This window comes from Pyricularia pennisetigena, chromosome 3, assembly GCF_004337985.1.
Source record: "Pyricularia pennisetigena strain Br36 chromosome 3, whole genome shotgun sequence".
Classification (NCBI taxonomy): Eukaryota; Fungi; Ascomycota; class Sordariomycetes; order Magnaporthales; family Pyriculariaceae; genus Pyricularia; species Pyricularia pennisetigena.
Genome location: NC_043742.1, coordinates 1,445,432 through 1,517,520, shown reverse-complemented (window position 1 = coordinate 1,517,520; position 72,089 = coordinate 1,445,432). Strand labels below are relative to the sequence as shown.

At 34.8% G+C, this 72,089-nt stretch overlaps 6 protein-coding genes across 6 annotated transcripts; 2 read left to right on the top strand and 4 right to left on the bottom strand.

The window, feature by feature from the left end:
* Window positions 1-14,696: 14,696 nt before the first annotated feature.
* PpBr36_02312 (uncharacterized protein) lies at window positions 14,697-15,791 on the bottom strand (the record flags this gene model as incomplete). The annotated part of the gene is made up of 2 exons (XM_029889494.1): window positions 14,697-14,823; window positions 15,646-15,791. 2 exons carry the CDS (start codon window positions 15,789-15,791, stop codon window positions 14,697-14,699), a joined length of 273 nt encoding a protein of 90 aa, XP_029754058.1.
* Window positions 15,792-15,800: 9 nt separating this feature from the next.
* Window positions 15,801-16,280, bottom strand: PpBr36_02311 (uncharacterized protein; the record flags this gene model as incomplete). The annotated part of the gene is made up of 2 exons (XM_029889493.1): window positions 15,801-15,948; window positions 16,054-16,280. 2 exons carry the CDS (start codon window positions 16,278-16,280, stop codon window positions 15,801-15,803), a joined length of 375 nt encoding a protein of 124 aa, XP_029754057.1.
* A 31,733-nt stretch (window positions 16,281-48,013) lies between these two features.
* PpBr36_02310 (uncharacterized protein) lies at window positions 48,014-49,643 on the top strand (the record flags this gene model as incomplete). Its single annotated transcript, XM_029889492.1, has 3 exons — window positions 48,014-48,338; window positions 48,414-49,246; window positions 49,525-49,643. Exons 2-3 carry the CDS (start codon window positions 49,051-49,053, stop codon window positions 49,641-49,643), a joined length of 315 nt encoding a protein of 104 aa, XP_029754056.1. The 5' UTR covers window positions 48,014-48,338; window positions 48,414-49,050.
* Window positions 49,644-50,522: 879 nt separating this feature from the next.
* PpBr36_02309 (uncharacterized protein) lies at window positions 50,523-50,630 on the bottom strand (the record flags this gene model as incomplete). Its single annotated transcript, XM_029889491.1, has 1 exon — window positions 50,523-50,630. One exon carries the CDS (start codon window positions 50,628-50,630, stop codon window positions 50,523-50,525), a length of 108 nt encoding a protein of 35 aa, XP_029753214.1.
* A 5,601-nt stretch (window positions 50,631-56,231) lies between these two features.
* Window positions 56,232-57,280, bottom strand: PpBr36_02308 (uncharacterized protein). Its single transcript, XM_029889490.1, has 3 exons — window positions 56,832-57,280; window positions 56,576-56,633; window positions 56,232-56,387 (listed from the first exon to the last, which is right to left on the bottom strand). The coding sequence occupies exons 1-3, from the start codon at window positions 57,214-57,216 to the stop codon at window positions 56,291-56,293; spliced, it is 540 nt and encodes a 179-aa protein (XP_029753215.1). The 5' UTR covers window positions 57,217-57,280; the 3' UTR covers window positions 56,232-56,290.
* A 1,782-nt stretch (window positions 57,281-59,062) lies between these two features.
* On the top strand, window positions 59,063-59,905 carry PpBr36_02307 (uncharacterized protein; the record flags this gene model as incomplete). The annotated part of the gene is made up of 2 exons (XM_029889489.1): window positions 59,063-59,495; window positions 59,604-59,905. Coding segments are annotated over 2 exons (735 nt in total), but the record flags the coding sequence as incomplete, so codon positions are not given.
* Window positions 59,906-72,089: the final 12,184 nt, after the last annotated feature.

Here is a 72,089-nt window from a genome sequence, read left to right as displayed (position 1 = left end):
CAAATTACTAAGTTAAAACTATTACACCTTAATATTATTCCTCGTTTACGCTTACGATGTTTTTTAAATCGTAATTACGGAATTTTAACCGTAAATTTTTTGGTTTTAATTATATACCGACCTAAATAGTAATAAAATACGCCATTAATTAAAAGTTTTAATTTATCGCCCAGGTCGTTTTTTAGCAATATATTGTAAATTTCCGTTTTAAATTTCTTTTGATATATAATTTTAAGCTGCCATTATTATATAATTGGAGGGTGGGTAAATATTACCTAAATTTTTAACGCAGTCGCCAAATCCCATTTTTGGGCTTTCGGTTAAAATTGCCCAATTAAAAACGGGTATATCCAAAAACTGGGTAAAGTTTAACCCAATTTCGGCCTTTCCGTATTCCAAATTCATTTTTGGAATCCTAGTTTTAAACCTTCCAACATTCCAGGCATCCCAATAAAAACAATTTGAGGAACAAAATAAATTAACATAAAACCAAACCGTAATATTTTAATATATTCCAATAATGCAATTAATAGCTTAAAATAAGGTATTAATTCCCAAAAAACTTCCGAAAAAAAACTATTTTTTTAGGGAACCTGCGATAACGTAATTAACGTAATTGGACGATACGCTTTAAAACGGGTTAAATAAGGTAATCGGTTAGGTCGGGCAAATATTAATAATTAATACCGCCAAAAAAACTGGTAAAAAAGTTGAAATTATTCCGGACCCTGCAGCGCAAATAGCATAGGTAGCTCAAAAATCCCCGCAAATTTCTATATAGCAGTAACGATGGAAAAACATAATCGCACCACCAAATTACAAACGATTGGGAACATTTTAATTTATATTAAAATTTTAAATAAACCTACAAATTACGATAAATTTTGCGTATCCTGATTTTAAATTAAAGGTATAGTGAATTCGATATTACAAACCAGTATTCCGACCTTTTTTTAATAAAATACGTTATTTTATATAATTAATAATAACGTTAAAATCTTCCCCAAACCATACCAAGTTTTTGGAAAAAACTAAATAGCGAACCCTTAGGAATAAACCCAATATAAATAAATTGCTACCAAACCGCGAAAAAATTTAGGTTTTTATTAACCCATAAATATTTCCAAAATAAAAATCACTAGTTAGGATTTTTTTACTAGTAACGGGTCCCAATTTTGCAAAATTAAAAGTTTCTATAACCCACGGCGCTATAAATACCAGCACGCCGACGGTAACGATAATGGTAAAATTAGCGGTTAAATACCGGTATTCGTATAGGAAATCAAATTAAAAATTATAGTTTTTTCGGCTTTGTTAATAAATTCCTCCAAAAATGGCCCAATCGTTTGTCGGCCCTGTTTAATAACCGTTTTTAAACCTATAATAATTGCGTGGGCGATACGTTTAATTTAGTTTTGGCCGCCCACCGCGTTTTTAATTTAATATTTTAATATTGTATCGTTTTTTTCGGCGGTACGAAGGAATTCCATAACCACGTCCGATATTTTATAGGCGGAACGAACGGCAGAAAAGGTGCAAGGTTTTTCGTGGGTATTAAAAAAGTAATAATTATATTTTATATTGCTAAAACAATTGGCGAAAAAATTGAAAAGTTCCATATTATTAAAATTACAGGTTTAATTGCGTATTCGTTAACGTAAAAGCGATAATTGCTACGTCGGAATATCGTTTAAATTTATTAATAATTTGTTAACCTCGTTATTAAAAACAAAAAATTGGTAATTTTGTGAAAAAACTTTTCCGGGAAAATTTATAACGGTAAATTAACCTCCAAACAAATAATAACCTAATTTAGGACATTTTAATTTTATTTAACAACTAATCGTTTTGTAAATTCTCGTTTTCGGAAAATATAATTTGACCAAATTTTTTGAAAAAATATAAACACCGTTAAAATAAATTAATTTTCACATACAATTGTTTGTTTTTTATATAAATTATATATATAAAATAAAGAAAAATTTATTACCTCGTTATAACCTTGCTTTCGCGAATGGCGATATATATAATCGGCCAATATATTTAAAATTATTTAAAAAACGGCAAATATCGTTGGTATTTATATTTGGTTAATTAATTATGGTTTTTAATAAATAAAATATTATCTTTTTAACAATACCTTTAACGGCGTATTTAATAGAAATATATATACGGGATATTAATACCGAACGACGGGGCGTTACAATAAGTATTGGCCGGTTTAAAATTAGGGCTAATAATCGGATAGCAATTAATTGCGAAATTGCGGAGGAAAATAGTAAAAAATATTACTAAGGTTATTTATAAACTATATTTATTATAATTGCTAGCGGTGCGGTAATTTTATTTTGCGGGTATTTAATACCGTGGGGAAAATTAAATTTTATATTAACCGATAAAATTAAAGCGAAATAATTTTAAAATTCGGCCGGTGAAAATATTTCGTTATTTATTTTAAAACCGAATTTAACAACCAATTTAACCTGGTTATTAGTTTTGGGAAATGTATTAGGGGTATATTATGCGCCAAAACAAATTTCGGGCGTAATTTTTGGTTATATTATCGAAATAATGTTAAATCGGCGGGGCCCGGTCGGATAAAAGCTTTATCGAAATTTTTAGGTTTGGTGGTAGGATAAAAACGCGGTTTTTTAAATTTACCGCGTTTTAAACCGATTTTATCGGTATTTTCTAGCAAAATAATGCATTTTTCAAGCATATCGTTGGCAAATTTTAATAAACGGATGTATTTCGGTGCGTTTTTCGAAAATTTGTAATTTATTAAAACTGGTGGATATCGGGATAAATGTTTTGCGGATAAAAAATAAATAATAGGTTTACCACGAATGGAAATAGAATTATACCAAATTTAGGGAATTAATAATAATATATTTGGAGGAGCACAAAATAATGCCCGGTTATATTATATACGATATGCGACGCCAGCAAACCTGGCGTTATACGACAATTTAAATTGTTGGAAAATATGGTTTTGCGCGTTGGGAACAAACGTAGCGATTTTATGCGAAAACCTAAAAATATTCCTTTACCGTTTTTAATTATTTTTAATTTTTAATGGTATTTTATTTTTAGATACAAATATATTAAATATCCTCCTTTTTTAATAAAACCGCATTTAAAAACTTCCCCATATATGTTTTATTAATATTTTTACAATTTTTTCGGACTTTGTTTAAAAAAACTTTTAAAAATCCGACTGGGTTATACCTAAAAATATACCCAACCTAATTATTTGTACATTTAAATATAGGTTTAACAAAACCGTTAATTCCAACATATTTTCCCTAACCACCATTATTCCAATCGAAACCGAGCATTTCGCACATAATTTTGTATTCGTTAAAAAACGAAAAATACAATTGTCCAAAAAACAGGTTTAACTGAATCGTTAATAATTATGGTACGCGCCAATGTTGCGGAACGGTTGGAATCGTGTAAAAAAAAGATTATTTAGCGGTTTAAACCCTAATAGCGAACGAAGGGTATATAAATGGAGCACCATTTTTTTGTATAAATTAATCGTTTCGATTAGGTTTTGTGCTTCGAACGGGCTAATAATTACCATTTATTATATTATCCCCCTATTTCCCCCGCCTATATTAATTATAATCCATTAAACTATTTTCAAATATTAATCCAATTTATTATTATTTTTTATATTAATAATTTTAATCGTCCGTGCGAAATCTTTTATTACCAGCAAATTTGACGGAAATTTTTTTAAATCGGTTAGGTAAGTAATTGCCGTCGTTTATCCTAATATTAAAAATGCTGGCAAAAACGTTAAAAAATTTCGCATAATGCCGGTGCGGACGAAATAAACGATTTCCTGGTCGAAAATATGCTATACTGGTATGGCCGATTTTGGTTTTTCGATTTAACGCTTTCGTTCCATTTCGGAGGAAAGTTTTCGTTTTTGTTTTTTTTGCAGCGCGGTTGAATTTGTATTACGTTTTCCAAATTTGGCCATATATCGTGCGATTTTTTGGACACCGTCGTATTTTATATATTTTTCGCAATACGTAATTGTAGGACGGTGGCCCGGCCGGTATAAGTTATTAATATCCCGAATTTTATATTTAAAAAATGTTTCCGCCCATTGCCGAATTGGGCCAAAATAGCCTTTCCAAAGGTATTTTTAATAACCAAACCGTTTGTTTTATATTTCCTAAAGGGCGATATAGCGTTTAAAATTAATGCAGGTTTTAAATATAAATTAATTAAGGATATCGCTAATTCCAATCGGTGTTAAAATTTCGGAATCGCCTTTTTATTAAATAATTTTCGATTGGATATCCGGAGGAATATAAAATAAAACGGATTAGCCTTTTCCAATTTTTTTTATTTTTATATATATTGGTATTACGTAAATTGCCATTTTTCCTAAACGTTACGCAATAATTTTAATAAATATTATTTTGGATAAATCGATTTTTCGTTAAATTTGTACCGAACTGTTACGATCAAGGTATCGGGTAACCTGTTCTTAGGGTAAAGTACAGTGGGTTGAAGCAACTGAGCGTCTTGACTGGGTAACTGGGGTTCTCAATAACTGGGGTGAAATTATAATCGTTCTCAAGTAAATATTGAGGTTAACTAAAATTTAATTGCTGCTAAGCAATCCTAAAATCGAATTTATCTATATAATAATAAGCGTACCTTATATAAACTATATTCCAAATATAATTTCCTTTAATCTATTTAATTTGTAATTCCCAATCGAAATTTTACAAATTACTAAGATCACTTCTTTTGGCGATTACGTGGTGTTACGTGATTTTTTCCCTTACGTAATTTTATTTCCTGTCGGTCGGTGTTTTCTCAGGTCGAATATTGTTAGGAGGGGTGTAACCCCGCCTGGCTTTACTGGTACTGGCCCAATTTGTCTGGTTATAATATTAGGTTTCTTTTCCCTTAACCAAATCCTTTTGGCCTTTAAATAATTTATACTCCCTTAATCCTTATTTCTGTTTCCATATTCCTTCTTTACTAATTTTTTTGCGTTATATTTAATCGCGTAGTTAAATCAAAATTTGGTCGTTCGTCGACAAAACGTCGCCACGCTTTTTTTGCTTCCTTCCTTCCTTTTTCGGTGGATATACCTTTTTATTTTTATTATAAATTTCGCGGTATAATGCGTTGCGCAATATCCCCGCAAAACTCCTTTCGTTGTATCGAATATCTCCGTATTAACCGTTTTAGTTGCGACGTGCTGGGTGTTTCGAATGCCCAATTGCGTAATATCGGTCGGCAGTATTCCAAATTTAATGCTAAAGTGGAAGTTTTGGAAAAGGATATTTTGGCAAAGCAGTAGAGGATTTAAAAAAAGCAATTGAAGTTTTTCCGTTTGCGAAAACAAAAAAAATTGTGGTTTAAAAAAATAATGCGAATTGTGTTTCGCGGGATTGACAATTTGGAGGAATTGGATCGAATTAAGCGTAAGGAGGCAAAGCAGGAAGAGCGGCGGCGATCGGCCGAAGTTTTTCTTAAAATGTTATTCGAATCGTTTTTTCCGGATTCCAATTTCGTCTGGGATTCGACCTTCCCAATAGGTTTTTTAAATCCTTTTTTGTTAAACGAGATAAATGTTTTTACGCAGCATTCGGTCGGTGAATTGCTTTTATCCGTATATTTTGGTTTATTGGTATATATTAATCGTTTTTTTATAAATTCGTTTGGTGGTATGGTTTCGAATCCTGGTCGATTTTTAGCTTTTGGGAATGGTAAGTGGTGCTTTTTTAGGTCGTCCTTTTTTTTTTGGCTAATTTGTTCGCATATCCAATTCCTGGTAATATTAACGGAATAATTCCTGGCAATTTTGGAGGTGGTTAAGGGGTTCCCAAATATTTTTTTTATATCCGTAGTTTTCCCATTTAATAAGGTATTTTATTTTACCGTGGTTGCGTCTGTGGTCCAGTATTCGTTCGACGTCGTATGTTTTTTTTTCGTCGATTTCGATTGTTTTTTATATATTAATGCCGGGTGGTGCTAGTTCCAATAGTAATACGTGGAACGTTGGGTGGATTTTTATAGTTCCTGGTAATAATAATTTATAATTGGTTTCGTTAATTTTTTTATCGATTTTAAAAAATCCAAGTTTTTTGTAATTAAATTTGCTATTTGGTCGTTGTGTTTTAATATTACGTCGAATAAAATAAACGTTATTTCCCTTTTGGAAGGATAGTCCCTTTATCCGATGCTGGTTGGCGTATTTGGTCATTTTTTTTCGTACGAATTCCAATTCTTATTGGAGTTTTTGGTGGAATTTTCGTAATTCGTTTGTTTGTTTATCGGTTCGTGGGGCCGTAATCGTGGTTTTTGGTTTTCCATATACCGTAAGGTTAAATCCGTAATTGGTATAAAACGGGGTTGTTTTGGTATTTTCATTTTTTAAACTGTTATATGCGAATTGTGCTGTGGGTAATAACCGTACCCAATTATCCTGCTTATGGTTTATATAGCATTTTAAATATTGTTTTAATATTTGGTTTGTTCGTTTTATTTATCCATTTATTTGTGGGTGGAATATTGTAAATAATTTATGGTCGGTTCCTAGCTATTCCATTAGAAATTTCCAAAATTTTAATATAAAAAACTTATTTCTATCCGTAATAATGCTTTTTGGAAATCCGTGGTTACTGACAATTATTTGTAGGAATATGTAAGCGATTTTTTCGGCGTTGCTATTTTCCTTATAGGGTAGGAAATAGGCGTATTTAGTAAATTTGTCCACTATAACTAATATGCTATCGTATTTAGTTTTAGTAAATAATTCTTCGGAAGGTGGTAGCTTAACGATAAAATCCATTATAATAGTTTACCAGGCCTTATCAGGGGCTGGTAAAAGCTGTAAAAGCCCGTAAAGCTTATGTTTGGCGGATTTGCTTTTTGCGCAAAGTTCGCAATTTTTAATGGTTTTTCGTACTTTTTATCGTATTCCTTTAAAATTGTGGTGCTGTTTTAACCGTTTCCATATCTTGGAAATCCCTTAATATCCGTAAATTTTACTCTCGTGGATTTTCCGTATTTCCTTTGGTGTAATTACCGTATTGGTCGTTATAAAATTTCGGTAAACTGGTAAAAGGTTTCCGTTGTCGTTTACCGTAAAAATCTTCCGTGTTTTTTCGGGTATTATGTTTTTATAATTTAATCTTTTATTAAAGGCGTCGGCCCTGCCATTTTCTATTCCTTTTCGGTAAATAATTTTAAAATGGAATTTTAATAGGAATTTTGCCCATTTAATTTGTCGTTTGTTTAACACTTTGTTGGTGGTAAAATGGGTTAAGTTTTTATAGTCCGTATAAACTAATATTTCGTATTTAATTCCGGATAATTGTGGTTTCCATTTTTCAAATATTCGGATAATAATTATAAATTTTTTATCGTGGATTTGGTAATTAAATTCTGGTTTATGTAACTTTTGTGAAAAAAAGGCGTAAAGGTGCAGGCGTCCTTTTTCGTTTCGTTGGCTAAATTGTCCTCCAATTGCGTAATCGGATACGTCGGTTTCGATTTCGAAAAATTTCGTTGGGTTTGGTATCTTAAAAATCGGTTTTTATGCTATTGCATTTCGTAATTGTTCGAAAGCTTGCTGTATTTATTCCGTCTATTGGAACTTTAAATCCTTTTTGGTTATATTGGTCAATAGGGTGGCGATCGCGCCGTAACCTTTAATAAATTTTTTATAAAAATTTACGAATCCAAGGAATGCCCGAACGTTTTTTACGTTCTGTGGTTGGGGCTATTCCCTTACTGTTTAAATTTTTAATTTTTCTATCCTAATTTTTCCAGGGGCGATAATATATCCTAGGAAATTGATTTGTTTGCTGTAAAAAATGCATTTTTCGGGTTTAATTAAAAGTTTAACGTTTTATAGCTTTTGTAAAACTGTATGGACGTATTTCTTATATTTTTCCAACGTTTTGGAAAAAACAAAAATATCGTCCAGGTAAATAACGATAAAAATGTTTAGGCATTCCTTAAAAACGTGGTTAATTATGGTTTGAAAAGTTGCGGGGGCGTTGGTAAAACCGAAAGGTATTACCAGGTATTCGTAATATCCTCGTCTGGTGCGAAATGCTGTTTTCCATTCCTCGTTTTCCTTTATACGGATTAAATTATATGCTCCTTTAAGGTTTAATATCGTAAATTATTGTATTTGGTAGAGCATGTTTCGAAGTTTTCCTATTAGTGGGAGCGGGTAGCAATTTTTTATTGTAATATCGTTTAATTGTTTATAATTTACGCATAATCGTAATTTTCCGTTTTTCTTTGGTACGAAAAGGATTGGGTATCCTGCTGGTAATATCGATGGTTTAATGTAACTTTTTTTAAAATTTTCCGCGAAATATTCGTTTAAAGCCTCCATTTATGTCGGATTTAAACCGTATATTTTGTGGAATTTTGGTTGGATTCCTTTTTTTAATGGTATTTCGTAGTCGAACGGACTGTGCTCGGGTAATCCTATTTCGAATTTTTGGCTAAATAATTGTATATAATTTTGGTATTTTTCTGGGATTTTACCGTTTTTGGTTTATTTTTTCGTGGTTTATATTGTGTAATTGGATCGGTTTTAGCCTATAGATAATCGCTTTTTTTCCAATATTGGCTCCGGGGTTGGTCGTCCTCCCTGTAAATACGCCATTTGTTTTATTTGGTTTTTCCGTGCCCTATATTTCCTGTATAAACCCTATTATGTTGGAGGTCGTTTAATAATTAGGTATTTTTCCCATTAAATTTGGTTTATAATCCAATTTATCCGGGGGTTGCTCCTTTTAAACCAGGGAATTCCTAAAATCATGTTTTTATTCCCTATTTCCGTAATATTTAAAATGATTTGTTTTTTTCGTTTATAATTTTCCATCCAAAGGTGTACGGTCTTTGTTTCGATAATGCCGTTCCCGTATAAAACTGCCTTTCCTTTTACGGTTTATAATCGATATAATTTTTCCTTTTATCGCCAAAATATTCGTCGTTTTTTTACGATTTTTGGAAAAATGTAATTGTTTTGTGCTCCGTTATTAAGGAGCGTTCGTATAAGTTTTCCATTAAATCGTATATTTAGGAATATGTGTTCGTGTATTGTTTTCGTAGTTTACGTGGCGTTTAAAGTTCTTTATTCCGTTTTTATTGCTACCGTTTAGTACCCTGTACCGTTTGGCTGTCCTAGTTTTTTGGCTTGCTGGACTCGCGTCGTGGGTTTTTATTCTTCTTATTTCGGGGCGTATGGCTGTTTTTAACGTTAATTTTATCAAATCGGTGCCCTATTGGTGCAGGCGTTTTTCGTGCGTTTGTGGGTATTTCGTTGTTTTTAACGTTGGGGTTCCACACAATTCTGGTTATAGGTACGGGTCCTGGTTATCGTAACTTCGTTTCGTACCATACCTGTGCTTTGGTTAATATATGTACTTTGCAAATGTTTCGGGTGCATTCGTATTATGGGAATTATCTTTGGTTATAGTATGCCATGGGGTAGTCGTTATAAAAAGTGAAAATTACCGCTGGTTCGGTGTTAAATCTTATTTTAATTTCCCAATTGGGTAATTCAGTGGTGGTATATATTTCGTGGATACCTATTGTTTTGCGTCGTCGTGGGAAAAAATCGTGGATTATTTTTCTGTTAAAATGCAATCCGCAATTGTTTCGAAAACATTTTACCCAAAAGATTTCTATATGTTTGGGATATTTGGTATTTAAAATTGGGTAATTTCCGAAAATTGGATCGATTAATTTTATGGGGTTTTATATTTATATTCAAAATAATATTCCGGGAAATTGCACTAATTGGTCGTTTCGGTATAAATCGATAAATTTCTTTTTATATATATAAGGGTTATTTTCCCTTGCTGCACTGTATAGGTTTGAAAATATAATTTTTTTTTCGCTAGATTCGTTTTTTAACTCGTTATTAAATTCGTCCGTTGGGGTTTGTTGGATTATCCGGATGCGGTAGGTTTATCCCAATGGTTTTGGTTCTAATTTTTTTAAGGTATTTAATTCCGTAGGTTCGGGTAATTTGGCGTTTTACCTGCGTAATTGTACCGGTGGTTTGGTTTTAATAAGTACACGGTTTCCTACTGCTAAGGTCCGAATACCTTTAAATTTTTGTGGGTACTATCCTGCGTCCATTTTTGCGTTGTTATAAATTATACAGTTATCGTTATAATATATGGTCCAGTTTTTCAAACTGTGTTAATCCGGTGGTATCTATTAGTGGGTGGTGGTATTTAATCCTCGTAGTTTTTTGGAATCGGGGTGTAAATCCGGAGTGCTTTGGGGACAAAATTTGGCTATATATCCTGGTTTTTCGCACTTAAAGCATTTGCCATTTTTGGGATTTTTGCGCGGTTTTTTATATTGGGTCGCGTTAAGGTCCATAAGTCTGTTATATGTTCCGTAGGAAATATTGTACTGGCGAGGCGGTTTAGGGTATTGGTATTTGCGTCCCGTATTAATTTGTCGCAAAATTGGCCCCCATACGCTGCGTCCTTCGCGTCGTTCCAATTTCCGTTCGTAAAATCGGTTGTCGATTTTAATTGCTAACTTTACGTACTCGGTTAAGGTATCGGGTCGTTTTTTTTTAACAAATTCGTTTTTAACTTTTTTTTTAAATCCCGCATAAAAGCGTGCCATTAGGGTTTCGGGGCCCCATAGTAATTTGGCGGTAATTTATCGAAATTTACTGGCATATTTGGATACCGATTTGGTTTAGGTAAGGCGTACCAATTTACGTTTAACTGTGCGTTCCTCGTTTGGGTTGCCGAATGCTCCCCTAAGGTATTTTTCGAAATTTTCGTAATCGTCGAAAATACGGTTAGTTTCAACTTTACGGTTTTTTTCTTTATCGTGGTCCAAATAGTTTCGTAGGATTGGTTCGAACCAGGTAAACGCATCGCCCCTTAATAGCGAAACTGCGTAGGTAACCTTTTCTGCGTTATTATCGAAATTATCCTCGTTAAAGTAAAAGTAAACCCGGGTTCCCGTAAAAAATCCCTATAGGGTACCTGGGGTACTATTATAAAATAATAGTAAAAAATATTTAATATAGTTCCTATTAGTTCGATTAATTTATTCGGTTATTCGTTCCTGGAATTGTCGATTTTTTATTTGGAACGTCGCGACCATTTAACGCAAAACGTTAACGTTGGCCGGAGCGTTAGTGGTAAAGGGGGTTTAAGGGGTGGTTTTGTTGGAAAACATTATTTCGGCGATATTGTTCGGTATATTTTAAGGTAAAATATTAAACAGGAGCAATTAAAATGTTACGATTAAGGTATCGGGTAACCTGTTTTTAGGGTAAAGTACAATAGGTTAAAGCAATTAAACGTTTTAATTGGGTAATTGGGGTTTTTAATAACTGGGGTGAAATTATAATCGTTCTCAAATAAGTATTAAGGTTAATTAAAATTTGATTGCTGCTAAGCAATCCTAAAATCGAATCTATTTATATGGTAATAAACGTACCTTATATAAACTATATTCCAAATGTGATTTCCTTTAATCTGTCTAATTTGTAATTCCCAATCGAAGTTTTACAAATCACTGAAATCACTTCTTTTGGCGATCACGTGGTGTCACGTGATCTTCTCCCTTACGTAATCTTGTTTCCTGTCGGTCGGTGTTTTCTCAGGTCGAGTGTTATCAGGAGGGGTGTGACCCCGCCTGGCCTCACTGGTACTGGCCCAACTTGTCTGGTCGTAACACGAACGTAACGGTAATACGGCAATAAATTGGTAGTTTTAAATCGGTACCGCGAATATAAATTTCGTCGAAAAATACAAAATATTAATTAAACTGCTGGGTATACGGAAATGTTTAAAAAATATCGTTTGTACCACGAAAATTAACAATTTTTAAATTATCGTGGCCGTTAAAAAAAACGCAAACCTGCTTTTTGGAGTTTTTAAAATTCGCCGATTGGTTTATTTTTAGCCATTTTTGGGCAATTTGGAGATTATTAAGCTCCAATATTTGCGTACCGACGTTTAAAATAATTTGGATTTTAAAGGATTATTTTATTACCATTTTTAGCAGTTTTTCGGCGTCGTTTATGCAGCCGGCTTTTCGTTCGGGTAGTAATACCATACCATTTTTTCCCGAAGCAAATGCTTAAAAATAAACGCGTTAATATGCCGTTGTTTTTCCAGATTTAAATATTGTACAAAACGCGGTAATAGTTTTCGCGAGTTTTTCGTTCCATTAAAACCAATAATTGGATGTATTTTTATTGCGCCAAAATCCTATCCAAATATATTAAATTTGCTGGGAAATTTTTTTATATATTTCGGGAATACCGCTTTGCTTAAAAAATAATTTACCGTTATTTTAAAATATTTTAAAATCGGGAAAACGTATTAAATTATCTGGTTTCTATTTTTAACGTTAATATTTTTAAAATAATAAAAAACCGGAAAAAATTCCATATTTTTAACCCATTTTTCGTACTTTTCGTTTGGTTGGTCCGATTGCAAAAAATGCTTAAAAACAATAAATAAATTATTATCGTTCAAATTATTATAATAATAATTAAATAAAATTAATAAAAAAATAACTTCGGGGTGAAAAAATTTAAAACGGGGAAATAACGAATCCTTTGCTCGATATAGGACCGTTAATCCAATTAGGGGTTTGCAATTAGGGTTAAAACCGTAATTAACGCGCCATCGTTTTTATCCTAATATAAACCCGAAAATCCCACCTGCAAATATGCCTCGGAATAGGAAAAAAATATTTTTGCTGGTATCGTTCCACAATACGTAATAACCAACGGTTTTAACCTGCGTTATTTGCGCGGTAGAAAAATTTTATTTAATTATATAAATATATACCGCCGCTTTAAATGTTTCGTTTTAGCGAATAACGGGCAAATTAACCAAACCAATAACGCAAATTTTTTGGGCGATTGCGTATATAAATAAATATTAACCATTATTTCCCAAAACGCGAACGAAAGGGAAAGATTTCGGTTTATACCGATTAAAATAGTTAATCGATTTTGGTATCGTTTTGGCGATAAAAGGGCAGATTTGCCGGATAATATTAAAAATTTGGTAAATAAACAACCATTTTTTAAAATTAAATGCAACAGGTTTTTGCTTTCCTATAATGTAAATCAATTTAAATTTAATATTAAAATTTTTATTATTTTTATTTATTATATCCTACGAACAGGATTTAAAAAAGTTTTGTATTTGTAATAGCATTTTCCCAAAAGCAGTTTTCAAATTAATAAAATATTTTTATCCTATTAATTTAAAGGAAAGGAGATATTTTGGCTAAATTAACAAAATTTCACCTTTAACAGCGCATTGTTTGAGGTTTTGAACAATTGTATTATTAGGATATTTACCGACTATTGTAGTTAAATTTTTGCAACATTCCTTCAAACCTAATGTAATTAATATTTCCATTTTAATTTTGAATTTGAACCATTCGTCGGATTATTGCCACTGCCGAACGTACTAATCCATATTTGGCGGAAAAAACGAAATTTTTAAATTTTTGGGTAATTTTGGTAACGCAGCCCAGGTATACCGCAATATTTGGGTGCGGGTTTTTCGCAAAACTTCGCAGGCTTTAATTTTTGTAAAAATTTGCAAACCGGCCATTGCTGAAGCAAAAATGTCGCCATAGTCGAAAAGGTTTGGCCGTTTTACGTATAAATTTTGCGGTAGCAGATTAGGTGCGGGAGTAAATTAAGGTTTGGTTTATGGCCAAACGTTTTCGTAAGTTTGAAAATTGTTGCGTTCAGCAATTTTGGCGTAAAAATAACGACCTTTTTTGTAAAATAACCTTAGTATAATCGTAAACGAAATCGCCGTCCCTATAGACAAATTCCTTTTTTATATCGATAATTTTTATGGAAACACATTTGCATAAATTACAAATATTGTCGGAATGCAAGCATTTTACTGCACTATAAACTTGTTGGCCTGGTTTCGATACTACCAATATTATAAAAATTATAAAAATGTTAATAGGCTTTTCGTAATGTCGATCAATTAATAGAACTTTGTTATATGGATATAAAGGTATATAATTATGTGTCTTCTATAAAACTGTCTAAAGGTGAACTTTTGAACGTCCTTCCGTTTTAAACCCGCAATTGGGCGGGTGAATCACGTGCAATCGGCCTGTACGGCATTGCACGTGGATTATCGCTCTATTGTTAATTTAACCGCGATTCCCTTTATTCCAACAAAAAATATTTTTTTAATATTTCTTATAATATTAAAATAATTTTATTTTTTTCAAACATATTATTAATAAGCTTTTAATTATTTTAAAAAAAGTTTAAAAATATTATTTTTTGTTGGAATAATAATTATTACCATCGCATTTGGGCGTGTGGATGCACGCTGATAAGCAGATATTACGTGCAATCCGAATTCCTAATTTTTCAGGCATCCACAACTCCATACAACCCCTTTATCTCTTTTCTGTAACCAAATTGCATTTTACTCTTTTTTGTATGTAAAAAACAAAATAGATAATTAGGTATAGCGAATCGCACTAATTACATTGTTTTAACCCCGAATCCTTACGCGTAGACGAGGTTTATAAACAAAAGGGTTTAGCGCCCGCTAACTTTCCCTTTTAAGCGACCATACATTTATAACCGGTGAAACAAATATATTAAATTAACTTTTAAAAATTGGTGAAAACTAATTAATAATTTACATCCCCAGGACTTTATTTATAATACTATCTTTTATAAGTGAACGAGAAAATTTTATACCCGTTTTGTCGATTATAAACTTTGCAAAATTCGCCACCTCGGCAGCCCTCCGATCCTTTTTCCCCCTATTATAGCGGTTTCATATATATTTTTATTTTTATATATAACAGGTTTATTTTCATTGTAATACAGGGAAGCAGATTTTAATTGGGATCTTTTGGAAAATTCGGGTTTTGGGGTTGTGAAAGGGGTTTTTTTGCGTTACGCAAATAATTTTTTCCATCCCTTAGGTTTAGTTTAAAACAATTTTTTTAATATATGGAATAACCTTCGAGGATTTGCGAAGATTAACTCTACCCTGTAAGGGTTTTTTAAAAAAAAAATTATATTACCGTTTTTAATATATATATTTTTTTAGTTTTTGGTTAATATATATATTGCTTTAACGAATCGAAATTCTGGGATTATATAAATAGGGATTTACCCTTATAATCGTTAATGCATAAATAAAAACATATTGGTTTAGGTAATTCCTTATAAAGTTTGAAAATATTGTAGCCGAAAAAAATAACGTTAGGATTGCCGCGATTGGGATTGTACGTTAGGTTTATTCATCCATTTTTTTAAAAAATAAAACCCATATTTCAGTTTGGAATTGTGTTAGCCCGCCGTTGGACCGCTTTTGGAGATCGAAGGCTAACCTGGTTAAATTGTACTTTAATTTAAAGGGCTGCCATACTGCTACGCATACCCAGGCCAATCGGGACGCGGTTAAACATACCCGTTTAATAAACCTATAGCAGTTAAAACAAATAATTGTCGCTTATTAATTTAATTTATATTTTAAGCCCAATATTTTCTAATCGGTTTACGTATAAAGTTTGGAGGAAAATAACCTGATATCGCGGGAAAGGCTTAATTTAAAACGCTCGTTCACAAAAAAATACGTATGCAATTCAATTCGGCGGTAGTTTTTTTGCTGGTCGGATTCGGGGGGCGAAACCGCCACCACCAGGGATAAACGAGCCTGTGGATTCGGAAAGTATTCGAAACCGACAACTCGTAATAGGGGTTTATCCGCGTTGTATTCCATTAATGTTTGTTAGGAATTGGAACGGATATTATTTATTGGGTTATTTCCGGGATTATTTCCGAATATTGTTATATCCGATTGTAAACGGAATAATCGACCAACGGTATTATTTTCGCCAGTTACCGAATTATTTTGGAGGCCTGTTTCCTCGGGCAGCCTGCGTTAAAAATATTTTTAATTGGGGTTAGGAGGGCGATTAAATGGCTGGGTAAATACCCTTTACCACTAATTGTAAATTATAAAGTTGAAATTTTTAGGGTACCGTGGAAATTTTATATTCCTTAACCTTAATTTTATTGGGAGGATCGCAATTATCGAGGCGCGAAACAATATATCCTCGTTTTTATCGTCGTTAACCGCATTTTCCGGAAATTGACTGGGAGATAATTTGGGAAAAACTCGAAGGTCTAATGGCGGCGGCGCAGGGTCACCCTTTTTGAGGATGGACGTTTCGGGTAACGGTCTTATGGGAAACGGCGATAAAAACATATATGGTAACCACGGGATATATTATATATTTTACTGTTTAATAATTACCACCAAAAAACCTTTTACCCTTTTAATTATTAAATTCAAAAATTATATTAATTAAATGTAGGCTAAATAAATCAAAAGTTCGAAAACCAGCTATTACCAGTTTTAGGTTTTTGGAATCCCAATTTTTTTGGATTTTCGAAAACAATAATCGTTGTATGGAATTGCTTCCGGTTAACCGAAAATAAAAGCCTAATTACGATTTAATATTTTTCGCATTTTCCGGGGTTTCCAACCCATTAAAAAACCATTTTAAATGGAACGCGATATATTCCCAAAACTTTTAGGTAAAAAGGCGATTTGGACGCGTATTGGGCAAGGTTTTGCTGGAACGTGTTGTTAAAAATTTCGATTTTCCAAAAATAGGGGGTTTAATAATATAGTTTATTTATATTAACCGGTTATAAACCCGCTACCCGCCAACCGTTTTTAATAATCCGTTCGGTTAATGTTTTAAAACGTGTTTAATAATAATTTTGGAAAAAAAATCGGTTTTTAATAACCGTTAAATTATTGAATTCGGTTAAACGAAAAACTTGGTTTAGGATTATTTATTAGCAATTAATTTATTATTTACCCAGGAATCGATTATAATTTCACCCCAATTATTAAAAATCCCCGAATACCCAATTAAATGCTTAATTGTTTTAACCTACTATATTTTACTATAAAAACAGGTTACCCGATACCTTAATCGTAACAAAGCCCTCAATTTCCTATCCTGGTCGTGCATAGAAGATTTTCGTACCACGGGAATCTTTATTTGTAAAAATAGAAATATGCTCCAGAATTGCCATTGGCTTCGCGCACCACTAATTAAAACCCGTGCTTAATGGTATATTAATTTGGCAGGTTCAAATATAATTTAATATTTTAAAAGGTTGTTACGGGAGGAAAATTGGCGACCGTTATATCCATAATCCCAATATCGCGGTTTTGGGCGGTTTCCCACCATTCGGACGTTATATAATAGGTTTTTTTATTTTACATTTCGAGTTATTAACATTCCGGGACCTATATTTATAAAACCAGGTATTTTTTGCTAATATACCTGGTTTTGTGGCCGGAGGTTAAAATAATTACGCGAATATAAACCTAATGCTTTGCAAAAAATTATAAAATAATATGGAATTAGCTTATTTATAATTTAAATATAATCCCACAATTGTTATCCCGTATGCAAATTAATGCTTTTAAATATACGGTTTAGGTTGGGAAACGAAAAAAATTATCTGGTTTTGCGGACCAAATAACATAATTGGGTACGTTGCAACGTTGTAAAATGCTGCCGTAAAAGATGTATGCGGTTTAATAAGTAAAGATGGCTGGTTTGGATTTATGGTTTAGATTGGTAAAAAAGGTAATGCATAATTTGCAATTAATAGGGAAAATTGTTCGTATATCGAACCGCCGGAAACCCAAGTGGTAGCGTCGGCGTTAAACTGTAAATTGGCGTTATTTGGAAACGTGACAACGCGTGGGTTTTACCAGGTATTCGAGGGTAATAACAATTATTTATTGAAGTTGGGACGAATTTGGTTTTTTTTCAGTATGGAATATGCGCAAAGAATGCCTATATTGCTTAATTTAGCGGTATTTTGGGTAAAATTTATTTTTATTCGATTCGTAATATTTTAAGCATTTAATAAAGTCGTTATTATATTAAAAAACCTAATTATATCGGTGGAATTATGAAATTTTGCTCGTTTACGGTTATTATCCAGCGAAAATATATTACCGGCTGTTTCCAGCGCTCGTTCAAATTTTTGGAATACTGCCAAATGACCGGATCCTGGCGGGGTTTGGATTTGTTGCTATAACATTTCCTGCCTGGTATTCGGGGTCCTATATATTTGGTGCTAAATTGCATAGGTCGACCCGCGCATCGTTAGCAAATTGCTACTAGTTTTAATAGGATTGAGCAGTATATATATGATTTACATTTTATAGCAATTTATATCGAGGCGGCAAATGGTTTTGGTTGGTTAGATTGATGCAATTAAAGGCGGTAATATAATATTTAGAAACCTAACGGGTTTATGGCTTTTATGGTAGCATAATGTGGAACAAATTACCCTCCTAATTATGGCGATAACCTATTTCTAAAATGGTTAAAAAATCGAAACTTTACGTTTTTTAAGTTAAAAAAAACTATAGCCGGTGGAAAATCAGGCCGATGCAGTTTAAGCAAATTTGTTTTAAAAATATAGCAATTAAAAATTTGCCACCGAAAAGCTTGCTAAATTTTAACTATGGTATTTTGGATACGTTTTAAAAAAAAAAATCCTGTTTCGGAAATCATCCGGAGGGGGGTTGTATAATAAGAAGCAAACATTCCACAATAGGTATAATATAGAACCCAATTCGTGGCAATTATGGGGCAAATACCTAAAAAAACATATATATAGGACGAAGGATTAAAGGCGAAATTAATTTTAAAGGGATTTTTCGTTACGGGTTCGTTCCTATTAGTTTTTACTTTCACGGAGTTTTTGGAAAGGATAATTATATAATAATATCCCGGGATTTACTGCACGGTATAAAGCTTTTAACCATCCTCCTATAACCGCAAATGCATTTATTAGGAGGTTTCCGTAGTTAATTATGCCTATTTTAAGGATATCGACCGGAAAACACCAATAATAAAAAATATAAAAATTCGGGCTCGTTGCTGTAATTTCCTATTCCTAATAGGTTATTACCTGCGAAACATTTAATTAATTTGCGTATATAATTAAAAATAAAATTGGTTAAAATTATTAACCCCCGATTTCAAGTAAAAAGGATTAAAAAGTCGAGGATAAAAGGTTTTTTAAAGGGTATATTTTATGGCGGGCTAATTCCTATTAATTTTTCCTTTTATAGTGCCTTTTAAATGGGTAGTTTGGAATAACGTTCAGGTATTTAATCGGAATATATTTGTATCGATTTATACCCTATTAGGTTATACAATATTTTAGGGGTATTACCGTTTATTAATTAATCCAAATTTGGGCGGATATATAACGAACTTTTTTAATAACGCGTTATAAAAACACGATAAATTTTAAACTTTATTATTGCACAATTATATTAACGAATTATAAAAAATTATAACAACCACCAACGCCTTAACCCAATTTAAATGGTTTCGAAACCCAGTTTTAGCTATCGTAGCTGTTTGGGTTTAAATATTTCCGGGGAAAAGTTAGGCGTATTCCCAAATATTTATCCTTAATTTCCCCGAAATTATATTACCGTTTCCGGTTTTCGTTTACGCAAAAAATGCGAACCAAATACGAAATTTTTACCACCCGGTATTATAGGATATTTACCCAAATAAAAGGAATTATAATACCTGGATACCCCATTTACAAATTGCAGGGATATTTTAATAACCCGGGTTCGCCGCCATAATCGCCTACCCCCAACAGGTCGCTATATATATATTGGTTAAAAATAAATTTTATAACGGGTTTTTCCTATTAGTTTTTACCTTTATAAAGTTTTTAAGGTAATTTCGGCGTCGCACTCCGGCACGTAATTGGGATATTTTTATATGGATTTGCATTTTCCCGAATATTTGTTTTCGGCCTCCCCAAAATTATATTGCTTTTTTTATTTTATTTTTATGCAAAAAGTGCGAACCAGGTATAATATTCCTACCATCCGTTGGAATTTTGGGCGTATTGTTTTTAGGGCCTTTTTTTCCGGTAATAAACATATTATACCCACCCAACCACTTTGGGGATAGTTTTGCCAATTGAAAAAAAATGGTAACGCTAACACAGTTTTAGCTATAAATTTATTAGGATTTTTTAAATGCTAAAATTATTGGGTAAAAGTTATTATTTTAATGCTTTATAATAAAAAAAAGCCCCAATTATATATTTGTTTATCCAATATTTTTAAAACCAATTTTTTCATTATTTGCGTATTTATACCTATTTTAAACAAATTCGCCAAATTTATTTTGTTAAAATAGGCAGGTATTTAAATTTGGTGCTATAATATAGTTATTTACTTATTACGGGCCAAAACGTTACCGTCGGCGCCGATATATCCTTTAGCACAATTCGACAATAATTTTAATGCTATAGCCTTTCCCTTCGCAATTGGAACAATTTTCGTTTGTGGAAATATATTTCCGTTTATAGCACTTTTTACACCCGTATCCCGCGTATTCCCCGCTCCCGTAATAAATGTTATATTAAATTCCACAATTGTTGCATTTTTCTGGTTTTTGCTTTAAAACCTGCCCCGGAGGACCATTTTCGTTTCGGTAGCAAAATAAACATATCGCCATGTTTGGTAGGTAATAATATGGCGATATTAACGACAAAATGGGGAATGGTAATAAACGGACCAGAATTAAAGGAGTTAAAATTTATACCTTTTTATAAAATTGTAAATAAAATGTTTTAAATATTAACAATTGGCCGATATTTGGTAGGTAATAGGTTTTTGTTGGAAATAGGATAAAATTCGTATATTAATTTTTTAAACCAGCAAAAGGTTATATTATTAAATTTAAACGAAAGGATAAAAAAATTTAAACCTCCAAAAATTTTATTAATAGGAAATGCTGCTAAATTTATAAATTTTTATTTAATAATAATAATATTCCCAATTTGCGTGTTTTGGTTCGCCATCGTCCCAATTTCACACCGTTTAATAAAACAGCTGTTTAAAATCTGCTGGGGTAATTAAGATTGCAAACCAATATCCCGGCAGCATAAGCTCAACACGGAAAACCCGAAAAATATGAAAAGCTCATAAAACCAAGCTTGCAGGACAAAACACTGGTATAATTACGTAAAAGTACGAAAATAATAACAGGCAAGAGGGAAGCAGGGGTACAGGTTAAAACTTTTGGGAGCCGAAAAACTATAAAAGTATACAAAATGCCTAACGTAAGCAAAATGCATTTTATTAAACAGCTAAAAGTTTCCAAAATTTATTCCCAAAATGCACCCATTAATTTATACCGTATTTAACCTTGCAGGTTTTCAATATATTTACCACCTCATAACATTTTAAAACAAAGGTCTTCCTATCACGTTCCTGTAATAATATGCCTTATTTAACGGTGAAAACCGGGGAAATTTTAATAACAGAAAAACCTTTTGTACCGGGTTCGTTTATATTGGCCTTTACCTTTATTAAACCTTTTAAAATAATTAGGTATTTAATTGAGATATATTTGTACCGAACGGCACCTTACAATACTGCTCCCTTTAGCCCTTTCGCTCGTTTTAAGCGCAGGATTTTGAGGGCCAGTTTTAGGGCAAAATTGGTTTAAAAGAATTGTAAATTTAAATCCCGTTTTCGTGGAGGACGATACCGAAGCAATTCCATTAAAAATGCTTAATTGGGTCGACCAAACGATTCTTTTATAAATAATTTAAAGGCTATAATATGGTAACGTTAAATTCGTTACACCGTTTTTTAATATATCGATCGAAACTGTTCCCATAAACATTTTTTCGAAAGTTACCCTCCTTCCAAAGGTTTGGCCATTTTATATTAACTTAGGTATATATACGTTGTTAACCAAAGGCATTTGGATAAATAACCCTAGGGATATTTTTCGGAGCAAAAGTCAAATGGACCCGGGGTGGGTTAGTCGCCCATTTATCCAATTTATTACGGAATAAATAAATATTTAATTAATACCTACCAAATTCTGGTGGGGCAAATATATGCCGAATATCGGTTGAACTAATAGCGAGGTTTATTCCCATTGGCGAAAGATTTGACAATACCCCTCCTTTAAAATGGAAATTCGGCGGGGAGGTTTTAATGCTGGTTTTTTAATGGGTGCGTTTTGTAACGGGTTCGTCCCTATTGGCTTTTACTTTAACGGATAATATGTGGTAATATTCCGGTTGTTACGGCCAGGGTAAATATAGCACGGAAGCTAATCTATTGGCACCTATCGACGAAAATTCTATTTTAAGGAATGGGAAAGAAACAAACAAGGTTTTAAACTTGACGCGACGTAAATAAAAATATTACCCTGGTGGGTCGTTGGTCAGGGGTTAGGGTTAGGGTTTGGTAATTTTATGGTCCAAATGTTACACCTATTAATAGGAATCGTATGATCGCTGCGATCGGTAAAAACAATATAACGAAATAACGGTATTCTAATGCATGTTATTTATCTAACTTTTGTAACTATCCACGTAGCCGCACGGATTTGTTAAAATATTTACAACGTGTTCCGTAATTACGTAGTTGCACACGTAATCTGCTCACTCGTATGTCTGCCCACGAACCAACAACACCGGCAATTAACAAGGATACATTTGTGCCAATTCGCACCCTGCAACACTTTTCGCCCCAGCTGCTTCATTAATAAGGTATATATTGACAAAAGGGGGGCATGCAACTTTTTAGGGGTATTGCCGCTTATTACTTTTAGGCAAAATTTGAAAAGGCGAAAAAATATAATATTAATTAAACCTGGCCTAATATACAACGAACTTTTTTAGTAAAAAGCTATAACAAATTTTAATTTACCGCAATAATTTTTAAAAAAATCCAACTTTTGCACAACCGTATTGGTAAATTATAATAAATAAAAGCAACCCCCGATAACGTATTTAATTTAAAATATCGCGGTTAATTGGGTTTAAACAATTCCAAAGGTAAATATTCCCAGCGGAAAGTAAAATTATAAACAAACGCCAACTATTATTATTGCTAAATTTTTGGGCGCAGTATTTCCAAATTTTAACCCATAATATCGCTTTTTTTGGTTTCCTGTCGGCCTTACGCCCCAAAACAGGGTTAAACCCTGCAAAGGCGCCGGCGATTATTTATTGTAAAATTTGTATATATGGCCCAAAACCAAATTATTTTGGCCCTATTTATTAACATATTTTAAAACATTTATACATTGCCCTATATTATTAATAAATACCCTATATTATAAATAAAAACATCCGGTGGAAACCAACGGAAGCAAATTATACCTATTATTTAATTCCTGCCAGCAGGATTTAATATTGGGTAACCCGTTTTTATACAATTAATATTTTACGGAAATTGGTATTTATTTATTATTTTTCCAACGATTTGCAAATATTTAAATAACGGGTTCGTACTTATTACGTTACGTTGTCGCTCCGTTTGCATTTACGGAGGAACAATTATTTTAAAAGGTTTTATTACGGTTATAGGCTTTATTAACAGGCAAATATATTAAAAACGGGGTCGTTTTATTTAAAATTTCGCTTTTTTTAACCCTGCCGCGATACGCACGTTCGGAAAATATTTAACATATATTGGCAATCCATATTCGGGGCCGAAAACAAAATTAAAATTGGTTAATTATAATTTTAACCGTAAAAAACGGGGATAAAAATTTTTAATTTTTTAATTGGCGTTTTTAGGTTTTCGGAAACCAATTAAATTGAAAAATTGGGTTAATTAATAATATTATACGGGCTTTTAAAAAACAATTTTACTTGGTAATAACCGTTAACCCGGTAAATATTGCCAAATTCCTATTTATATTCGAATTAAATTTTGTTAAATAAAATGCAATAATATACCGAAAAAACCTATCCAACAAATTTTATTTAACGCAAACTATATTTATTAACCGTTTATAGGAACCGGGGAAAATTTAGCGGTTTAATAATTTCGTGTTAAAATGGAACGAAAAAAACGACGAAAAAAAGGTTATTTTGTTAAATAACGGATTATCTAAATTTCGGGTGTTTGAAATATATAAATCCCGCATTATAATTTTTAAAATATTTATTATTAATATTATTTATTATATATATAATGGACGCGTTTTGTTGGGAAAACAGCGTAAAACCGGGGGGATTCGATTAATTATACCGGATAATAATGGTTATACCCGCAAACCAAAATAAGTTTAATTATAAGATTTATTCCGGGGTTCGTTAAATTTTGCGTTATAAATTGGGAAATAAGCGAACGGATATTAATAAAATATAAATGTACGAAACGCTGTTGTTGGTATTACCGAAAAGTGAAATCGCTGCGGTGGAATCGGCAAAATAATTTTTCAAATTTCCAGGTATTTTGGCGTATTTTTTATTAGTAATTCCCCGGTTTATATTTTTAAAACAGGCACAATTTACCGCAAAAATTTCCCGGTGTAATTGCGGTCGCAGGAGGATTTTACCAATTAGTATAATTTTATTTTATTTACCTAATATATCCTTTTATCCGGAAGGTTTTTTATAATTATATTAAGTTTTTTTCCCAAAACGGTATTAGTCCATTACCGAAAAATATAGGGCAAATTAGCTTTAATAAAATAGTTAAACTAATATATTATTATATAATTATACGTAATCAAACCTCGGTGGGGTGACTTTTTTGTTATTTTTACCTGGTTCCAAAAATGGATGGTGGAGTTTTTAATCGCTTTTTTTATTATATTAAATCCGGGATTGACAGCGGTTGAAATGCAGGTGGTATCTTGGACGAAAGCTTTAATTAGAAAATTAGAAAAACGGTGTAATAAGGTATCAGCAATTAAAAGATTTGGGATAAATTAATATTAACTTGGTAAAATTGTCAAAAGGTTGCCTGCCAAACTTAAGCGAAAAGCCTGTTTTGGCTGCATGTGGTCGCCTGCCGGTTACAAAAATATTACCTATCCTGTAAACCTAACTAACCTCCCATGATGTTACCGGGGATATTCCTACCGGCCGATCTACTTTTATATAACGATATCCATCCCAATTCGCCCTGAAGCTACGTCACCACAGACCGGTTCGGCCAAAATTGAGCTAAAAACCATATATTTGGCAACCTTTTAAACAGGTAAAATGCAACGCCAAAAAACCAATATCCTATTATTTATAAATAGGAAAATTATTTTCCAAACAACATTTGTTTGAAAACTCCTTTTTCGCATTTATATTCCACAAATTTTGCCCCAAATTCCAACCAGTTATTTCACTTTAAAATCCAAGGTATATTTTGGTTTTTTTCACTCCTTTTCAATCGTTTTGGGAAATGTTTGCTTAATAACCCTTATTTTAATATAATAGACAATTAAAAGTCGAGGTAATTAATTACCCCCGAACGCCGTTTAAATCATTATCGGGTTTTTTTTCCATCCTTTTAACCATTGCAAGGTTGGTTTTAACTGGCTTTTATTTTAATTTTTTTTTATTTTGTTTATTAAACCTAATTAATATTTAAATAGCAGCAGACATGTGTACTTTCCCCTGTATAATTTATAAAAATTGTGGGCACCAAATCGACGAGGTAACGGAGCAATATATTGTTTCAACCGGTGGAAATAATTGTTGTAGTTTTTAGAAAAAAACATCGTTCGTACAAAAAAGGCAAATGTCCCGATTGTAAAGGCAATTTAGAAAATAAAAAAGGCAAATAATCGACCATCGAGCTTTAAGGTTTTAAAGGGTAATTTACATATATCGTTTAAGGGACTATTGCCTTATTATATACTACTTTTTTCAATGGTTTAACAGGAACAGAAAATCTTATTTTAATGGATTATCGAAAGCTAATGTACGGGCCATATGCGTTTTAAATTAATTTGCGGGGAATATTTACTCCGAATTATTGTTCCTTTGGGGTTACACAGGTTTTACAGATTATGCCCAACCTTGGAAATCTTTTTTTGTTTTGCCTTTATCTTTTTGTTATCCTTTAAATTTAGTAGAAAATATAGCAAACACCTTTATAAATTTATAATTCCGTTATCCATTATTTTAAAGCGATATTTTTTCAATTGGTAAATAAATTTATACATAATGCTATTTATATCAACCTTAAAAAGGCGACAAGTTTAATATAGCGAAAAGCCTGTTTTATATGGCGCAAAAAAATGTAATGCATTCCCCTACTAATAGAATGCCATTTAATGCGATGCAGGCCAATAATAATAAACCCGTCGAATAACGCACCTTTCCCGCGGAAAAATGTTAGATTAAGTCGTTGGTGGTTGCTTTTATTTACTATAATTCGCCAGAAAAAGTCGAAATTAAAATTAATATTAGCTTTTTTAAACAGTGCGTTTTATACCGGACTTATTCCTATTGGCTTTTCCCTCCATGGTGTCTTTTAACTGGGCGATTCGGGTAACGTTCAGGTGTTTAATTGGGATATATTTGTGTCGATTTATACCCTAGAAAGGTTATATAGCATTTCAGGGGTATCGCCGTTTATCGATTAATCCAAACCTGGGTAAATATGCAACGAACTTCTCTAATAGCGCGCTATATTGTAAAAAAATAATAAATTTTGAAACTTATCCCTACATAGCTATATTGGAAAACTATAATAAACAAAGGCAACCACCAACGATTTAATTTAACCTAAACGGTTTTAAAAAACCTGGTTTCGGTTTTCGCGGCTAATTGGTCTTAAAAAGATCCCAGGGAGAGCCCGGACGTGGTCCCGAGTGTTATCCTCGGCTCCCCGAGATTATATTGCCATTTCTGGTTTTTTGCATGTAAAAAATGCGAGCTAAAAATGAAATTTCTGTTTTCCGTCATTATTCCCAATAATTTGGGCGCAGTTTTTTGAAACATTAATTTATAATAGCGCATTTTTTAATTGCCTGGCTTTTGGAATAATATTTCAAAATTGGGAAATTTGTGGATGCGTTGCGGATTGGAAATAATAAAAAATATTTAAGCTCCCAGGTATTTAGTTAATTACTACCTTTCAATTTATATAAATTTTCCCATTTACAATTTTGCCCCAAAATAAATAAAAACCACCCACGTCGCACACCCATTTAAATTTGAAAAACAGGTAGAATTTGGCGTTTGGGAATAATTCGGTCGTTTAAAATTGTATTAATGTAATTAACAGGTATAATGGTTACATTTAATATCGCCAGCGTGGCTCGTTTCCAAATATAACCAATTTGCAAAGGAGTGCTATAGACCTCCTTTTGGATACACCCGTTTGGGTATATGGTTATTTCGCGTTGGGTTACATTACCGGGTGACGAACACACATCCGGTAACTTTGGCGCTGGTGGGTAATTGACAATTTAACCACGTAACCCGTAATAGTTGTGTGGCTACCTTATGCCAAAATTAAAGCAGCTAGTTTCAGTTTTTCCAAAATGCGAAGCAAAAACCAAACTGAAATTGAAGCGGGACTTTGTTAAAGGCACCACAGTTACAATTTAGCAGTTTTTCGGTGCTAAATTGCTAATTGCTATATTTTTAAAGCATATTGGATGTGCAAACCTGCAAACGATTATGCGGCCTTACGCTACCCTTACCAAAATTATTATTTAATCACCTAAACCGATCGTTTCCAGTAATATTATATTTTTAAGAAAAACAGTGATTCAGCACCAGCAGGGAAAAACGAAAAAGGATATAAATATTACTGGTAAAGGGTGGCTTTGTTTCGATATGCTTTTCCTTAGGGTTTGGTTTTGTATATGTAATATAACCACACAATTCTTTGTTCGTTGCATACAGGGATAAAAATTTAAACCTATTTTCACAAATAGAAAATCTCATTTTTTACAAACACCAATGGACGTTAAATAATAGCATTAATATATTGCAGGTGCGGCCAGGCTTTAGGTCGATGCATGGTCCGCTTGGATAAGGTATAAATATATCGAGCATTACATAGGAATCGATTCCTATTGGTACCGAACAACGGGTATACGCGCGTTTGTTACACCGTAACACCATTGGATGCCTTTATATAAATGTCCGTTAAATTTCTGTTCCAAGGAACAGGCGAGTACGTAATACGCCTAAAAATTTCCCTGCAGCAAATTAAAAATAAATTATACGGTTATATTGCTAATTTAAATTTATATTTTTGCGCCGTTTTCCAATTTGTAAAATAATTGGTGGAGGTTTTTAATGGATTAAATATAAAATATACACCAAAAAATTTCCACCAAATATTTCGGAAAAGGCGCCGCCCTATTTAATTAATTTGGTTAAATATAATAAAAATAGCGTTTCGACCTTTTACCAACCGAAAAAAAAATGGTAAAACCAATATATATAATATAATCGTTTATTTATTACGGGCCGAAACGTTACCGTCGGCACGGACGTTTCCCTCGGTATTGTGAGGAGGTTATGAGATAGAATAAGCTTAATCTTGAACGCGGGGAAAGGTGGATCACGTATAAGGCTGATGGAACGTTGAAATGGCAGATAACCGTCTGCTAGCGGGTAATAGAGATAATATATTATTGCACAATCGATTCGTTGAATCGTTAAATCGATGAAGGTTATAAAGGTGATAAATCTAAGGCTAAGTTGTGAATTACGTGTTCGAATCCGGAGGTGCAGATCTTCGATCCGGATGTCCGGAATGCGGGGTCACGTCACATGATTTGGCCTTATTCATGTGACTGACCTGCCGACCTATTGAGCCTAACGGCCCATTGAGCCTAACGGCCTATTGTGCTTATGCATGCACAGAAAATCTGCGACCACAACGGGATTCGAACCCACGCACTTCAACGTATATATAATATAGATTATGGTACGTGCATTATACCACTAAGCTAGATTAAATATGACGTATTTGTTTTGTTGTTGAAACTATGAACAAAGACGTGATATATAAAGCTTTGTGTGTATAAACGCGTATACGTTTTATTTGTTATTTATTTATTTATTCGATGCAGGGTGACTAATAAAATTAGCCCGTGCTAGCCGTTATAAGATAATGCAGGGTAGCTAATATAATTAGCCCTGCGCTAGCCATGTTCACATACCCCCGTAATTTATTTATTATATAAAATAATAAACAAATTATCGAGTGGATACGTTTTATTTATTTATTTATCGTTATTTTCTGCACCGTTATTAACATTTGCATAGGATAATAGATCCTTATGCAAAAGTCCGGGTATTGATTTCGTTAAAAAATCAGCTATATTTAACTTAGTTGGTATATTTCAACTCAACTAAATTATTATTTATAGCTTCGCGGCTAAAATGATATATTATATCGATATGTTTAGATCTTTTATAAAATTCCGGGTTTTCCGCGAGCTTTATGGTAGACGTATTATCCACTAAAATTAAAGGGGTTTTAATGTTAAAACCCAACTTTAAATTATTATTTATATAATTTAGCATATTATTTAAATATATGGCTTCTTTAACGGCGTCCCGTAAAGCCATATACTCAGCTTCAGTCGACGATAAAGCTACCGTTTTCTGAAGTTGAGAAGTCCAACTTATTATATTGTTATCGTTATTTATGTTATAACTGTTGGACAGGCTAAATATATATCCAGTAGTGGAACGTCTTTGATTTAGGTCTTTAGCCCAATCAGAGTCTGTATATCCCTTAATAAATAATATATTATCGTTATTTTTCTGGCTTTTATCCTGCAGGTTTATATTATTTATGTTATTTATATTATTTATTGACTTTTCGTTAACGTTATTTTTATTGGATCCGTTATTGTTAACGTTATGTTGGGATATATTATTAACGTTATATTGTAGGCCAAAAGTGGGATTTTTTAGCAGATATTTAAAAACATTTTCAAGAATCTTGAAATGTTCAGCCCCAGGATTAGCCATAAACCTGGCGGCTAGGCACGTGCAATATGTTATATCTGGGCGGCTTTTTATTGCTAAATATAGTAATGAGCCTACTTTCTGTTGGAAATTTTTGATTTCCTCTTTTGTAGCTTTATGTTTATTTATATCGAATTTTAAACCTGGTACCCCCGGAATGGTAAAAGGTTTTTCGTTATTTATAATATTGAATTTATTCAATATTTTATTGGCATAATCTTCCTGGCTAATAAAAGCGGTTTTATTGTTTTTATTTATAGTTATCCTATTACCCAAAAAATTGGATACAGGTCCCATACATTCTATTTTTATATATTTGGATAATTCTTTATAAAGAATATCCAATAACGATAAATCAGCATTAAATGCCAAAATATCGTCGACGTGGTAAACTATAATAATGCCAAAAAATTGGCTATTATTATCTTGGTTTATATATACGCCTTCGTCGTATGGGAAAACAGTAAAACCTAACTTTATCAGCGTTTTGGTAAGGTATTTATACCAAAGTCTAGGCGCTTGTTTTAGACCATACAGGGCTTTATTTAATTTACCCACTTTATTTATATACTTTTTATCTGTATATAGCCCTGTAGGTAACTTTATATATATTTCGGTATCGATATCTGCGTGTAAAAACGCGTTCTTAACGTCATATTGAATGACGTACCACCCTTTATGTAATGCTAGCATTATAAGTATATGCCAGGTTTCTGTTCTACAAGTTGTAGAAAAGGTATCCAGGTAATCAACACCCATAATTTGGTGGAATCCCTGTACTACCCATCTGGCTTTATAACGATACCGTTTATTAATATCCGTAATAAAACGAATATTATTTATATTATTCAAGGGTTTTTTCTTAAAAACCCAGCGCCCAGTTATAGCTATTTTATTTGGAGGTAAATCCGTTATAGTAAAGGTATTGGATTCTGTTAAGCTATTATTTTCGTCTTTGCAAGCCTGCAGCCAATTTTCCCAATCTTGGCTTTCCATGGCTTGTTTATAGGTATTCGGTTCTATTAACGAATTTGTTATTAATACGTAATTATCTTCGTTAAAATTAAATTTTAACGACTTATTGATATCACGTATCGTAAATAGAACGTCATTATATATTTTATATTCTGCAGAATTTATTGGGGGTTTATTGTTTATGTTTATTTTTATAGACGAATTGTTAGCTGCTTGGGGATTATTGTTATTGGTAACAACGTTGTTCTTATCAGCATTATTAACGTTATTCGCGTTATTAACGTTATTAATGTTATTTTTATCAACGTTATTATCTTTATTTATATTTGTATTATTTACTGGATTTACTTCGAAATCTGGTAAAGAGAATTCGACCTCGTTTATGTTATTATTATTTATAGTGGTATTTTCGATGTTTATATGTGGATAAAATTTATCCGTTATAAAGGTAATATCTTTGACCAGGAGACATTTCCTTTTATATGGGTCCCATATTTTATATATCTTTATATTAGGTGTAAAACCTACTAAAATACCAATTTTATTTCGAGGTTCAAGCTTCTCTTTATCATGGTTATCGTTATAGTAAATAATACATCCCCAAGGTCATATATAATTATTTACGTAAATTGCATTATTATTTATATTATTTTCACTTATATTGTGAAATATATTGGCTGGCGTTTGCATATTTAAAGCCGTATGTGGGGTGTTATTATATAGGTATACAGCGGCTAATAAACCCTCACCCCATAAATAGTTAGGCGCTTTGCTATTAAATAGCATAGCCCTGACCTTATTAAATAGGGTTAAATTTATACGTTCTATTAACCCATTTGGCTCTTTTGTATATGCAGGCGTAAAATGGTGTATAATACCGTTATTCTGTAACGCAATTTTAAATTGGTTACTTATATATTCGCCTCCATTATCGGTAAAAAACTCTTTTATTGTTCTTTTACCATTTATATTAACGGTATTATTATCCATTTGTTTCTTATATATATTAAATGCCTCTAGGGCATCAGCCTTTGTTTTTAACAACGCAACACGTAAATAACGTGACTTTTTATCCAAAAACGTTATGTAATATTTATAATAATTATACGTGGGTGGATTTATGGGTCCACCTAAATCGGAATGGATTCTGTCTAATATATTATAATTCATAATATTTGCAGAAGTCCTGTTTATTTTCCGATTGGATTTTGCAGTTAAGCAAATCTCACACGTATATTTATTATAATTATATATATCGTCTTTGGATATTTTTATTTTATTTATCTTTATTAACTGCAATAGGGGTGTTAACCCTATATGCCCATATTTAACGTGTAATTTATATATTGCATTGGAAGAAATATCGTTATTATTCGACTTTTCTTCCGCATGTAATATACAATTATTTTCCACAATTTGGGTAGGTAGAATATATAGCCCATTATTTTTATAACCTTCTGTTATTTTATGTTTATGTTTTTTATGTATCACTATTACTTTATTGTTTATAAAGGTTATAATATAATTATGTAGTTGTGCAACAGAGAGTATATTGAACCCAAATTCTGGTACATAGTACACGTTATTTATGGTTTCTGTTATACCTGTATCATTGAACTGGACTTTTATAGTTCCCATCTTATTTATATTTAAGTGGGAAGCATTACCCCATTTAACAATCGTATTTATATTTTTAACGTCTGTTAAATATTGTATATTGCAACATGTATAAATTGTTGCTGCACTGTCTATAATAAAATTGGAGGACTTTATAGTAGAGTGCAATACAATATGTGGATTAAAGTCAGAATAAATTAAATTTGGAACAAACGTTGTAAAACAGTAATGTCCCAAATTCAAATAATCAGCTTTATTCCCGTTATTGGGGTAATTATTATTATAATTATTAATGGGTAAAAAATTTACCTCATTATTAACCTTATTAAAGGTCAAAAGTTCATTCAACGATACGGTATAATGTTTATTAATATTATCCTCAGCACGACATTCATTTAAAATATTGGCAAATAGTAAATCTACGTATATTTATTTGAATTATACCGTAGCTTTTGAATAACATTCTGTGCAAAAGAGGTCCAATTTTGATTTAAAATATTTAATACCCAGGTTATAATAACCTTATCTTGAGTAATTAAACCTTTAAATTTCAAAACTAAATATAACTCTTTTATTTTATTCAAATAAACCTCGATATTATTAAACGATTTTGGTACAGCCGAATAAAACTCCTTTAATAAAAGGAAATCCGAAGTATAGCCTTCAGGATTATATATATTTTTTAATTTATTCCAGGCTTCGTACGCAGAAATGCATTCTTTTATATATAAAAAAGGTTTATTATCGCACAGTGATTTTATAAAGGCTAAAGCCAGCGTATCTTTGTTTGTATAATCCAGAGGTTCAAGGGTATTACTACCACTCTGGATACCACTGGGGATACCAGTGGGTTCCATATTATTATTAGCGTCGAGGTTAATAACAACTCCCTCCTTTTGCTCCAGGGTACATGCGAGTCCCTTCACTTCCAAAGCCGCTTAAGCACAAATAGCCCAAATAACGTAATTCTCGGTGCCCTTAAGGGTTACCATTGGGATTTTGTCGAAGGTAGCCATCTTGAATAAAGGGTCTCTTATTTGTATTGTATCTCGGTAACGGTCGGGGTTAGGGTCGAAAGGGTTATTCGGTTAAATAGGTCTTAAAAGGAGCTTTCGGATGGTATAGGTCTCGTATCGATAGGTCGAATAGCGGTGAAAATATAAGCGAATGTTTGTTGAGGTATATAAATAGGTATAGGTAAAGGTCGGGTTCTCTCGACGGCGCGTGCGATTCCGGTTTCGGTAATTATACCGTTGGATAGGGCGTGAATAGAGCTATCGAATGGTATAAGGCTCGGGTTGATCCGAGATAGGGCTGAAGAATAGTCGATGGATTTAATGGTATTGGTATCGATCTCGTTGGTATGAGCTAATCCGGGCTTATAACCTGTGAGGAGGTTACGAGATAAAATAAGCTTAATTTTGAACGCGGGGAAAGGTGGATCACGTATAAGGCTGATGGAACGTTGAAATGGCAGATAACCGTTTGCTAGCGGGTAATAGAGATAATATATTGTTGCACAATCGATTCGTTGAATCGTTGAATCGATGAAGGTTATAAAGGTGATAAATCTAAGGCTAAGTTGTGAATTACGTGTTCGAATCCGGAGGTGCAGATCTTCGATCCGGATGTCCGGAATGCGGGGTCACGTCACATAATTTGGCCTTATTTATGTGACTGACCTGCCGACCTATTGAGCCTAACGGCCCATTGAGCCTAACGGCCTATTGTGCTTATGCATGCACAGAAAATCTGCGACCACAACGGGATTCGAACCCACGCACTTCAACGTATATATAATATAGATTATGGTACGTGCATTATACCACTAAGCTAGATTAAATATGACGTATTTGTTTTGTTGTTGAAACTATGAACAAAGACGTGATATATAAAGCTTTGTGTGTATAAACGGGTATACGTTTTATTTGTTATTTATTTATTTATTCGATGCAGGGTGACTAATAAAATTAGCCCGTGCTAGCCGTTATAAGATAATGCAGGGTAGCTAATATAATTAGCCCTGCGCTAGCCATGTTCACAGGTATAAGCCGATAATAATTTTAATATTAAAGCTTTTCCCCTTATATATCGGAGAACCATTTTCGCTTCGGTTGTAAAATAAACATATCGCCATATTTGGTGGGTGATAATACGGCGATATTAACGACAATATCGGGAATATGGTAAACGGACCAAAATTAAAGGATTTCGCCCTGTTATGCGAATGGATTGGAGGTTAACAAAGGTGATCGTGCAGTTTTAGGGGCACTGTACGTATTTGGCTTACTAACGACGATATAAAAACCGCTTTTTACATATTTGGCGTACAAATCGTTAAAAAATTTACTGGAATTCCTCTATTTCCAGGCCTAAAATGCCAAAAATGAAATTAAATAATATCGACATTGGGTTTATATACCAGAAAAATACCACGGTTAAAATTTAATAAGGGTTTCGGTGCTAAAACTTTAACTACAATATTTGTGAAAAATATTAAAACTGCGAACCTGTAAACGATTAAACCTTTATTTAAACCTACAATTAACGTTCCCAGTGCAAAGTCGGACGGTTTTTGACACCATATTGCAATTTTGAAAAAACCTGACGTTGTAGCGAAGCCAGGACAAACGGGAACGTTTCCGGTATTTCCCTGGAATTACTTAAACATAATTAGCTGCGAAAGCCAAAATCGAGGTCCTGGTAGCTTTCAGGCCAAATTAAATCGTTAATGGTTATTTTTATTTACCATAATTCGCCAACGCTGTTTTGCAAAGGTCCGGTTATTTTAAAAAAATTTTTCGTTGCATATCAGCCCAGTGCCCAAAAGTATTGCAATACCCCTAAAAAATTGTATACCCGATTTCTTAAATTATACATCTTTAAAAAGCAGCTAGGGGGAAAAACCTTGCAAAATGCAAATCGACGTAAAACATATCACAGTTAAGGACCGGAATGCTACCCGAAATTATCCTAAAATCTCTATAAAAGTAAAGGCCAATAGGAACGAACCCGTTACAAAATGCACCCCTGACGGCCAGCATCAACTTTACCATCGATTTTTCGTTATACCTGCTTAAACCTCCTTGCTTAAAACCGAGGGTTAATAACTTTAACCAATTTTATTTTTAAATATATACGCCAATGGCTTAAATGCCTGGCAAAAAATGGCCTGTTGGGGATAGGAAATTACGGCGGCGAGCCCGGGTCCTTAGGTACCCCTGCAATTTGTAAACGAGGTGCCCAGACGTTGCAACTCCCTCTATTATTAATGTCTCCCTATTTTATATCCTTATCGTAAGCACAATCCATAATGGAGGCCTCCTACTGGGTGCATTTGCGGTCACAGGCAGAGCTTTACGTATACTAACATAGTCGTATTGCTGAAATTAGCCGGATAGTTGTACCTATTTGGAGATATTCGTTTACCTTTACCCATTTACTCATACCCAAATATCGCGTCACCGTCGTCAAATTAACATTAACGAGGGAAATTACAAGCCAAAGGTACGTAAAATATATTGGTAGCCTGGTTGCCTATTTTCTTCTTTAGTAAAATTCCACTTCCCTTTTTTAAAAGCTTTTTACCCGTTATTAATTTTTGTCTCGATCCCATCGATTCTTCTATAGTCGCAGAACAAAAAAAAATTGTTAATTTTTCCAACATTATAAACGTTAATATGAAAAGTCAGATTTTGCACAATTTCCGCATTATACATTCCTATTTTGAAAATTATAACGCCGAAAACACAATTACCGGCGAGAAAATTAACCTGAAATTAAATCCTGAAAAGCACCGACTTAAAGGTGAAATTTCAGCGTACAAATTATTTGCAAGCGGTATTGGCATCCCTTTTTTTCATTTGGAGGGAAGCCTGATTGTTATTACCAGGCTTGGGCCAACTTTTCAGGACCTTTTCGAATATTGCGGTAAATAATTATTTTTTAAATTGATTTTGCTTATTGCTAACCAGGTAATATTTCGCCTGGAATTTATATATGGAAGATTATTTGTCCACGGGGATATTAAACCTAACAACTTCTGTATCGGTATCGGCACACAAAACAACGTTATTTACGTAACTGGTTTTAGCTTAGTTTTTACTATTAACGGAACGTGTAAAAAATAGTTTTTCCTGAATTTCTATAAGCGGTATCCTATTAACATTTGTTTAATAGTTTGGCGCCACGATATGGAAGCATTGGGCCGCATATTCGTCTATTTCGGCGGTGGTAAAACGTGGTTAAAATTGGTCGAAACTCCCCTAAAAACTTTTTGCGATAAGCTCCCAAACGCGTTTTTGTATTATTTTGGTTAATTGCGCAGTTTAGGCTCTGAACGGAAACCCGATTATAAGTTTTTACGGCGAAAGTTACAAAAATTGTACACTAATAACAAATACCCGCACGATTTTATTTTCGACTCGACTTTAATTAAATATAATAGCAATAATACCGGAAATATCGATAATGGATAAAAATTTGCGGAACAGCCCGATTATACCCCCAATAAACCAGCACGAGTTTAAAATAAAAATGGTGGAAATTAATAACAGGTCTATATATGCATAGCCGCAAAGGAATTAATTTAAAATTGCCGCTGTTTGCCGTTATAAATAAAAACGATTTTGCTAATTTATTTTTAATTTGCAAAACCTGGAAACCAAATTTAAAAAGGATTATACACGAAATCCGCTTTCCATTAGGCAACAGCAATTCAGAAAGCTGTTTAATAAATATATAAATTAAGTATAGGCCCTCGATCGTTTATCTTATAAACGTCCGCGACCTTTAAATAATAACATAATTAAAAACATTTGGACAATTATCGAACGAATATAGGAGTTACATTTTATTCTTCCGGCTTACAATAACCTTTAATGTTAACGAACCACCTTCAGTTTTGGCCTACCTGGAATAAAGTCGGATTAGCAATTCGCTTTTTTTAGGTCAATATATTCGATATTGGCGGTTCTTTATATTACGGTACCTGCTTCTAAAACCATTTGGGCTCTATATTTTAAAAAAATTTCGGAACGCGGGTAATTAAACCGTTTTTTCAATGGATAACTTCGATTTTTCATATACTAACAGTTATATAAAGTTGAATTTAACAGCGTTTGCCGACAGGCATGGGATATAACCAGTGGAAAATGGGCTAAAACCTCCAAATTATAAATATAATGCTTATACTGGCATATAGGCAAGCATATATTGGTTTAATAAAACATTGAAAGGGGAGGTAAGGATATTGCGATCAAAATATCGGGTAACCTGTTTTTATGGTAAAATACAATGGGTTAAAACAACTAAGCGTTTAAACTGGGTAACTGGGGATTTTTAACGACTAGGGTGAAATTATAATCGTTTTTAAGCAAATATTAAAGTTAATTAAAATTTAATTGCTGCTAGGCAATCCTATAATCGAATCCGTTTACATGGTAATAAGCGTGTCTTATATAAACTATATTCCATTTGTAATTTCCTTAATCTATTTAATCTGTAATTCCCAATCGTAGTTTTACAAATTACCGAAATTATTTCCCTTGGCAGCCACGTAATACCACGTGATTGGGCTCGTACGTAATCTCGTTTCCTGTCGGTCGGTGTTCCTTTTGGTCGAATGTCGTTAGGAGGGGTATAACCCCACCTGGCCTCGTTGGTACCGGCCCAATTTATCTGGTCGTAACAAAAAAGCGCCTTGCGGCTCGTTAGGTTTGGTTTTCGCTTATTTTTACCTAATAATCTTTTGGGTTTATTTGCACCTTTTCGCACGTTGCTTTTTTACATTTTTTCTGTAATTGTTAATTTTTTAAATCTTTTTTAAAGTTGTATGGTGCTATTTATTTAATATTTAATATTTTTATCGGAAACTAATTAAAAAGATAATTTTGCTTTGGCTTTCCTGGTATTAAGTATAACGTATATTTTGTTTTAATTTGTTTTAAATATTGCCAGTGTTTGATTTCATTTAATTGGTCATCCAATTGTTTTATTTCCGTAACGCATTTGCCCATAGCGTGTATCCATTCTTGTGAAGACCCGATTATAAAAATTAATTTTAAGGAAAGAACTGCATTTCCACGGTAGGATTGGGTATTTTAAAAACGAGTTAGGACGTTTTTTAAATGGATATTAAACCAGGATTAGGCAGCGAACTTTATCTTATATAACCCGTCTTCCATTTCTCTCGAAAGCTTTTAGAATGTAACAGTTTAAATACAGAGATTAACTTTGACAATCCGCGCTAAAGCAGGATTAAAATAAGCCATAATAATGGGTGTAAGGCATATAATAGGTTATAATTAAATCGTTTCCTCGTTAAATGCGACTCCAAACCAAAAACCCCTAATTTCACTTGCAATACCCTTAATTCCCTCCGATTCCTCCTTATTAAAAATAATTCCAAAATATAACCGAATAATTTTAACACGTTCCGTTTCGGTGCGGAATTTAAGGCTTAATTTCAAATTCCTTTCCCTCCGCCATTTTAATTTATTTTAATATAGCACAATAAAGCCGTCCAGCTCGCTATCCATAACATTCTTTATATTCGTTCTCCCAGGTGCAGCTAGGGGTTTATTTAATATTGTAAATCGCTAAAGCAACAATTTACGTAATGCGAAATATGTGCGGTTTATGCTATGCGTGTTTAGGATATCGATATCCTCGGGCAGGAATTTAAAATCCGAGTTAAAACAGCATATTGGCTACCATTTTTTATTAGGGCTACGTCGGAATTAATATACCTATAACCGTTTAATTTAATCGACCTGCTGTGCAATCGCCTGTTTCACTATTCGTATTTCCGTTTAAGGTTTTATATACTATAAACCGTTCGGTTTAATACCTCCCGTTCCTTCGAGCAATAGTACAGGTTAGGGTGGACCGTATCCACCAAAACCTATATCGAGCAAATAATGTACGCCACCGATTTTAATAATATTAATATAATATATAAATCCGCCGAATTTACCGTTGCAGGGTTTAAAAATTCGCGAACCTGCCAAAATAACGTCGAATCCCAGCGATAGGAAAACCGTATTAAATAATTGGTTCGTTTTAAAATATTAACCACCGCGGCGGTGGCGGACAATTTTTTTAAAAAAACGCGTCGGCGAAATACCGAACCCTTTATACCAGGAGTAATAAATTTAAAGATTTTTATAAAGCACGTTAATAAAATGGTGCTTTTTAAAAAAGGTAAGGTAGGTTAGCTGTTAAATAAATGTAAGGTTGCTAACGGAGGCGATTCGCTGTTTGGGAGAAAGGTGTATTCGATTGAAATATTTAGTTATTTCGAAATTGTCGTATTTTGGTCGCTTACATTGCTGAATTTGTGCTGTGTTGATGAAGCGAGCCGATAATAGTTGGCGCGATAGGCCTTGGAAACAGATTGACAGTTTAGGGATGATTATTATTGTAGCTCGTTTGCTATAGAGGGATTTAATGTAAAGACTTTTTTTCATTTTAAAGTCTTCGGAAAAATTAAAGTTGGTGCGGTTAGTTGAAATATGTAATTGCGGAATTAGTAGCTTTTATATTATTTCGATTGCTTGCGTTAAAATATTTTCCATGGGCAAAAAGGTTTAAAACATTTAGACCGCCATGCGCCCCGTAGGGTAGATGAAAGAATTTAATAATATTTTAAACCCTTGATATATTGCGCGGAATGTGCACGCGTTTAACACCATATGGGATTTACAGCCCGAGGATTTTACCGTTAGCGGTATATTGGGGCGTTATATTGCAACGTCTTTATGCGCTAGGCATGTTAACGATTTAATGCAAATTTTTGCTTATACGTGACCAGAATAAGGACACGATATTAGTAATATAATGTAAATAATTGCAGCGAATAATGTTGTAAAATCATAACCCTGGACGTTTTTTTATTTCCGTAATAAGGTTGAACTGGTGCTATTTTAATGCCGGCGATGGGTATTCGGCCCAAAACCTCGGGTTTGGCGTAAAATTGGTGACGTAATACAAACCTTATACGGTAATACCGAAGCAGTTACCGTATTGGGTAAGAAAAAAAGTGTTGGTAATATAATTCGAAAAATGGAATTGTGGCAAATATCCGTCCAAATGCTACTTCGCCGCAGGGGATTAAACGTTGCAACGTTGGTAATAAAAACCGAAAGATTTGGGACCAATAAAAAAACGTTACGATCCTCGCGTTCCCACCTTCGACGTAACGGGGATTATTACAAAAAAATAATAGGGCCAAAATATTAGGTATTATGTTTAACCATTTGCGAAAGAGGAAAGGACAAAATATGGGACGTACATTTATTCAAAAATCGGCTATATGCTCCATATTAGGTCGGCCACCGATATTATAATTCGATTTTGCAACCGCGGATATGGTTTATTTAAAAATTAATAGGTTCGCCCATTGGTCAGGAATTGTGTAAAATGCACCTTACATCCCTGTAAAAATGCCGAATAGGTTATTTTTGCATATTACCAACATTAACCAAAAATAACAAAATTATTATTACAAAAATTACCAAAGACCAAATTTGGACTTTTTTTCGCGGAACCTAATTAGGCGTGGACGAATAAATACAGGGACACCCTGCAGATTTAACCTATTAAATATACCTAAGGCAATACATTGTCCACGTAAGACGAAAAGGCTGCCTTCCCTTCCCTTCGCTCCCCTGCGTTTATATATATTTACTATAACGGTTAAAATTACCGCCTAATTTTGCTTTCATTTTCAGCTCCTGCCTTATTGGTATCGCCTATCCCTAAATATTTACTGGAACTTAACCCAAAAACCATTTAATAGGGTAAATCGTATATATAATAATTTGTAATGTTAGGGTTTTTTTGTTTTTGGTTTACGTTATTTTGTCGTGCTGGTACTATATAGGCAATCCAAACAAAATTTCGCATATTTGCTCCGTTTTTATCCAAAATGGTCCTGTAATAGCAAATCTGGGTTACATTTTGACAACGGACCATTAGGGCCCCTTTTTTGTAAATGGGTTAAGCACTAAATTTCACCCCAAATAAATTGGTAAAATAATTATTACTAATTTGGTACTGTTCCGGTCCAAAATTAATTAATAATTTCTCCCAAATTTTGGAAAGGAACAAAATAAGGAGGGAACAGAATTATTTTAACAATTATATTTAACCCAAAGCACGGTGTTTAAAAAAGCGCGGTCACCCAAGCGTATCAACCTTTGTCACTTTAAAATTAATAACCTATTCACAACTCTGGAGATAAAAAGTTTTTCAATTTTTTATATCCTGTCCAATTGATTTAGTTGTTACATATTAGTTCCTGTGCTTAACTAGGCCTCCTCCGGACAACCCCTTTAAACCACTTAAAATAAGACGTGACAATTACTTTATTCGGTTTCCCGAGGCCGAATCGGGGGCGAACGCGGTATATAATATTATAAAACATTTTTACAAATGGGATTTGCCATTTAAAGAAAAACATTTGGAGAAACGTCGCGCAAACGTTTATAAAGATAAAAACGATGAGGAGATAAATTAAAATAAGGATAAGGATGACCAAAACTTCGTTATTATAGCCAAAAATCGACCGGCCGGGGTAAGGCTGAGATAAAATGCGGTTTATCCTATGTGCCTTTAAGCCCAACTGGTGGTAACCAAAATACATAAATGTACGAACATGTAACGTTGGTATGGTTAAAGCTTTAACGCGTCGTTTACCTGTTATATTATTTGGAACCGCTTTTTATTCACCTTAATCGCAAAACTAAAAACCTGCATTTAATACGAAATTATTATGCAACTTTATATGCCTACTGGTGAGCGGGTGATAAATTTTGGGTCGCTGACATATTCCCCAAAATAAGGGTTTACGCTTTTAAATGCTCCTTCCAAATGTGGCTGGTTCGACGTAATATAAATGTGGTTTTAACAACCTGCATTAACCAATAAAAATAATACGTATTTGGCGCTGTGGGCCTGTTCCGGGTGGAAATTGCGGCTATGGAAGAACTATAATAAAAAAATGCAATATATTTTTTTTCCTTTACCCTATTCTTTATTAATACTAAATTTACCTTTACTGCGTTTCGGAGTTTGCGGGAAATTAAAGTTCGGTAATAATAATACTTTGCGTTAATACCCCAAATAATTGCAGTATATCTTTTGCAATACCTGTAATTATTTTGCGGTTAGTACCCCATTATATTACATTCCATGCAATTACCAAAAATTAACCTTTTATACCCCTATATAGCAAAATTTTAGGTATATTGGATATATAAAGCTTTAATTAAAGTTATACGCGAAGGTTTAACTGTTTATGGTTTGCAACCATACGGTATGCAGCATATATTTGCACGACAGCATAAATTTGGTGGTTTTTTGCGTTTTCGTAAAATTGAATTGCTGGGGCATTTTAATTAGTAAAACATTTTTTATTATGCGTATATATATTTACTAGTAAAGCAATTTAAAATAACGATTATATAATGGTATAATACCTTGGATTTCCAAAATATATGGTATAGCGCGTATCCTGGCCAAATTAGTTTAGTAACCAAAATAAGCTGCATATTTTAAATCGATAATTATACCTAACCCCTTCCCTTTTCTCCCTTTTTCCCTTTTTCCTTTTCTCTTTTTCTCCCTTTTTCCTTTTTTCCTTTTTTCCTTTTTTCCTTTTTTCCTTTTTTCCCTTTTTCGCCTGTTTTTTCGACTTTATCCCTACTAAAAAAGCTAAACCCAGCCAAAATGTTAGAAATAGTCCTTTTTTATCCCTTTTTAAACGACCCTTCCGCAAGCGACAAAAAGGCCAGTCCAATTTCAAAAGGCACATCCAAAGCTGCAAAAAAGCGCTTTAACTTAAAAAAGCGCCTTCACCTTAAAAAGTGCCTCTACCTTTTTATAAACACCAAACTCACCATCTAGTTGTTTATCTTCGTCCTAAAAACTTCAAATTCAAACTCGATAATGCGCCGCACCTATATATACAGGTTAACCTCCTGGGGGAAAAAATCTCGAAATCGGTATGGTTTCCGGGATTTAAAACACTAAAATCGTTTCCAAATTTTTACGAGGAAATAGGGAATAACCAAATAATGTTTTATTAATTACTAATTACGGCCTTCCATTTAAAATATCTGTCCCAATTAAGCGAATTTACGGTTAATATTCGAAAATGGAATTTAAAAATATTTGACGATTTCCCTGGCGACGATTCGACAAAAATCACCTTTTTTTTCCTTAACACGACCGACGGCGACCCCAAAAAGGCACCGGAGTTTTGGGTTTAAATATTGCAATTTAAAAATAAAAAATATATTAATTTTTACCCAAATTAACGAAAAACGGAGGCGGAGCAGGGGAAAATGGAATTAATTAAAATTTTGGACATTATCGCAAAAACCGCTATAAAATGGGAATTCCAATTCCGATTTAAAATTTGTTTCGGAACAGGCATTTATCCGTTATTGGAAAAACAAAATATAATATATAAACGTTTATAAAACGCAATTTTATCCTATATGCGCATCCGAAACGAAAAATTGTTTTATATATTATATTTTCCATTTATTAATAAACCGAAAAATTTTATTACGACGAAACGGAAACGAGGGCAGGTATCCATTAAAAAATATACCGTTAATATATTTTGGTTTTACCAAAAATATATATTTTTGGCGGTTAAAAAGGAGTTCCGCGTGTTTTTTACCCCAGGGAGCAGTTCGAAAAAAATAATTTTCCATTGGGTTTATATTGCTGTTAATTGCGATAACCCAAAAATAAAAAATATCGTTTTTATTAGCAAATTATCCGGAAACGATAACGTCGAATTTACGGCGAATAGTATAATTAAAAAGCAGTTTAAAATATTTACCTTTTATTATTACGAAAATTTGCGGAAATTATTATTAGGTATATTATTCAACGACGGCGTTCGCCTGGATATTGGAATTAGTGGGGATGGGAGGTTTTAAATTATTAAAATTATTTTATGGTATTCGGTCCATTATTTTTTAAAAACCAGTTTATTTTGCCCAAATATACAAATTTGCAGAATATTCGCCACATTTTTGGCACGTTTTTTAACACGTTCCAAAATTACAAATTTGTAAACGGTTAAAGGCGGACAAATTAATAGCTCCAATATTAATAAAGTCTTCTTTTTTTCGATGTAATTAAAATACCCATCCACAGTTTCCAATCCAATTAATATGCTAAGCGCCAATTAATTATTGTTATTCCAATACCAAAAAGCATTTACTAATATCCAAAAATCCATTAGAATCGAGCCAGTTGGTTGCGGAGATATAATCACCTTTCCGTCATGCTTCAGGGCTTTATATTCGAAATTAAATGAAGTATTTAGATTAATTCTAAAAGCAATCCAAACCTATTGCTTCGTTGGCTTACGCACCCGTCGACCCAGGATTTGGGCTCCCGTTAAACCCTTTTAATATAATTAACAATAATATTACACGCAGTAAAACGTGGTTTTACAAATTGATCGATCGCCAAAACCTATCAAAATGTTACCTTAGTTAATTGCTTAACTGTGTACGGTTATGGATACGACGTTGCAGGCCCGGCCACCGTGGGAATTTTACCGAGCGCAATATGCGGGATCGTTTACCTGCTATTTTGACGATGCCGGATTTAAGTCCAACGGCCATTATTATATAAAATACTGCCATTGGATTAATACCGAAAAGCTTAATCGATATTTGGACTGGAAAGACCGGTCGTTTTAAAAAAAATCCTTTTATATCCGTATTCGATAACCAAAATAAATTAAAATAGTTATTTTTCCCATTTTATTCCGCAAAAATACTTTTTATATAACCAAAATCCTAGGCCAAACCGAGGAGCGTGCCCAGTTTTTTTTCCGATAAAAAAAAGCCCCAAATTTTCGTGGTAAAAATAAATGCGCGATCGCTTAGATAAATAGTCCTGGAAATCGAATTCGCGGACAAAACTGTGCGACTTCCAGCCTGGGAAAGCAACGAAATAGGTGTTATTTTTATTTTAATACCCGATATGCGGCAATATTTTGGGGTGCTTAATGAAACCAGCCAAATTTTAAAATGGTTTGCGTTTAACTGGATCTTTAAAGTAATAATAAAAAATATTATCATTTATTAAAAGCAGTATTGCTAGGAGACGGGCACGAAATTTGGATGTTTATTTGGTTTGGTAATTATTATGGGCCCAATTACGTGGTAAATGTAGGATATAGATATATATCGGCTTGGAATTTAAATACATGTTAATTGGACTTTGTAAAGGCCATGGCCAAAAACGAGGGTGAACCAACTGGATACGTTGCAGGTATAAAATTGATTTAAATCCCAAAATAAGTACAGGAATAGGTCCGTTATAGGTCCAAAAGTCTATATATATAAACCTTTAACCCCATAATTATCTTAGTTAAAATTGCGCATAAATAATATTCCGACACTACAGTTTATTATATACCTCGCACCCATTATTATATAACCTGTTATAATCCTGTTTTAGCGCGAACTACCAAAATCAGCTTCTGTATTTTAACTGGTACCCTTTAAAAACACCTAAGGGAAATGGAAATCCTTATTTATTTTATTCCAGGCGGCCATTGTTCCAATTCCACCTCCAACACCGTTTTGCGTAATTAAATAATAATTGTATTGCGGCGCGCCAAATCCGAAATTGTGCAGTATTTCGCCGATTAAATACGCCTCGTCCCGAATTTTTACCTTTTATTAATACGTCCATCGTAACCAACGCCACGTTTGCTATGCATTTTATAAGCGCAGCAGTGGGGAAATTTAATTGGCTAATTAAAATTGCTATAGGTATATCCTCAGGGCGCCAACCTCAAATATAATAAACCGATGCAATTATGGATTATTACAAACGTTTTTTATTAAACGGACGTTTGGCGCGGACGTTAATTACGCGTAGCTTTTTGCGGCGCATATTAACGCGTTAATAGGGAATCGCAAGGGTATTAAAATCCGATATGGAAAAGTAAGAACAAATAATTATAGAAAAAAGTATTTATCGATAAGGGTAAAACGCGTGCCTGAATTGCCGATTACAAATGCGTGCGGGAGTGTTACACCTGATTTGCCACGCAAAAAACGTGATTTAGCTTTTTAATTTCGACCAACAAATTACACGTTATAACCTTTTAAGAATTATTAATTCGACTTTTATATAGGCGTACCAACACCCTTTATCCTTATACAACTTTGTTTATTAAAGATTACAGTTTTAAGGATTTTGGTGGAATGGGCCGGGCGCGCCACCAATGTTTTTATTCGTGCTAAAGCCGTTATAAGTTGTAGATCCTTGGATTTAAAACCTTTTCGAAACTTGGAAAATAATAGCCGTTGGGTAAAATTGCTTCCAATTAACTGGGTATAATAAACCAACTAATCCGTAGCCTTTTTAAAGCCATTTGGGGTTTTCCACACCATAATAAAAGCGATTTAATCCAAATTTAAAGCTTTTCCCGGATTAATTGGTAATTTTGCCGTTATTTGGAGGCGTGGTAATATATTATTCCATGCGTGAATTGCGATTTTCGAAAAATAGTGGGCTTAATAACGGCTTGGCTATATTAACGTTGGGTACCCCCTAATGGCCATCCCCCCTGTTTTTTGGGTGTTTTTTTTAGGGGGGGGGGGGGAGAGTTGTTATTATATAAGAATTGCATGGACCAATTTCGAAAGCATCCTGGACTCCCGAAACTTTATACCGCTTGGGGGCCGAACAATGGACAGGATTCAGTGGAAACAGCCTTTATATTAGGACATTTACTTCCAAAATTTCGCCCATACCCGCTTCCCTTTACCCCCTTTTCCTTTTTTTCATATTTTTACGCGAACAAAAACGTTTAAATATTACCTACCTTTTCCTTTTTACCTTTTTAAGCATTTTGTTACTATTATTCACGCTTTTTTTCAATTATTAACAATATTAGTCAAAAATCTATCATATTTACCAAAATTACGCAAACCACAAATCAGAATAAATGTGATCGATAAAGCTGTTAAAGGGATCGTAATGGAATTAATCAGGGCGGCGCCACCGAATACCATAAACAGGGACCAAAAACGGCCACGTAATTTCGGGGAAACCGGCAATTAACATTTGGGAACACATCCGGCCTCTCTCTGGAATTGCTCGAACCCAATTAAACGCAAACGTTATTAGTAAACTGCAGGCGAGGACGCCGTACAGGTGGTGTAATTATATGGGGCGTTACCGTTATAATTTCAATTTAAACTTTTTTTTACCCTTTTCGACTAAAACAAGCTGCGGGAATTAAATTAAACCAAACTATATAACTGTTAAATCATTTTAATTTATTCCACTTCAGCGTTAAATGGTAATATAACATACTATAGCAGGGAAAATTTCGCGTGGACTGGTTAAATTTACGCGCAGGAGCTCGAGGTATGGGGGTCGGAAAAAGCCGATATATGTCACCGTTGTACAGGTTCTCAGGGGTTTATTTTGGCGGGACATTCAGTATAATTTTCAAAAAGGTTAACAAAGCCAAGTTTAGTTAAACTATAAAATGCTCAACGTCGAAATTGCACCTGATTTATTCCCGTCTTTTTTTGCTGTTCTTTCTCGCAATTCGCCCAGCATGCCACCAAATACACAGTTTTAATCTGTAGCGGCTATTACGCCGCAGCTTTTCTCTGTCGTTTTCGGGTCCAGGATAAAACCGTGGTTTACAAAATTATTGAAACGCATTAAACCCAATAAACCGCTTAATAGCGTTGCTGAACATTAAACATGCCTTAGCAAAGTTTTATTATCGCCAAACACCATTTGGATCCTGGTATCCCTAATGCGAAAAGGCCTAAAATCCGAATCGGATCCCGAATTTTATTTTGTTAATATCGAGGCAAATGTTTTTTTTGTCGATATCCCATGCGATAAAATTGTATTTAAACTGATTTCGAACACAATAAACGCCCTAATCAAGTATTATTAGGACGTTTATTGTGTTAACGCCGAGGAGAAAAAATAGCACAAAAGGTTGCTTAAGGATTTTATCGAAGCTATTAACCGTTACATTTTCCGCATACCTGCTGTTATGCTTAATGGGTTGGAAAAAAATAGTGTTGGCGAGCTATTTTGTGGGTAAAACCGAAATGTTAAAACCAGGATTTTGAATCTTATGGAGCGCCTGTCACCCTCGCCCTTTAAAAAGGTCGAACCCATTTCGGAATTAACTTCACTGTCCATAACCGCATCTTCTGCTAATTTATATCCCAAGCCTCCCATTAAAAAGGTGGTCGGGTGGTAACCTGATTTGGATCCAATTTAAACCCTTTCCCCATCCCAAATTAATTGCGACCCTTTTTCGATATCCTTTTACGGAATCCCACCAATCTTTGCCTTCCAACCAATACCAAATCAACTGGCTTTTACTGCTTCTAACTTCGGTTATATTCCTGCTGCTCCGAAATACGAATTAGCTCCAAATTTAACGCATTTGGATCCGACGCCAAAAGGAGTAAGCGAATCTCGTCATCTTTTTCGTCTGTTTGCAGCTCCGACATGTAATCCGGGAGGCCAATTTTGGTTAACAGATTTTTTTACTAAATTTACCCGCTATAATGGTTTTGTTAAAAACAGATTTGCTGGAGATTATTATATATCCGGTCGCCAATAGGGTATTTCCGTTCACAATTATAGCGAAAGCTTCAACAACAGCCATACTAGCAGCGGCATTGACGGCTTCTCCAATAGGGGGATTCCTAAAGCCATTGGGAATTAAAGGACCTCGGCGTGCATACAGCGGACGTCGCCTGGGTATTTTAAACGAAAATTTTAAATAAGCGAGCAAATTTTATCTTTTATTTTATTCCTTTCCCATATAACATTTATCTAACTCCCTTTACACAGGCTTTCCAAGTTTTTTAAAAAAGTTTAAAATATGGAACGGCGCTTTACCAACCTCGAAATATTAACTTTATATACCCGATACAAGCCGAACTGTCGACAGGATTATGGCTGTCCCTCACAGGTCGAATAGGCTGGTTTAAAATCGCGAATTGTCCATTTTAAAACGAAATTCGGAATAAAAACAGGAATTTGCAGCAAAACTCAACGGGGAATGGACGTGGCCAGCAGGGCGAATCGAAAACGACGGAAGGTTAAGCAGCAACAACCCGATAGCCCATCGGAGGACGAAATATCAGATAATTAATAAAATACCCAAATTACATTTAGTAAATTATATACCTTTTTATTGGGTTGGATAAAAATTAAATAAAATTGAGCGAGCATTAGCGAGCAATACCAAATGGTAATAAAATTTCCAAATATTGGGAGCCATACGACCTTTGCGGTCTGTAAAACAACGATTAATTACCGGATCTGCTTTAACAGCGTTTTAAATGTGTTTCCCGCCCTGACACTATCGAAACACTAAATGGGGACCTTGCGCCTTTTATATCGTATTTTTGCCTTGCGAACCACCTTAAACAGGCACTTCGCCAGTACCAGAAGGCGAACGAGGCAAACGGATGGCAAAAAAGGCTAGGTAATATTGGCAGGAAATAGGCACACCGGTTCGCGAGTTTGCCAATTACGAAGCATAATTACAAGGTTGTTGCGTGATAGGGCGCAAAAAGCAATTGTGTTATTTGTGCTGGGGGTAAGTGGTTCTTTCGCCCACCGATCATTTAAACCGATCGTTTCCAGTAACGAATAAGGGGTATACGCGCCTTTGCTATACCGTAATACCATTGGATGCATTTATATAAATGTTCGTCGAATTCCCGCTCCAAGGAACCGGCGAGTACGTAATACGCCTAAAATTCTCCCTGCAACGAATTAAAAATAAATTATACGGTTATATTGCTGGTCCAAATTTATATTTTTGCGCCGCTTTCCAATTCCTAAAATAGCTGGTGGAAGTTTTTAATAAATTAAATATAAAATGCATATTGAAAAATTTCCACCAAATATTTCGGAAAAAACGCCGCCCCATTTAATTAACCTGGTTAAATATTATAAAAATAACGTTTCGACTTTTTACTAACCGAAAAAAAGACGGTAAAACTAATATATATAATATAATCGTTTATTTATTACGGACCGAAACGTTACCGTCGGCGCGGATGTGTTCCTCGGTATAAGCCGATAGTAATTTTAATGCTGAAACCTTTCCCCTCACATATCGGAAAACCATTTTCGCTTTCGGTTGCAAAATGAGCATGTCGCCATATTTAATGGGTGACAATACGGCGATGTTAACGACAATATCGGGAATGTGGCAAACGGACCAGAATTAAAGGAATCAAAATTTATACCTTTCTATAAAATTGTAAGCGAAATACTCTAAATATTAATAATTAACCGATATATAATAAACAACAGGCTTATGTTCGAGGTTTATTAAACCTAAACGATGTGATAAAAATTATTAAAATTTCCAAAAATTCAGTGTTTCCTGGTCCGAAACTGCCTGTACATTTAAAACGGAAACGAATTCTATATATGGAAACGATAAAAAATGTTGGCAATTATAATCTTTTGGGATTGTTTCCACCTCAATGCTATGGGAGCTAGTGGACAATATTATATACGATCCATAAAAATTCAGGAAACTGATACAACCTTGTTGCTTGCTACCATACCCCATAAATGAAAAAGGTAGTAAAATCACGTTTTGCAGGAATATAATATTTTATTATTAAAAGGGGTGTAACCCACCTGGTCTTCCGGGGCCCAGCTTTTGGTCGTAACAGTAACTAAAGCGAAAAACCAACAATATGCATAGCAGGAAGGCGAGCAAACCTTGGCTGGCATCCCCAAAAAGATTTACAAAAAACATATATTATAAACGAGGGGAACAGGGCGCCTAATTTATAATTACTTGAAACAAATATCAGATGGATTAAAGATTGTTTAATAGATTGCGGATGGCAAAAATACAGGGCAAACAGGCTTCGCAGGCTTTACAGATAGCTGGTGGCTTTTATTGGATACAATTGCAATAAAGAAATAAATATATCATATTAATCCAAATCTCATTTATTAACTATTTAACATTTATAAATCTGAAGGTTTTGTTCCTGTTACCCCCGACAGCTGTTTGTTACGGGTATAATAATCCAGAATTGCGTATACCGTTCTGCGAATATGGTTGGGTGGCTGCGTTTGCTTGCATGTTTCCTTTATGGCCAACCTTACAACCTTTAACCGTACTGCTGCTCCGGGTTACCGTCTGGACATTGCTGTTAAAAGGCAACATACCTTAATCCCTGCTAGCAATCATTTTTACAGTCCGAATTAACTCCTTAGCATCGAACTTCTTTTATAATTCGATTACCTCCAAGGCTTTTTTCTGCAACTGCTGTTTCACACCCTCGTATACCAGCCTCAACAAAGCCTTTTCGCCCTCCTTTTGACGTAATAGCTGAATCTCTGCCATTAAATTATAACGGAAATCGAATTGCTGCGAGGTCATTTTCGCAAATATCGTTTCCCAAACCTGCGAAACTTGCTTCATTTCCAAAACCTGCGTATCGATAGTCGTATTTTCAAAATTATATGCGGATTTTAAGCCCATCCTGTTGCGTTTTAAATCGAGTGGCAATTGGTAAAGCGCCTTGCGCTTTCTTTTTGGTGCGGCATTCCTTTAAGAAGTTTTACTCGCGGTATCCACGGAAGCGGGTGCTTCCGCTGCATTATCCAAAGGTTTATTATTTTTAACAACAGCGTTAAATAAATTTGCGACAGGTTTGGAGAAATTAAAGCTTATTATTAATTAACCCACGCCGTGCTAATGGTAGGGTTATGCGCTTTAAAATGTTAATTGGTGTTAAAACTGTCCGCGAAATATATATTTTTTTGGAGAAATACGGCTCCATATTAGCGGGTAGAAAGTTCTGCTAAAATCCATCGGGCTGGGATATAATTCCCCAGCTCGAAAAACTACCAATAAAAAAACTTTAATCAAACTAATTATAAACCTGACAATGGCTGCTATAAGGAAAAAGCGGTTGGGATAATATAAATTAAATAGCAGTAATTAAATATTTAGGATTTTAAATATTTTTTGTCATTTTCAACCTGCAACGCATCCATAAATTTTCCAATTTTTAAACATTATTCCAAAAACTAGGCAACCAAAAAAAAATGCGTTACTATAAGTCAACCTTTCCAAAAACTGCGCCCAAATTGTTGGGAATAGTGACGGAAAACAGAAATTTCATTTTTGGTTCGCATTTTTTACATAAAAGAAACCAGAAACGGTAACGTAATCTCGGGGAGGCCAAGGATAAATATTCGGGAACACGTCCGGCCTTTCCCTGGGATCTTTTTGGGACCAATTACCCGCGAAAGTCAAAACCGGGTCTTAAAACCGTTTAAATTAAATTAAATCGTTGGTGGTTGCCTTTGTTTGTCATGGTTCGCCAACGCGGTTATGCAAAGGTTGAATTCCCTGTAAAAAATATCACGGCGCTGGGGTATAAATTGCGTTAAAACTGGTCATATTTTTACAGCGTATTACTAAAGCAGGTTTTTTCGCCCATTTATTTAGTGCAAAAATGTGCCAAAAGAAAATACCCCTGAAACACTGTATAACCTTTTTTTATTAACCTACACCGCATTCGCAAAGCAAAAAGGGCGAAAAATCTTGCCAAATGCAAATCGAAAGCAATATATCCAAATTAAATGCCGGGATACTCCGTGGAGGTGAAGGCCAGGAGGAACGAACCCGTTAAAAAACTCCCGCAGAAAAGTTAGCATTAAATTCACCCCTAATTTTTTAACCACATTAATAATAATATCGATAATCCGTAAAAATATTAAAACAAGGATTCCAAATAAGCTGCATCGTATTACAACCTCGCACCGGTCAACCAATATGCCTTTTTTGGTCGTGGCCGACCAATCGCTTCCACAAAAATCAAATAGGCCTGTTTCGAAACTGATTTCAATTTTAAATGGCGTGCGCCCGATTTTTATATGTAATGACCGAACGCAGTAAATACTGCCGCTACCGATTGGAATTGGATAAAGCATAATTTAACGGAAAACCGGATGGTATTCCGTATATAGGGGTAAGCAAATATTGCTACCTATTACCCTAATGGATTAATTAGCCTATTTATCGCTAAAAACCGGTATAACAAATTTGGAAGCACAGCAGCCTTTTGGCCCGGCCAGATTTGGAAATGGACAAATTAGTTTAACTCGTATCGTTTATTTCCATTTGGATTATAATAAAAAACTGTAACGAGTTATTTAATAATGGATGCAAATCAGCCCTCCAAAAAAGGTTGTTCGTATTATTTTCAGGTATATAGTTCGACACTTAACTATTATAATTCGTTTTTTTAAAACTAACGGCTCTTTCCATTCATTTTTACATAAATTACACCAGGATTTATTTGCAATTTTTTAAAAGCTAGGTAAGGGAAAGCCCAAAACGCCTTATACTTGCTGGGTAACGCTAAACCGCCCGCTAATTACGATAAATAAATTAAAATCATTTTACAACATGGATTATTTTATCGGCTTAATTTGCCCGAAAACTGTATGCGTTTAAGCCGTAATTTATTCGTTCGCCCGTACAGTCCGCAAAAAAAAGGAAACCGACTAGCCTTTGGAAAGCCAAAGGCAAGGTTATGCGGTATATAATTGACATATAAAGCCCAGCTATTATTATCGTCTATTTGCGTTTTTTATTTTAATAACGCAAACCATAAATCACCTTTTTTGTTTGATTTTTTTCCCCCAAAGCATTGGGGCGAAAAATATGCCGAATATTGTTAAAAGTGTGGGGCCGTTAAAACCCCGATCCAACGCGCCTTATATAATGCCAAAATGGGTGGGGTGGTTGGCGTTTTGTGAAGGAATGGGGAAGCAGTTTAATATTATTTGTTAATTTTTAATATTTCCCTCCGTGCATTAAATTGGATAGATAAGCTGATTTTGGCCAGTGATTTAAATGGGAAGGGAAAGGGGTAGCTACCCGCGTTTGGTTATTGGCGGCCATTTCGCCTAGCCAACCATTCCCGCTTGGTTTATACCGTTGCAAACCCGCCCGTGTCTCTATTTGGCATTGCTACCCTGTTAACTTTCCATTATATTATTGAACATTATTGGAGCGTGCGAACTTCGAGGGCTAGGTTGCCGGCTACTGGCCTGCCAATATAAGGCGAATTTGTGATAGTAACGGAATTTTTGACAGTATTTGAAATGTTTTTATAATGCCCATGCTGGTAATACAGGGTTGCAAACGAACAATTTTTCGGAATAATTTTTAATATGAAATTTGGTTTTACTTTAATTACAAGTTTTTTGTTTGGCAATTTTTATTAACTTTGCGTAAACCAAAATCGTTTTATGGCTGAATTACACATATTGTGCCAAGCAACCATTCGTTATTTCCATTGCTAAAGGGAGTTGCGAATAATACCCCAATTATTTACTATTCCCTATTTAAAAAAGCTAATTACGCGAATTAACGCTGCAAAACCAGCCAATCGGATTTTGCGCTTTTTTTTTACCCCGTTTATGGAGGGTTCCTAAATGCCTGTTAAAGGTTGTACCTCCATAAAATTAATAATATGATTTGGTATTTTGTCAAAATAGCCTTAAAAGGGCGTCCATTACGAGGCCCCTTTACCACCCGCGGTACGTTATTTATATGCGGTAAAATGCGGGGTCCAAAATCGCATGGTAATTAGTGGCGAAATAAAGCGGAGGTTGATTATCTATGGGGTTGCATTATAAACCATTTTTTCTCCTCGAAACGCAGGTCCTGGATTAAAAGGTAAAAACCTATAGAGTTTTAGCTTAAACGAATCCACCGCCAGCCGGGGTAATGGAGCGGTGCTAAAAAAGTTTACGGATAATGGGAGTAAAATATTTTTAATATATGAGCTTTTGCCAATAACAGCGATTTGTACTATGCTCCCACTTTCGGCATTCGAAACCTGTTATCGCATTTTAATGTGGACGGCAGTGGAAGAGGATTTATGCTAATTTATCTTTATATAGCTGCGGGGTAAAAACAACGACGTACATTAATACCATTTTATATGCAGCACATATACCACCATTATTATTACCCTTTACAATTTTAAGTTTAAAAACGAATGGGCGTACATGTTTCCGTTAATTAATATGCCCGAATTATTACCGCAAATTAACCTGTATAAGCGCGCGTTTTTTCGATCGTAATTGGACATACGTGGTCAGGCTGAATCTTTTTTTGCGTGCAAAATTGTGCCATGGTTGAAAATGGTTGAACCGCAGAATTTTAGTGGGTGCGGGCAGGGCGGGAAAGGGAGGTAGGGATCCGGTTACACCAATTGGCCTAATTGGATAAATAAGGACCAGGTCGCAGGTGTTTTTACGGTATTACGTGTTTACACCTCGATTATTTTGGTTTGTGGGTGGATTATATATCCCATATTTTAAAGGATTTAAATTTGGTTCGATTTATATACCACCGTCGCTACTGTAAAAAATAGTTTTTACAATTTTAATTATTTTCAATTCCCTCTTTTTCCTATCCCCGATTTACCTTTCACAAACACGAATTTACCATTTATTATATATTTTCGATATAATGACGTTAAATTGCCCGAACTGCCACGGGGCTGGGGGTAAAGGGGGGATAAATTGCCCAAGTTATGGATAATAAAGAAAATAAAAATAAATTTTGCAATCCCATTTAAATATGTTTTACCGCCAAATTTTCACCCTGTGGCGTTTGCACAAATATTAACAGTAAAATTAGGGTCAGTTTAGGTTCCAGCCGATACCAAGCGTCTTTTCGATCCTTTGAAGTTTTTTGAATTTAGCTGTATTTTTTACATCCAACCGGGCCTAACTTTTGCCTTCGGACGCATTTAATAGTCCGAACACGATGGTTATAATAATACCATTTTCAACTTTGAAATTAATTTTGGGATCGAACAATGTGCTAAAATAGGGATATTGTTAGCCTTTTTAGTTTAATATTATTTATAATATAATAACGATTTTATTTACATTCCATCTGACGATATAGTTCCTATGTAAAAATTAATATCGTTTCCGAAATTCGTAAAATAAGGCGACCTTTCCTGCCCCATTCCCGGCCAATTTGCAGTATAGGAGCCGGTAAAATACCGTACGATTATATTTCGTGGTAATATGTGGAAAGCCAAATATTGGTCGTTATTTAAACCTGTGTTTTGTTTTAGATAAATAGGTTTGGGGCCTGTTAAGCGCCACTATAAGCAATGCCTGATTTCGCACACTTTTAACCCGAACCAGTAACGTAAAAAACTTTTCAATTATTGCGCGTTTTCCAAAATCGAAGCAAAAATATCCAGTCCCTCGGAGCTCCAAAAGTTTTTTTCTTTTAAAAGCAAATATTGGTTACGCGCAACGTTATTTTCCCAGTGAGAAAAACCCATTGTGCGAAAATCCAATATATTAGCCTCGAGTTGATTTCCTGGCTGCGGGATTATGGGGGGGATGTTTGGGACATTGAAAATTCGGTCGTATTTAAAATCGTGTATAAAATTTACCTGCCCAAATATTGGACCCCAACCATTTTTGGTAAATTTAATTTGGACGGGGTTTTTATTATCGATGGGTGAATATTTAGCTGCGTTTTCCACTGGAAAATCGTTATTTTTGTTGCATTGCTGGGCTGGAATATTAATAATAAAAAAAATTTTTATTAACGATTTTCCTTGTTTCGTGGAATTAGTCGACGGGACGCGGTTTTGCGCCTGCCAGGGGTTCGGGATTGTGTATACCATTTTAGGATAATCCGCCGGCGGGATAGGAAATAGGAGATTTTGGGCGCCGTCCGGCGTAACGAAACTGGTTTGCTTTATTGTTGGGTTGGATAAACAGTTAAATTGTGGAAGCTGCTGTAGGTTGGGGAGCGGAGGCAGGTGCGCTAAAGCTGTGTTAAAACGATAAAAAAAGTTAATAATAAATAAACGGTATAAAATATATAACGTGATTTTTACCTGATTTGAAGTCGGAAGCGGCCACCTTTGAATTAAAATTGACGGTTTTAATGGGCCTATAAGGTACACGATGCGTATAATAAAATGCCTTTTGTATTTTTTCATTTAAGGTTTCGGGATTAACAGCCTGAAATTTCTTCATCTTTTTACGTGGTAAAATTGAAAAGGTTTCGAAAAGGATAGCCGCAGTTATATTTAAGGACGAAGATTGTATATACGTATGGTGCGACAACGGTTTGTCGCTGGTTTTTGTATTATGTGCAGCCTTTTTCGACGATGCCTGGCCCTTTTTTTTGGTGACGATTTGCACTGGGGTAAATTGGGAAGTAGGCGTAGCTGGCGACGATATTATTGACGACCCTACAAATTTAGGCGATATAGATGTCAAATATCGAAAGGATGCCGTCGATTGTGGGAAGGTTTCGGTATTTGCCCTATTTACCATAAATTAGTATTAATAATTTTGTTGCGATTTAGAATTCCTGATTTAAAATTCCTTTTTATTTACAAAATAATGGTTACATTGTTATTTAGCAGTAATATTGATTTAGGCGGTATCGAGGTAGTAAACACACTGGTTATAATCCCGTTATAACTTATTTCGAGGTCCATAGCAATAGTTTCGGAAAATGCAATTGTGGTTAACGACAGGGTTTGCTTTAAAGCTTTAGGAGTTTTAAAGGCGTGGTATACCGAGATTATATTTGTACAGGTTTCGTTATCGCCGTGCCCGGTGTTTTTCAATTTGCAATCCGGAGCAGCGGAATCGAGGCCGTATGCGAGTTTAAATTTACGCCGTAAACGCCTGCGCCATTTGGATGCGTCGATCGTCCAGCCCAGGTTCGCCCCGCTTTCGACAAAATCGATAAACTGTTGAAGATTTTCGACGATTTGGTAGGCGAACGCAAGGCCAAAAATTCCGCAATCCACGCTATTAAACTGTTGGGGGACCTTAATTTGTTTTTGGCGGACAAATCCTTAATAACCGAAATTATTAAAATATTATATCTATCGAGCAAAAGTATTAGACGATAGGGGGTGAGATTTTAGGGAGTTGAAAAAATAAACAATACGATTTTGGGCCGTATTTCCAATATTTAATTTATATATGACCAAAAAATACCAGTGGTAATTTTTATAAATAGGTATTAAAACAAAGTCCGACTCCAGGGGATCCCCATATTTAGCTTTGCACGATAAGGTCGGTACAGATTATAGGAAATGGTTATTTAAAAAACAAAATCCATATCGTTTTGCCAAAATATATATATAGGTATTTATTATGGTATCGTTAAACCATTTGTTTTTATCCAATCGGTCCAAGGATAATATGGCATTTTTCAACCAGGGGTTTACCGCCAAAATCGGTGAAAATGGAGTTAATTTAATTGAATTAATTGTGGCGTAATTATCCAGTTTGTGGGACCCCGAAACTGCCGCTAATAATGGGCGAAATGGTGTAACCAATACGGTGGTAGGATCCCCATTATTCCTTTTTTGTTTTTTCGGTAAAGATTCGTGTAAATTGGATCCAGGTCGTTTCCTAACGAATTTAGGTTTCGTAGGTAAACAGGGAGCCACGGTGTATTTAATAACGCTATCGACGCGGTAATTTGAAATTACCGTTAGGGTTTGGGTTATTTCGTGGTGGAACGAGGAACGCGGCGATACGGAGGGCGGTAAAAATACCGGGTTAGGATTTGTCGAAGGTGATCGTGTTGGGTTATTCGTAATTTTAACTGTAAAGCTGAAAATAATAATCGCAATATATAACGGCTCCTGCTCAATGGCGGTATCGTCTTTTAAACAGGCCATTTTAGGCGTTTCGACCATATTTAATTTGGTTTTATGTGAAAACTTTTCCGGGGGGGATAATAAGGGCTCCGAATTACGAAATTTTGTTATTGCGAGAGGTGATAACGGCAGCAGTTTATGTGAAATTAACGATAAATATGGTACTGTCGCAGGAATTGCAGGATTAAAAATAACACAAGGCGATTCGGCAAATCGCGAGCATTATTGGCAAAATGTCGAAGACGGCGATAATAATAAAAAGGCAATTGGTAATCGTAAAGCATTATTGCAATTTATACTTTTTATTACCGTATGTGGTACTAAATTAAATGTGGTTAAAGGTGTGTATTCGTAATAATTGTTATTTTCGCTTATAGATGATCGCGATGGCGAGATTTCCATTAAATTATTTAACGATTGCCTCGAAATTTCGTTAACTGTTAGACCTGGAGCGGCTAAAAACGCATTCGATGCCGGTAATGGAATTAATGGAATAAGGGTTAATTTATTATCCTCGGTAGGGGAAGTATGGGTTAAATACTGGCGTAGCGACGACGGCGATTCTGTCGTAAAATCTATGGTTTCCGGAATCGTTGGACGGGACGATAACGATGGTGGTCCCTGGCCGGACGGGGTCGGCGCCACATTGTGGTCGCGTGCAATATTACGTTGGGTTTAAAAAGATAGCTGGGATGCCGACCGCGGGTTAATCGGCCTCGGGAGCCCATTTTGGTCGTTATTTCCAATAATAAGCCTCGGAGAGTCGTGGAATGTTGACGAAAATAAGGGTAATACCGTAAATTTCCGTCGAACAATTAGCCCATGCTAATCGAAATTATAGTTTTTAAATAGTTCCTTAGTCGGTTTATTAATAAACGTAACGTCCCCTTTTAAAACACGCTTGGTATAGGCCAAATTTTGGGGGAGAATCGGATTGCGAGAGTCGCTTACTTTTAACCGCCCGTTATTTTTTTGTATTTTGATCCGAATAAACGCGTTTAAAATTTCGACCATTTTTGCCCAAGGCTAATACCCGTTGTTATACCATATAATAGCCCGGAAATTCTTATAATAAGCTTTATATTGTAATACAAAGTTATAATAAGTGACCACCTCGTTACCCCAAGTTAGGGTAATTTTAATAATTATATTAAAGCGTTTCGAACCTTTTTTTGCAATTTTGTAAAACTTATTCCACTCCTTGCAATCTGTTTCGGAAATATGTTTTTGGAACACGGGTAAATATAATGCAAATAAACATTCGATCGAACGAAAATTTTGTAATAATTCGTCCCGTTTTATTCGGCAGAGTTTAGCTTTTCGTATTTTATTGTGCTTGTTTAGCGATAACAAGAAGTTTTAATGGTTTTAAATATGGGGTTAACTAAATAGCGGGATAACCTGCTTAAGGCTCAACGTATGCTTTAATGGGTTCATTTTTGTGGATGTTGTTTAAGCGATTGGTTTTAAGTTAGGATAATGGGAATTGAACCTTTATTTGGGGCATGGAATAACTAAAATACAAAAATTATATGCTTTTTTGCAGTTTGCACGCCCAATGTGTTATAAAAGTATAGCAGTTAATATTTTAATATCGCGAAACTTGCTAAATTATAACCGTGGTACCTTCTATAAACCTAACGTTGTTCGGGATTATCCGTTTCTGGTAAAAAATCCGCCATTTCCGCGCTTTCCCCGCCTTAATTCCCCTTTATTGGCTTGGTCTAAAACTTTCTACCTCTTTAGCAAAAACAAACACATATAATTGCCCATCCCAGGCAATTTTTACCAATAAGAAATAATACCGGGGCAGGGTTTTACATCCCCCTTTTTTTTTTACAAACCTCCATTTTGGGCATTGCGCCGTTAACAATTTTAACACCATGTACGACAGGGTTAGTATGTACAAGCCTCGGCAGCAGACTAATATTTTAGCTGCGCTCCTGTTGGGGTCCGTCCAGCTAAAACACCCTGCGGTTTTAACTTCCATCCGGAGCTCGTCCAGGAAACTAATGATTTTTCATTGGTTTTAACGCGTGTACCGCTGTTTGGTTTTTCACTTTTTTCTCCCCCGTATCTAGGTTATATAAATATCCAATTTAGTAAAGCTGTAAACGAAATTATATCCTTAATAATTGCGATAAATATGTTTGTAAATCCCTGCAACTATTTTTGAACAACCCTACGGTTAGCGCGAAAAAGACCTGCCAAACGGATTTTTGTTTGAACTAGCTTAATAGTGTTATATATTACCGGATAGGTTTACTAATATTAATTAGTCTAGTAATTTTGCTTTTTATTTTTAACAGTATTTTTAAATCTTCCGCTAATACCGGTTTTTTACACTATTCCGAGCCCTATTGTATGGTATAACGACCGCTTTAGGCGCATAACCTGCATTACGATTTCAATTTTGGGCCTTCGGTTGAAATTGCCCCAACCAGTAACCGGTATGGTGTATCGCCCCTATAGGATAAGCGATAAACGCCGTCGCTTTTCACCTTGTAATTGGTTGATTTTTTTAATGGTATTTTAAAAAGGTTTGTCCTTAGCTGGGTTAGGATCCTATCCGGGATGCGGCTTTTAAAAAGACATTCGCCAGCTTTTTTGAATTTGCCCCCGTGGCGTAGGTTTGTTTTTAGAAAAAGTTCGGATTTAGCAAATATGTTTTTTTCCAACGTCGAGGTTCCCGGGAAAACACGGAATTTAAAGAAGGTTTCTTCGACCGATTAATGTTTTTTGCAATTTAAAAAGGCGTGCTTTGGCCTTTAACGGTAGGGTTTTGCCGAAAATGGCAAATTTGGACGAAACGTTTTGGGTGTTCGGTGGTGGTGCTTTCAAAAAAAGAGCAGAAAACCCGGTTAAGGCAGGTTATTATGGCGCGAACGATTTAAATAAAACTGGATATTATTTGTTTAATTAAAAAATTGATTAAATATGGGTGCTTCGATGGTATCGACTTGCTTCCCCAACTTATTTTATAATTTTTATGTAATAATTTGTTGGAAATACACGAAAAATGGTGTCGATAGTTCGGCGTTTTAATTCGGTTTTATTAGGTATATGCGCTTCCACGGATTTAAAAATAATAGGGTTTACCAAATATATTGTTTGGCCTTCCATTGCTAATAAAACGCAGGTTTTCTGCTCTAAAACCTTCAATTTTAATTTAAACCTTTTATGGTGTAGGTGTTTTTTCAACTAAAGATTCCAGTTCGCCGTTATTGCCCCATTGCTTGCCAATCCCAGTGAAAAGGATTTCGGGAGCCCAGCCTCCAACGAAAACGAGTAACCGCGATATGTCTTAAAAATTAGGTTGCAGGATTTCGAATTTTCGCAATTGCTTCTAATAAATATCCCAAATAAAGTTAATGTAGTAATTGTGAAAATTAAGCCCCTAAACCTCCTTTTAAAATCACGATTCGGTTTTACGCCGAACCAGGGATCTGATAAAGGTCCACGAATTCCGGATTTAAACGCGTTTCTGGAGCGCGTCGTCGATTATAATTTCTTTTTTCTTTTCAATTTAAAATTTTCGTTAATAGCGCCTAATACATTGAGGTTTTCCAATGTATACCTGGCCGTAACATTATACGGCCAAATTTTAATTTTCCTCCACCTTGGTAAATAAATTGAAATAGTATTACGCCGCCCCCACATTTTAAAAATAGAATATCCGTAGTACGTTCCAAAACGGAAGATATTTTCGCCCCAAAATATATGCAACCTTACGGAGCACTGGTATGTATTATACGTTATAGTGTATGTATATTTTGTATTATATAGTAAAAGGCGAAATGGGTTTCGCCGAATTTCGTAGTTAATATTTTTAATAATGGTGGTGTGGAGCCGTTACCTATGTGGCTTGGCAGACTCCGCTTGTACCTGACAGGTTCCTATGGACAATTACAAACCGACCAAAAACTGGGAAACGCCAAAACAGGTTTTACTGGCATTTTATTTGGATTTAAATTCGTCCAAAATCGCTAAACGCCCATTTATTTAATATTATAATATCCCTAGGAACCCATACCTGGGAGGCCTTTCAAAAAAGCCAATATATTAGTAACGATGCCAATAAAGCAAAAATACAAGTTATAAATTTCAGGAAAGTGATGTATATCCCATTACCACCCCTATAAATAGGGTTTACCTTTTTATGAATTTTGTTCTAAATTATACAATTAATATATAACCAAGCTGCCTGACATAAAAATATATTCCTGTTCCTCGTTGCACGGTAATAGGGCTTCCCTGCAGTTTGTTTTGTTGTGGAAAACAGCCACCGGAACTCTGCTTTTCCGATATTCTGTTTTCGCTTAGCAATAACGTTGATGGAATAAATTGTTTTATTTAGTTTTTAATAATTACGGTTATATTTTATAGTACGAATATTATAAAAAGCCATTTTTTCCTTTGATCAAATATCTGATTAAATATTTCGAAATACAATAGCTGGAGGTGCTTCACTTGGCTGCACTTATATTAATCCAACGCGCCTATTATTGCGTTCGAAAACATTGGTGATACCAGTTGCGAAAATTGCTCCAATTTCCAAATGGTTGCAAGCGCCGGCGAACAGCGCCATGTATAAAAAAAGGCGAGCGGAAAATGTTTCCGTTAAAAACCTGTTAGCTGCTAATGCATTGCGGCCAACCTTTGCAACCGTTTATGCAGGAAGCGAACTATTTTAGGCCAGGAGAAAGCATATTGCGAACCATTTTAAAGCAATTAATACCACGAGGTAAACGAGGCAAATAAATGGCAAAATAGGTTAGGTAATATTGTCAATTTGGAAGTAACGGTATAATAAAAAATGGGAAAATGAGCTTAAATGGGCAGCTAGTTTGTTGGTAAAATTTAAAGTTTTAACTAGGATCGAAAAACGAAAGATAAAAATGGGGTTTTATAGTATTTGGTTTTAGGGGTTTAAATTGCTACCAATTTTTTGGGAAAATCCTAATTGAGTTTTTGAAAAATATATGAGGAATTTATTTATATAATATGTTAGTTTGGAATATTTTTGGTGCGACCTTTTCCGTGATCCAAATAAGTAATAAAATACCATTTGTCCGGACAGATCCATTTCGCATCTCATCCTATGTTGGTAAAACAAAGCGGTACTTTAATTGCATAAAAAATTACGTAAAATTTTGAAACAATTTCGAATATTTAAGGGGTTATAGTAGGGTATGCGCGTGATGTAATGGACATGCATGTATGCAGTGCGGTTTGGTTCCCATTGCAGCGGTATGGTAATTTTGCAGCTGCTATAACGCGTGATAAAATAGGAGCTTAAATTATTTGCCAGGATTGAGAGATTAGCCCATTTTTTGCGGGGTTAGCATATAGGGCGAAAAATCAGAGCGTGCGCTGAAAAATGGGTCGTTATCCCAATTTTCAATCGCAGTAATGGGTTGAGTTTGTTGTTCCAACGTTTCGGTTCGTTGCTGTTCCCTTACTGCGCGTTATCGTTCCTTTTCCGCTTCCTCCGCGCGTTGCTCTGCCTTTCGCAGCCGCCTTTGCAGCTTTTTTATATTCGTTGGTTTATCCATAACGCGTGGGGCATAAATCGTAATGCGATTATTATTTAAAAGATATTTGTGTCGCAATTTATGTTTGTGATTTAAGGCGTAATCGGAGTGGAGTCGTATTACGTACGCACGTTGCGAGGGGTAACCTGCCTAAAACACGCAAATTAACAAAATTAACCGATGCACGGACCGACTTGCGCGTTCGGTAAAGGTGTTAAATTGTTTTACGCTATACGCGGTGAACCGGTCGCATTATTACGTAATTGTGATTTATTTATTCGAATAAAAACCGGAAGTCTTTTCCTACGGACTATATCAACGGGCGAAAACCGTAGTTGAAGGTGAAAATTCCTTATCCTGCTGGATACGCTTTTTCGCTTTATAATTGGTATGCCATAAACACTACCTTAAATAGTAATTGACGCGTGCGCCGCGATTGCCGGGTGGGGCGGGCGCACGGACGAAACGCGGTCGAACCGATTAAAGGTTAATCGGTTTGTGTGTTAAATTAATTTAATTTGTAATGCACCGATGGAACCAAACACGGCGGTTTTAATAGCGTTTGTTTTATAGCCGTAAAATGCCTAGTTGTAAACACATTGTAAAAAATGGTTAAGCTGGAAATTATTGTGAGCGCGAGGTAAGTGTAAAAAGTGGAAGGTAATATAATAAAAATACACCAAAAGAAGTACGGCTTCGTCCAGCTGGGCCTGTGGACGGTGGCGTGGCACGTCCACAACCGTAAATTTATGCCGCCAGGGCATGGCAAACGCCTCGTTACGTTGATTAATATGGTTTTATTCGGGCCTATAAGCGGTATATAAAAGTTTTCCGAAATATATAAACTGTTTGCCAATTTAAGGGCGCTGGTTTATTGGGTGTACGGGTGCTTCCGAGAGTGGATGGTTCATTCTTATAATTAAAAGCTCACCGTTAACCAAAAAAAATAAATGTTAATATAGATTAACCCCTCCCATACCTTTTTATTATATATGTAATTATTAAACTTAGACACGGGTTTAAGACTTTTTTATTACAGTACTTTAAATGCAAACATACCATAATTAGGTATTCCGAAAAGTAGTTATTTTGGCATTATCGTGTTTGCGGTTGGAGTCGTTACCAGGGTAAGCAATTAAATAAACGTTATTTAAATTGTGAAAGTGTTACGATTAAAGTACCGGGTACACTGTTCCTAAAGGCAAGGGTATAATGGGTTGAAGCAACTGGGCGCTGGATATAGGGGTTTTAATAACTGGAGTAAAATTATAATCGATTCCTGAGGACGGTAAGTTGATTGCTGGTAGGCAATCTTTAAAATAAGATTATTGATCCATGACAATCCGCCCCCGTTACGTGACTAATGTTAAACAAAGGTTGGGGTTATTTTGTCTTCCCCGCCCGCCCCCCTTTTTTTATTAAAGTTAATTACCAAATTCGAAGACCTGGTATTGATTAATGCTATAAAACAAGGTAGAACAGCCAAATACGCAGAACCGATAAAATTACAACGTAGTAATCGAAAGTTAGTATTTGGAATTTATTTAAAGGTAGGAAGACGCGACCGTATAATAAACTTTTATTATTGCCGTTGGTATATAAGGAATTTGCAAAAATGGAAAAAGAAAAGCGCGCCTGCCCAGTTTGGGAAAATGTGATTAAATAATGCATAAGCTGCAAGTTCGTATTAAAGGAAATGTAAAGCGACCCTCGTTTAAGTTTAATAGGGAGCGTTTCCTGTGTAATACCTGATGCAAATGAGAATTAGGGAGGTATTTAGGCCACGTTACGGAGGTTTAATTATAAGGTTTCGATTGCGGATTAATTTAGGCGACCTTCGACTGCTGCTAAGGTTGGGGATTTTTAGTAAAAGTTAAAAAATTGTCGTTAGCCGCGAATGACGTTGATATAATTAAATTTAATTATATGATATTTGGCGAAAGAAATCTCCTTAGTAAATAGTGTCCTTGGTCCAAATCGCCTATGCCCATGCGGACATCTATTTGTTATTTGGATCGATTTTCAGCTTTTAATCCTGGGTTTAATGTTTTTAAATACGGTTATTGCTGACATTATTATTTGCAGCTCAATTTTGGTTTAGCGAATGGGAGTTTCGAAATTTTAACAATAGGAATACCTGCTGCTGTAACCGTATATATTATTTAAAAGCCCAGTTATACTCGCACAGCTGCAGGTTGAAAAGGAAAAGTTTTCGCTATTAAAATCGTCCAGATAATGCTGATTTGGGAGATGTAGCCAAAATTTGTGCATCTGGCGAACCTTTGAGGATCGGCGTTTACAATTTAGCTTTACTTTTGAAAACTTTGAGCGCACGGACCATAATAGGTGTTATATCCTCTTATATTAACGCTGCAATTACATAATTAATACGATTAAATAGTAGCGGGGTAACTTAATGGTTTCCTCATCCTGTTTTCGTCGTTTCATAGGCAGATATTTGCGCCAAATTTTCGCCAAAACGTCCAAACTAGCATTTTACCAGTATTACAAACTGCGTATTGTCTGCCAATAATATTTAACCAAATGATCCACCTTTTTTGGAAATTTTCACCGAATGGACGTCGATTTCCCCTGGTATTTGTTTTTGGTTTAAATAACTATCCAAAATTCCTTTTCATTTTTTGTTTTCAACCGCGATTAAAGATATTGGAACCGATAATTTATTTCCTCCGTGCTGGCAGTCGTCTTACGGACGCGTTTGTAATTATTTGGTTGGTTTGCAACCTTAAATTTTTAAAGGGAGATGTCCGAATTAGGGGGCCGGTAAGGTGTTCTTTGCTGGATATACACCGGTATATTTGTAATAGGTTAAAATAAATTGTGGAAATTTTCGCAATTATATTTAACGCAATTGCGCTGCTCTTTCAGCAAATTAATCCCGTCCGAATTTTTATAAAGCAAATTATTTGCAGAAATAATGGGGTTTAGCTCAAATAACACCGATAGGTTGGCGAAAAACGCTTTTTGATCCTTTGCTGGAAACGGCGTGACAACCACTCGGAATTGGGATATAAAACGATCAAAATTTATACCGCAGCTTGCCAAAAACGAATAGGTTGTAATGCGGGAATGTTCGACAAATGCGGGAGCTGGAATAATTGCTAACCCTTTAACTGCGTTGTCGTGGTTTAAAATCGCTGTTTTTGAGATTTTTTAGGCGTATAATTTAAAATTGACGGAAATGGTGCTGTCCAAAATGTTATAGCAAACCATAAGCCCCGTAACGTGTTTGCTGACATTAAAGTTATATCGCCATAAATAATCCGGAAATATGCCTTTTATTTCCAAGCAATCGTTTCTATTTAGCGATAGTTCGTATTTTAAGAATGAGGTGATATTATTTTCATCCCTTTTTTTTCGAAAAACCACAATAATTGTATTCGTGCAAAGCGCTGGAGTTAGGGCCAATAGAAGATTATCCGGCTCCTGGGTGGATTTAAGATACCAGTTTGCGCTCCCTATAATCGGCCAAATATTTGTTTGCCAAAAGGTGGCAGCTTTGCAGCCAAATTCGATATTTATACCCATCGGAATTTGCCTTATTTCCTGCTATTCCCATAAATACGCTCCCAAACTTATTATCGAATATAGGTTTTGGTAATAATTTTGCATGGTATCCATATTTCCGTAACCTACGGGCAATCCAATCCAGTGAAAAATTGGAAAACTAACCCATTTAGTTAAATATTTTTGAAAATGGTATACAAGGCTGTTATTGCGGGAAAAGGTGTCGAGGTTTTATACATATTTATAGGGTCGATTAACCGCATTTAAAACCGGTTAACCAGGGTGTAAAAACGTATAAATTTTGTAATTGCTTTATCCTTATATGGTAAAAATTACCGCATAAGATGTTTGGGCAGGTAAGGTTTGTTGCAGTAAAAATAGTGAAATTTTGCGTTATTACGGAGTAGCGTACCTGGGCGATTACCAACCGTAACTAGCTCCGCCTTACGTAATAAAGCGCCAGGGTGAATTTGTTATTTGTTCGCTTAGGCGCGTGTACGCGATTAACATTGCGTGCCTTTTTTCTTCCTTTACATTTAATTTTAAATTTTCGAATAAAATCGCCCTTATATTGCAACCTTATTTTTCTGGGATTGCTTTCGTAACATTAGCAACCCATATTATTAACACCCCCCGTCGCTGCGCAAAAAATACCCAACTATAAAATACTAGCTCCAGGAATAAAGGGTATCCTACATTCGGGGGATTGCTATTCCGACTGGTTGGTTAATAATTTAGCATACCACACGCTATCGCCTGTTGGCGAGCATCGATTTGCGCCTTTCCCGCATGAAAAAAATATGTTTAACAACTTCCTTAAGCCCATAAGTTATATATCGCATATTTTTATCGTTTCGCGCGAATAAATTGTTATATTTGGACCAAAAAATCACCAGACCCTAACCCTGGCCCCTAATTAACGGCCCACCAGGGTAACACCCTTTATCCGCGTCGCGTTAAGTTTAGCAATTTTGTTTGTTTCCTTTCCTTTCCTTAAAGTATAATCCTCGTCGACAGGTGCCAATAGACTAGCTTCCATGCTATATTTACCCTGGCCGTGACAGCTGGTGCCTGCCAAAAAATCAAGATATGTTTTTAGATAATTGATGAATATTATAACGTTGCGTACCCCCTGTTCAGCACCCCCCCTGTTCGGCACCCAAAAATAACAACACTTTTATTTTTATCCTCCAACTTCTATTATAAATATCTCGATGAATCTTTCACTTTTGGATTTACTTTTTTCTAATATTAATTCTCCATCTTCCAATGAAGCAATATACTGAAAAACAGCTTATATCTGCAATTAACGACGTCAATAATGGCAATCCAATTGCAAAAACCTCCCGAAAATGGGGAATACCTAGGTCTACACTTCAAAGTCGATTTAAAGGTTTTCAACCTTATAAAAAAACACAAAGCCCTTTTCAAAGGCTTTCTACGGAATAGGAAAAGCATTTGGCTAATTGGGTACTTACCTAAACAGCTTTAGGGCTTCCGCCAACGCATTAAAAATTACGTTTTTTTGCCGAACGAATTCTTTAAGCCGCCGGAGAGATAAAAAGCCTTGGAAAACGTTGGATAACTCGTTTTTTGGCTCGTTATCCAATCCTTAAAACCCAAAGGCCCCGTCGAATAAATAACGCCCGGGTTAATGGCGCTATTACGGAGGTAATTAAATCTTGGTGGCTTTATATTACGAACCCGGTTATTAACGTTATAAAACCGGCCAACCGTTGGAATATGGACGAAACAAGTATAATGGAAGGTAAAGGATCTAATGGCCTGGTGTTAGGGCGTAATAAAATCCGGCCATTACAGCGAAAAAAGCCTGGAACGCGGGGTTGGACGAGCATAATCGAATATATATCAGCTACGGGGGCTGTTATACCTCCCCTCGTTATATTTAAAGGGAAAAACGTACAGCAACAATGGTTTCCAGCTAATTTAAATCTTTTCGATACCTGGCAATTTCATGCAACAGAAAACGGGTGGACAAATAATAAAACAGGTATCGAATGGTTAAAAAAGGTGTTTATTCCAAATACCCAACCTTTAACTCCTAAAAAGCGTTTATTAGTTTTCGACGGCCACGGATCACACGTTACCGACGAGTTTATGCTTGTTTGCCTCCAAAATAATATTTAGCTTTTATATTTACTTTTTTATTCGTCGCACGTTCTTTAACCGTTGGATTTATCGGTTTTTGGGCCGTTAAAGGAAGCTTATCGACGTTAACTGGGATTTGTAAACCAGTTTTGCTATTTAACGGTTATTGGGAAACGAAACTTTTTATTTTACTATTTAAAAACCAGATTAAAAGCATTTATAGCAAAAACCATTTAATTTGGTTGGCGTATTACGGGGTTATGGCCGGTAAATTTGGCAAAACCATTTTTAAACCCGTTTTTATTAAAAAATAGCAACGCCAACGTCGAAAAAAGTAGAAATAACGGCTTCTAAAGGGATAAAACACCGGAAAATTTAACCTAAAAAATTAACGACCAATTTTTATTTATTTGGAAAACCCCTAAAACGACCCGAAATGTTCGACTTTAATTATAGGAAATTTCCCGGTCCGAAAAAAGTAACGCCATTTCACGGCTTTTGTTTGCAAAAGTCCAAAAAAGTTTCGAAATTAAGGATATTTTATTAGTTAAAGCTCAGCAAAAAATCAGTTTATTAGAAACACAATTGGAGGTAATACGGCCGGTTAAAAAGAGGAGGGCGGTTCCGGATCCAAGCGAGCTTTTGGTTAATAAATAAAATATTATTGGATTGCAGGAAAATAATATAGAAAATTTGGAACTTTTAGCTGATGAAGAAAAGGTTAATAAACCGGAGAAACGTGAAAACGATTGTATTTTTGTCCGTTGATAATTTTATATTTAAATCAGTTTATAAAAGTAGGCATTTCGTTGTTAGATTTTCAGGGTGCCGAACAGGGGGGGTGCCGAACAGGGGGTACGCAACGTTACTACAGGGAACTGGTTGTTTAATATACTCCTGTCTGAAAGAGCTGAAGGATTTCGACGCCCTCCTCCATAAGCGATTAATACGGAAAACGCGGAACCTCGGGTTTAATAAAATGCTCCTCAGGTTCGTAATTAACTTTTTAAACGGCCGCCAGGCCCGAATCCGGCTGGAAGGTACGACCACGGGCTTTAGGCGGTTTGGGTGCGGCACCCCGCAAGGGTTTCCCCTTTCCCCGATCCTATATATATTATATTTGGCGCACTTCGTTAAAAACGGTGCGAAATGGCGGTTTGTATACGTAAACGACGTATTTACATGGAAATCGCTATTTTCGTTGGAGGAAAACGTACGTTGGTTGGAAAATAAATTCCGGAATATGCACGAAATTGCGGCGGAAAAAAAAATCCATTTTGCAGCGGAAAAAACAAAAATAATTTACATTATTAAAAAAAAACACGGTCGCAACCCGGAAATCCGGATTAAAAATAAAACGGTTACCCCGGTCCAATTACCGGGCGGCCGACGCGGATAAAACGCTTCCGGGGCCGAACGCTACCCGGGTATGCGTTAATTTGATTTTTGGTTCAATTGGCGGTTGGACGGGCGCCGTTACGTGGCCGAAAGGGTTACCAAAACAATGGCGGTCGCTGTTTATTTTAAAGGTTTTAAGGCAGTAAAATACGGAAAGCCTGCGGCTGCATTTCGCAAGGTAACGGTGGTATGCGTGGGTTTTTCGGCCATTTACGCAGCCGAGGCATGGTATAACCCAGCGCATAAGCAAAAAGGATTCCTTAAAGCATTGATTTTTTTTAAACCGCTGGTTTT

What these genes read in the sequence shown, in the direction of transcription:
- PpBr36_02308 (XM_029889490.1), bottom strand. Translation starts at nt 57,216, where the DNA reads ATGGTATACACAATCCCGAACCCCTGGCAGGCGCAAAACCGCGTCCCG. An exon ending in CTGGGAAAATAACGTTGCGC is followed by an intron (nt 56,634 to 56,831) that starts GTAACCAATATT and finishes AACAAAACACAG; the next exon opens with GTTTAAATAACGACCAATAT. An exon ending in CCACGAAATATAATCGTACG is followed by an intron (nt 56,388 to 56,575) that starts GTATTTTACCGG and finishes TCCCTATTTTAG; the next exon opens with CACATTGTTCGATCCCAAAA.